Source organism: Vipera berus (genome assembly GCF_964194415.1).
Source record: "Vipera berus genome assembly, chromosome: 1".
NCBI classification, from domain to species: domain Eukaryota; kingdom Metazoa; phylum Chordata; class Lepidosauria; order Squamata; family Viperidae; genus Vipera; species Vipera berus.
Window position 1 is genome coordinate 361660932 of NC_138202.1, and position 71260 is coordinate 361732191.

General features: G+C 47.3%; 2 protein-coding genes across 6 annotated transcripts in view; both read left to right on the forward strand.

Annotated features, from left to right (window-relative positions):
* The first annotated feature begins 28135 nt into the window (after positions 1-28135).
* Positions 28136-50614, forward strand: LOC308674114 (dehydrogenase/reductase SDR family member 13-like). The gene is made up of 5 exons (XM_081338333.1): positions 28136-28315; positions 30868-30986; positions 37935-38058; positions 38868-39179; positions 50340-50614. Exons 1-5 carry the CDS (start codon positions 28180-28182, stop codon positions 50597-50599), a joined length of 951 nt encoding a protein of 316 aa, XP_081194459.1. The 5' UTR covers positions 28136-28179; the 3' UTR covers positions 50600-50614.
* A 7814-nt stretch (positions 50615-58428) lies between these two features.
* FLOT2 (flotillin 2) overlaps positions 58429-71260 on the forward strand; it is a 38750-nt gene continuing 25918 nt past the window's right edge. For 3 of the 5 annotated variants that reach the window (XM_081338069.1, XM_081338074.1, XM_081338068.1), the window contains exon 1: positions 58435-58550. In XM_081338069.1, coding sequence (XP_081194195.1) covers positions 58502-58550 — 49 coding nt within the window. In that variant the 5' untranslated portion in view covers positions 58435-58501. Of the gene's footprint in view, positions 58551-71260 lie in introns of all 5 variants that reach the window. The other 2 variants (XM_081338071.1, XM_081338073.1) reach the window with 2 other exon arrangements.

Genomic DNA, 71260 nt, shown 5'->3' on the forward strand with positions numbered 1-71260 from the left:
CACATCCAGGCAAGAATGTTCAGCTCACAGAAAATGAGATTCTGGGCATATGCCTGAAGTCACGAGAGATCTTCCTGAGCCAGCCCATTTTGTTGGAACTAGAAGCCCCACTCAAGATTTGTGGTAAACAGCGGTATAACATAAAATTATGGAAGACCTTCACTGATTGCTTCAACTGCCTACCTATCACTGCCGAGGGCAGAATCCTTTAATTCCAGGCTGTGTTATGGGTAATTTTGCAGCTGCTGGGTTTCTGCTGCACAGGGTAAAGCTGTAAAATGGAAACTGAAGTGGGATCCCCTGCTGCCGGTGTGGTTTTGAAAAGCTGGCATGGGTACAGAAGTGAGATTATGTGTTGAATTGCTGTTCAAGTGTGTGTACTTCAGGGGCACTCCTAGCCTGGGGAAAGTAACTCTCTGGTCCTTTTTTAGGAAGGTTTCCTGAATTTGAAGCCCTCTACCCCACCAAAAAGGACATAGAAATACAGGTAGTTCTCATTTACCGACCACAATTGGGACCAGCCACTTGGTTGTTAAGCAATGCAGTCACTCAGTGAAACTGCAACTGACTTAGGTTCTTACTTCAGCTGCCATTTGCCACACAAACCTGGAAAAGTTCTAAATGCAAGGATTGGCTGCAAAGTTACTTTGTCACCACTGTTGTAACTGTACTGTTGCTAAACGAGGGCTACCTATCTTACGGCTATGCAATGCTCATCGGGGTGCCTGCAAATGAGCCAATATCCGGCCCCACCCCACTAGGCTTTTTCGGGGGCCTCGAGGCCGAAGGGGGAAGTTGGCCCTCTGGGAACCAGGTTGAGTGGCACTCTGCCTGCTTCAAGTGCACCTACCTACAAGGGTAACCCTGGTGTGATTGCTTGATTTGCTGGTATAGTAGAGCTGAGCGCTAAAAACTGTTTTTGCCACCCTGCCTGCCCCTCGGGCACTGCTGCCAACTTTCTTTCATTTTGAGTAAGCTGCGCTGAGTGAGCAGCATTGAGCTGGCCACGCCCACCCGGCCACGCCCACCCGGCCACGCCCACCCGACCCCCCGAGGGCAACCATAATGCTGATGTGGCCCTCAATGAAATTGAGTTTGACACCCCTGTATTAGACCTCTCAGCGGCTTTCGATACCATCGACCATGGTATCCTGCTGCAGCGTCTCAGGGGATTGGGAGTGGGAGGCACGGTTTTTCAGTGGTTCTCCTCCTATCTCCTGGGACGCTCGCAGTCGGTGTTGGCAGGGGGGCAGAGGTCGACCCCGAGGTCTCTCGTTTGTGGAGTTCCTCAGGGGTCGGTCCTCTCGCCTCTCCTGTTCAACATCTATATGAAACCGCTGGGTGAGATCATTCGTGGTTTTGGAGTTGGGTATCATCAGTATGCTGATGATACCCAGCTTTTCATTTCAACCCCAAACCACCCCAGTGATGCCCTCGACATGATGTCCCGTTGCCTGGAGGCGGTTCGGGTCTGGATGGGGAGGAACAGACTTCAACTCAACCCCGACAAGACTGAGTGGCTGTGCATAGCGGCATACCGGGATATTCAGAATATTCCACCTCTTTCCATGGGGGGTGAGTTTTTACCCCCCATAGATAGGGCTCGCAACTTGGGAGTCCTCCTAGATTCGCGGCTTACTTTGGAAGATCATATAGTGGCTGTGACTAGGGGGGCTTTCGCCCAGGTTCGCCTGGTGCGCCAGTTGCGGCCCTATCTAGACCGGGATGCCCTGTGTACGTTCACTCATGCGCTCGTGACCTCTCGTCTGGACTACTGCAACGCTCTCTACATGGGGCTTCCCTTGAAGACCACTCGGAGGCTCCAGCTGGTACAGAATGCAGCCACGAGAGTTGTCTTGGGAGTCTCCCAGTACTCCCATGTTACACCTTTGCTCCGCGAGCTGCATTGGCTGCCAGTTGTCTTCCGGGTGAGGTTCAAGGTTTTGGTAATGGTTTTTAAGGCCCTACATGGCATGGGTCCGGAGTACCTCGGGGATCACCTGCTGCCGACATCAACTTCCCTCCGCCCTGTGCGTTCCCACAGAGAGGGCCTCCTCAGGGTGCCACCGGTCAGAGAATGTCGGCTGGTGGCCCCCAGGGGGAGGGCCTTCTCTGTGGGCGCCCCGGCTTTATGGAATCAGCTGCCAGTTGAGCTCCGGATGGCCCCCGACCTTCGCTCCTTCCGACGCGATTTGAAGACCCATCTATTTGAACAAGCCGGCCTGGCCTGATGGGGGATGTGCTGGGGTTTTTATTGGGGATTTTTTACATTTTTCTACTGTTTTTAGTTCGGGCTCGTATTTAATTCTCATTTTAATTTTTGTATTCTGTATTTTTATATGTGCCCTGTTCACCGCCCTGAGTCCTTCGGGAGAAGGGCGGTATACAAATATAATAAACTAAACTAAACTAAACATAAAAGTCCCTCTCGACGAAATGTCGAGCATCTGCACCATATTCCTTCTCACCTTCAAGAGCCGTCCTTCGCAGACCATATGTTGCAACAGTAGGTGAGGGACTGTTTCCAAAGATGTGTACTTTCATGCGGTATTCAATCACTTCATTGTTCATGTTGTTATCACGGTGCCACAGAAACCTTAAGAAGTTCCTATGGTCTTCTCTTACTTTAAAGCAACGAAACATTTGCTCAATGTCAGCGGTTATGGCAACGGGTTCCTTTCTGAACCTCATGAGAACACCTACAAGGTTGTTGGTTAAGTTTGGACCTGTGAGAAGAGCGTCTTTCAGGGACACGCCTTGATGCTTGGCACTAGAGTCAAACATTACCCTGATTTGCTTTGGTTTGCGTAGATGATACACACCAAAGAAAGGTAAATACCAGCACTTATCATGTTCTTGAAGAGGTGGAGCTGGCTCAGCATGGTCGTTGTCGAAGATCCTTTTCATAAAGGCAATGAAATGGTCCTTCATTTCTGACCTGTTTTTTAATGTTCGTTGTAGTGAGCTGAGCCTAGATAGAGCTTGATTGCAATTGTTTGGGAGTCTGGCTCTGGTAGTACGAAAAGGTAAAGGTGCAACCCAGCTGTTAGACATATCTTTGGAGAATGCAGTGTCCATCACGTTGATGAATTCTCTGTCTTCAACTGACATGGCTATTCTGTTGTCATCACGTGTAGTATGAAACACTGTGCTGCCAAAGTTGTCATCACAGGTGACAGAGGTAAAATCAGATACCTGGATGATGTCAAGAGGCTTCTCCTTCACTTCATAGTGGTGAGGACATTGTCTGAAGTGAGATGCACGCCCATTGTTTAAAATCTTAGTTTTAAAGGAGTTGATCTCAGACAGTGTGCACATCCTATTTAAGCATACATCTCCCACTATTACCCAGCCTAGGTCAAGTCTCTGTGCATATGGGGCATCGTCAGGTCCTTCGCACTGCTGGCGTATTCTATGAACCCTGAGAATGTCCCTCCCCAGCAAGACTAAGATGTCACCATTCATGTCCATTGGTGGAATCTCAGTAGCCAGGTGTCTTAAGTGGAGATGGTGATATGCAGCTTCTGGGGTGGGAATCTCTTCCCTGTTGTCTGGTATTTGGTCACACTCAACCAATGATGGCAATGGTATGCCCTTAGTCGCCTTGATATGAGAAATTATGAACCCATCAGCTCTTCTGCCAGAGGTCTCCACACGACCAGAACAGGTGTTGAGCGTATATGGTGTTTCATGTCCTTCTATGCCAAAGATATCAAAGAATTTGGGTTTGACCAGGGATCTGTTGCTCTGCTCATCTATTATGGCGTACATCCTGGCAGCTTTTTCGGGCTGACCCTCTGGATATATCTTGACTAGACATATCTTGGCACAGCATTTGTGAGTGAAATCTTTCCCACACGCTCTAAGCTCATGACATTTCCTGAGAGGGTGAGGTTTTTTGTGAATAGGACATTGACGATTAGGATATTCATCTCCACCAGCTGAACCACTCCGTTGAGTAGGGGATGGTACAGGAGGTGAGATGTCCGTGTTTTTTGTAAACACAGCTCCACGTAAGTTTCTGTGTTTAACTGTGGTGTTATCATAACTTGATGATGATGATGAAGCAGGCACACTGGATTGAGGGTGGTTGAAGCTGGGATCATGTCTTGTCCAGGTGTGTCTGCCGATGAACCTTGATGATGATGATGGAGCAGACAAACTGGATTCAGGGTAGTTGAAGCTGGGGTCATTTCTCGTCCAGGTGTGGTGGCTGATGAACCTGCAAAAATATGAGAATGGGGGAAAGGAAACATTATGGCGTAGTTTGTAATCTGAGCCATGCCGTATCCAGTCCACCTGCAGGCCGTATGGCAGTTTGGACACCACTGGATTGACACTGTAGGAGGAATCCAGGTAGGTCAGACCAGTTAGACGTGGGTCTGTTTTTGCCAATTCTATTTCCATGAGGAGATCACTTAGTCTTTGAAGCTTGTAATTGTCTTTGTTGCCTATCTTCAGAAAGTTTTGTAGTCTTTTGAATAAGGCATTCTCTAATGCTTCTGGGCTTCCGTAGGTTTGTTCAAGTCTTGCCCACGCAGCAGCGAGACCTGCGTCTGGGGAGTCAACATGTACTGTTCTCAGTCCTTTTTTTTTAATATATTTTTTATTTTATTGAAATCATCCACAACTACATCATAAAAATACATTGCAGTGCTTATTAAAATTCTTTTAAAAAAATACAAAACATAATAGTAAACATTCTAATGATTTAGACAAATTGCTGTTACATTGTATAATCAATCCTTCCCATAACCATCCCTTTTTGTCCGCCATTCATACCACGGTCTCCAAGATAAATAATAATCTGTATCCCCCTTATCTTTCAACAGCATGGTCAAACGGTCCGATTCCCCACAATCAATAAATTTCTTGATTAACAGATCTTTGGGAGGGCTAACAGAATTCTTCCAATATTGATCCCATAATATCCGTGCCGCCGTTAACAAATGTGACATCAAATACCATGCAGATCTATTCAGATTGTCTGGTTTTAAGCCTAACAAAAACATTTCAGGAGTCAATTTAACAGAATGTCCTAAAATCTCATTCAACCATATATGAAGCCGATGCCAATACTTCCTCGCTTCGCCGCAGGTCCACCACTGGTGGTAATAGGTGTCCTCTCTTTCTCCACACTTCCAACACTCTGGAGACACACCCAATGTTAGATGTTTTGTGCCAGCCATTGGCAGTTCCCCAAAAAGGTCATCAGATGGAAGCAAAGAGGCTTCTTTGCTTCCACTGATGAGTCAGGGGTCCCAGGCCCCTGCAGCCCCATTGGAGAGAGTGTTTTATGGTTAGGGAGGGGCTGAGACCCCCCATAAATACCTCTGCTCAGGGGCTGCTCTTTGTTCGTTCTTTCTTTCTCTCTTGCATGCATTCTCTCTCTATCATACAAGCATGGATGCCTCCATGCCATATAGCTCTTTCTATATAATCTATCGATGAATAAAGCTTCATAATGATTGCATCTCTGCATCCTGCCTCTTTTACTTGGAAGCACCTTAACGATCCATCGATCTCTCGTGAGAGCTGCTCACACCCAAAAACATTTTACCCAATCTAGCTGGAGGGAGATGCCAACGAAACATCATCTTATAAACATTCTCCTTATACGCAGTAGATTTCGTTAGCCTAACATTTTTCTCCCAAATGGACCGCCATTTATCACGATCAATTTGGTAACCCAGATTCCTTTCCCAGGCGACCCTAAAGCCCTCTGTAAGCTCATTTAACCCATCCATATCCAATAGTAAAGAATAACATTTTGCCAGCAACTTCTCACTTTTCCCGAAAAGAATCTTATCGAATCCTTGAGCTTCTCTAGTAATCTCTGGCACCACTCTCTCCTTCATAAACCGACTGTGAAGCTGCATATACGCCCACCAATCTACCTGGATACCCTGTTCCTGCAATTGCGATTTAGATTTTAATTCTCCATTTGAATGCAATAATTCTTTATAAATCACCTTTTTTTCTGGGTTAAACACATTAGGGTAGGTCAATGCTTCCATCGGCGACAGCCAATACGGTGTCCTCATATAAAACTTCTTCCTAACTAACGACCAAGCCCCTAATAGTATATTACGCAAATAATGCCTAATAAAATATTTCGGTGTGCTTCCTGACTCCCGCTACAAATGAGCATGCCACCCTTGGGATAGATCATGTCCCTCTAACACTAACAACCGCCTATTTTGGAGAGTCATCCACTCCCTTATCCAAACTAACAATGCCGCAACATAATAATATTTGCAATTAGGGAGCCCAAGTCCTCCCTCTGCCTTTGGTCCTTGCATTATCTTAGCTTTAACCCAAGGTTTTTTATTTGCCCAAACAAATTTAGAAACAAGTCTCTCCAAGTTCTTAAAAAATGAATTGTCTAACTTCACTGGAGCTGTTTGAAAAAGAAAGAGAAATCTCGACAAAACCTGCGTCTTTATTAATGCTATTCAACCAAATAGAGACAGGGACAATTTGTTCCACTTTTCCAAGTCCTTGGATATTTGTAGCAATAATTTTTGATAGTTATTTTCTTTAATTGAGGAGCACCATTCTGTGAGCCAGATTCCAAGATATTTTACCTTATGTTCCACCTGCAGCCCTAACTTGCCTTGCAACTCCAACCTTTTCACTATCGTCATATTCTTTACCATAACTTTCATTTTTTCTCTGTTGATCTGTAACCCTGCCACATCTCCATACTCCTCCAACTTCTCCAAGAGACGCTTACCCGAATTTATAGGTTCTTCAAGAATAAACACTAAATCGTCCGCGAATGCCTGGACTTTATATTCTTGTTCTTTTATCCTCAACCCTTTAACTTCTGGGTCTCCTCTCAAGGCTCTCAAAAATGCCTCCAAAGATAAAATAAATAACAAGGGAGACATAGGACAGCCTTGCCTCATTCCTCTCGCTATTTTCACCTCTTCCGATTCCTCTCCATTAATAAAAATTTTGGCAGTTTGCTCCTTATAAATCACCTGGAATGCATTCAAAAACCTTGGACCAAAACCCATGTACCTCAATAACCAATTTAGATACCTCCAATTCACCTTGTCAAATGCCTTTTGGGCATCAAAGAATACCAATGCTAACTGTTTATCGGGTTGGGCCTCATAATACTCCAGCACATCGATTATAATTCTCAAGTTATCCCTAATCTGCCTAGATGGTAAAAAGCCATTTTGGTCACTATGAATAAAGCTACTCAAAAATCTTTTAAGTCTCCCAGCCATGATAGAAGCAAATATCTTATAATCTGTATTTAAAAGGGAAATAGGTCTATAATTCTTGATTTATGAGTGATCAGTGCCTTCTTTAGGAATTAATGTGATATAGGCTTTGGACCAAGATTTGGGAACTACAGATTCCTCTAAAACTGCGTTAAATAGATCTTTCAAATATTTCACCAAAGTCTCTGAGAGCAATTTATAAATTTCGGCAGGCAAACCATCTTTCCCTGGAGTCTTACCCATCTTTTGACTCCTAATCACACTTTCTATCGCTCCCTCTGTTATCTCTTCATTTAAAAGCTCCCTCATGTGTTGTGGGACTACAGGGGGATCCATGTAAGTCAGATAGTTCAAGATCTTATTCTCTTGTACCTCTTCTCCAAAGTATAGGCGTGAAAAAAAATCTCTTCTTTCCATCCATATCTACTCTAATCTCTCCTGTCTCATCTTGTAGTTGATCAATAAACCTTTTCTCTTTCTCTTTCTTCAACTGGTAAGTCAACCAACGCCCTGCTTTGTTAGTGTGCTCAAAATGGTGCTGCCTGACACTTCGAAATTTCTGGGCCAAATCAACCTGTTCTAGTAGCGTAATCTGATGTCTGATTCTATCAACCTTCTCTCCCAAACTTCAAACTAATGGGTGTAGTTGTAAGTCCCCTTCTGCTTCTCTTAATTTCTCTACCCACTCCTCCCTTTCCCGTAATTTAACCTTTTTCTTCCTCGCGATAAATTTAATTGCCACCCCACGCATGTAAGCTTTTGCCGTATCCCAAAGGATTTGTAACGACGTCTCCCCATTATCGTTCTCCCTAAAAAAAAGCTCCATCTCTCTCTTAATTAACTGCTGGAATTCTATATCTCTTAATATTGTTACATCAAGAGTCCACCTTCTCCTTTTCCCAATCCTACCTTCACCCCATACCACCACTATGGGGTTGTGATCAGCCCATAACTTAGTCTGTATTTCCACAGTGGCTAGAGATCTTATCTCGGCCATCATCCACACCATGTCCAAGCACGACCAAGATCTATGTCTCGTAGAAAAGAAAGTAAATTTCTTCCCGTTTGGGTTCAACTCCCGCCAGGCATCTCGAAGGCCAAGCTCCTCCCTCATCTCGTCACATATTTTGGGAAGTATCCGCCTATCTGTCAGCCGCCTAACCCCTTGTTCCTGATCACAATTATAGTCCATCTCCTTATTTATAATCCCATTGAAATCACCTATTATGCAAATTTGATCATACTGCAAATCTACCAACCTATAATACAGCCTTTCATAAAATTGCTTTTGGGCTCCATTCAGGGCATATATCCCCACCAGCAGTGTCCTGTGACAACCAATCACGACTTCAATCATTAGGACTCTCCCATCTTCGCCTAAATTAATTTATCAATTAATTTAGCTTTCAGATACTGTTTAACATAAAAAACCACTCCCGTTTGCTTTTTATCTGCTAAGGCCACAAATAAATTACCTAATTTTGGACAATGCAAAACAGTTTCATGTTGTTTTTTAATGTGCACTTCCTGAAGACACACTATATCCACTCCCAACTTTAAAAATTTCGAAAAAAAAACATTTCCTTTTGACCGGCAAGTTCAAACCATTAATGTTAACTGAAAGTAGACATACATTGCCCATTTTCATTTCTCCGCCATTCTTGCCCTGGTGGTCTGTCTAGTCACTCTCTGATACTTCTCCTCTTCCTCGTTGTCTCCCTCACTCCCCACATCATCCACTCTTCCCCCTGTTGCACCACCTTCTGATTCCTTCACTCCCATTTCGTACCCAGACTCCATTCCCGAAGGTTTGATCTCATTAGCTAAAAAACCCTGTGCATCTTGGGGGGTGTCCAACCGAATTCTCTTGCCTTGCCATGTCAACGAGAGACCATCAGGAACTAGCCACTTATATCTTACGTCTAATCTTCTAAGTTCGGATGTCAGTGCCAAATATTTCTGCCTTCTCTCTCTGACCTTACGGGGTAATTGTCTTAACACAATGATTTGCTTCCCAGCATGAGAGAAGGTCTGGCTTCTAGACTTTTGGTACACTTCATCCCTAAGCGCCTTTTTACTAAATCTAACATATATTTCTTTTGGAAGTTTAAATTTCCTAGTATAGGAAGTGTACACCCGAAAGCATTCGTCAATATCTCTGCGTACCATTTCAACCTCTCTTTGTAACATCTCCGCCACAATTCCTGAGATTACTTCAAGCAAATTTTCACCAGATTCCTCACCAATATTCTGAAACCTCAAGAGAAATGCATATCTTTCCATATCCAATTTAATAATTTCGTCTTCCATCTCCCTATTAATTACTATTTGTTTAAGCTCAACCCTTTCCACTTTCCCTTCCACTTTTTGAATCTTGGTTGCTGATTCTTGAATTTTCTCCTCCAAAGTTGCCCGTATCTCCTTAAATTGAGTATTTAATTGCTGTATCTCACCTCTCATATCCCCCACTTCATTTTTTAAATCCGCTAAATCCTTTGCCATAGATTCCTGATTCCGTACCATCATTTCCTGCATAGAATATAATAAATTTTGAATCCCCTGGAAGGATGCAGCCTTCTCAGCCGCCATACTTTCAATCACTCTATGTGGTGTAGGAGGCGTTATAAAACCCTTTTTTGGTTTAACTGCTGCAGAGGAACTCGACATTTCCATAAGGCCTCCAAACCCTTTTTAAAAGTTATATACTACCCACACCCAATATGGTAATCCCCCCTTTTCCCCCTTTCCTTTCCTTTTCCTTCCCCCCCCCCCTTTTTGCTACCTTCCCCCTCCCCCTATGGGTTTAATTAACCAAATTAAGCTTCCACTCGGAAGCTTCAGCTGGTGCAGAGTGCAGCTGCACGAGTGCTTTTGGGGGTCTCCCGATACTCCCATATTACACCTCTGCTCCGTGAGCTGCACTGGCTTCCAGTTGCCTTCCAGGTGAAATTCAAGGTGCTAGTGATGACATACAAAGCCCTACATGGCATGGGTCCGGACTACCTACGGGAGCACCTACTGCCAGCGTCAACATCCCTCCGTCCTGTGCGCTCCCACAGAGAGGGCCTCCTCAGGGTGCCACCGGTCAGAGAATGTCGGCTGGTGACCCCCAGGGGGAGAGCATTCTCGGTGGGTGCGCCAATCCTTTGGAACCGCTTACCAGCTGAAATCCGGATGGCCCCCGACCTTCGCTCCTTCCGGCGTGATCTAAAAACTTATCTTTTCCAACAAGCCGGCCTGGCCTGATGGATTTGGGTTTTAAAATTTTCTCACTTTATTGCTTTATTGTATTCTTACTTTATTGCTCTGTACACCGCCCTGAGTCCTCCGGGAGAAGGGCGGTATATAAAACAAACAAACAAACAAACAAACAAACAAACAAATAAATAAATAAATAAATAAATAAATAATTATTTGAATTAGTTCATCTAACTGTAAAGCCAAAATACTTATAAACAATAAATTTATCCAGAGATACAAGCAAAAAAAAACCTTATGTCTAGAGTTATTAATATCACATCAATTAAGAAAAAAAACACAAAAAAAATCAGTGTAAATCAAGGAGCAGAGTCCAAAAAGTTCCAATAATCGAAAGCCTTCTTCAGAATGCCACTGTTCCAGTTCAAATAGTGAAAGGCATATTCCACACTCCAAATACGCACTGTGAATCAGCAAAAATATAAAGGAACTAATCAGCCAGCAAAATGTTAATTGTTAATTGTTCAGCAGATCCTTGCACAGCCAAACAGCCGCTGGATAAAGCAGTCAGGAGAAAAGCAAACTAAAAAAAAGGGAGAGGCCCCTCAAAACAGATCATAAAGTCCAGAATCCAACTTAGTTTTTAGATCCAAAAGAAAGTAAAACTAAAATTCGCCACCATCAATTGCTAGCTCAACTGCCGCTCCACTCCGAAGCTTCCACTCCTCCCCCGAGGAAAGCTGATCTCCAAGCCAGGTATAAACAAGAAAAATCTTTATCGGGGCTTGCAGACTATCCTTATCCGCCCGCACTGCACAGCTGGTAATGTCCAAGTTAGTGGCGTCATGGTTTTGGGGCCGCCATTATCTTTTTGCCCTGGGATCAGAGCCGCGCAACGATCGTTGGAGAGCTCGCACCACTCCCCGCATTCTAGCGCATCCGCTCTTCCTTGGGAAGCAGGAGGCGAGACGAGAGGTTCAAACAGGAACATTGCTTTATTGAAGTAACAGGAACAGAACTGAACCAGAGGCTTCTGCGCAGCTACTTATTCGGTTGGCCACTAGGCAGCAGCCAATGGGTTTAAAGGAACCTATTCCCACCCCAGAGCCAACCAATGATCGTCCTGGAGACTGCATGTCTGGGCAGTCAGCAACCATTACACAGACACCCTAATTAAGCAATCTCAAACAGCATTCAAAGATACGGGAAAACAGTTCAAGTAAAATGCCCAATACATTACAGGACTAGAAATCACATGCTCCTGGTGATTTGCCCAGTCACCCAGCCGGCTTTCATACCTAAGGTAGGACTCTCACAGAAGGAAAAAGGCAGGGAAAAAGAGAAACTCCCCCTTTACACACACAGCCACCAATCACAGCAACCACATATCCGGAAGGGGCTGTAGTGACTGCTAGGGCTTGGAAGGGGAGGCTGCGCTAATGGTCAGAGCAGTCTTTCTCCTCCTTGGATACGTTTAGACTCGTGGACTGCAACTCCCAGAATTCCTCAGCCGGCACGGCCGCCTGGGGAATCCTGGGAGTTGAAGTCCACCTGTCTTAAAGTGGCTCAGCTTGATAAACACGGGGCTAGGCTCACGTCGGGATGATTTGCTGAACGACTGTAGCAAAAGTGGCCGTCAAAGTGGGCACATTTAACCTGGCGCCTCGCTTAGCGACAGAAATTCTCCTCTCGGTTGTGCTCATAAGCCAAGGACTCCCTCTAAATTTGAGCAGTTGCCAAATGAACGATTGGAAGTCGAGGATTACCTGCAGAGGGGTTGGCTAATAGAGACCCTCCCACCCTCCCACCCGGTGTTCTCTGATTGGCTCTTGCCCAGTCTGGGGTTTTCCCCCGCCCCCCTGGAGCCCTCCAAAGCTGGGGAGCCCCCCACCGACCCCAGGCCCCCTCCAAAGGTCAAGCAAAGGGGTGCCAGCTCCAGCTCCCCAAAGCCAGCTGGGCACACAGCCCTTCTTCCCGCTGGGGGTGACTCACCCGGATCTCCACGCCGTAACCGGGATAGACCGAGATGGTGTAGGCGCACTCCAGCCAGCCGTTCTCGTAGGGGGTGTTGCTGGGCAGCGGAGATGCCAGGGCGCCCCGAGGTCCCTTGTGGGGGGGGGAGGACAAGAGGGTGGGAGGGAGGAAGAGGCCCTTAGAAGCTGCACAGAATAAGAGAGTTGGGAGCGACCTCAGGCGTCTTGTAAGGTAGAGGTCAAGAATATCGACCTTGCGGCCGAGGAAAACCAAGCTTTTCAATCACTCAGTCAGAACACAGCTGGAAGGGGCCATGGAGGTCTTCTAGTCCAGCCCCCTGCTCAAGCATGAGGCCCAGTACAATTTGAGACAAGCGACTGTCCATTCTCTTAAAAAAACTTTTGATAGGGCGTGCCATACCTTGTGCTCTAATCAAATGGGAGGGTAAGGAAGTAGGGGAACTAAGACACAAAACAGGTTATGTAGAAAGCGAACACAGGGTTGGTCAAAAAGGGCCCAAATGGCATGGGACCGGATTATTTACGGGAGTACCTTTTGCCGGCGTTAACTTCCATCCGCCCAATACGCTCCCACAGAGAGGGCCTCCTCAGGGTGCCACCGGTCAGGGAATGTCGACTGGCGGCCCCCAGGGGGAGATCCTTCTCTGTGGGCGCTCCGGCTTTATGGAATTTATTTTAATTTTTCTATATAATGTGTTGTATATAGTGTTTTAATTGCCCTGTACACCGCCCCGAGTCCTTCGGGAGAGGGGCGGTATATAAATCCAAATAATAAATAAATAAATAAATGACTACAAACAACACACAAAGTATGAGGAATAAACCAGGTGAACTAGAAATTTTTTTTTATCCCATTTATATCCCGCCCTTCTCCGAAGACTCAGGGCGGCTTACAATCTAAGGAGCACAAATCAATGTGCTTAGCAGTAGCCTTCATTCTATGTATATGCCTGCTTATTAGGGCTTTCGGGGGCCCCCAAGCGGGCTGATGTGGTTCTCATCTTCAAGAAAGGGGGAAAAACACACCCAGGAAACTACAGACCAACCAGTCTAAAATCAAAACCTGGGAAGATCCTGGAAAAGATGATCAAACAATAGATCTGCAAACAAAGTAGTAATAATAATAATAATAATAATAATAATAATAATAATAATAATAACAGAAGAAGAAGAAGAAGAAGAAGAAGAAGAAGAAGAAGAAGAAGAAGAAGAAGAAGAAGAAGAAGAAGAAGAAGAAGAAGAAGAAGAAGAAGAAGTTGGAAGGGACCTTGGAGGTCATCTAGTCCAACCCCCTGCTCAGGCAGGAAACCCTATACCATTTCAGACAAATGGCTGGCCAGTCTCTTCTTAAAAACTTCCAGTGTTGGAGCATTCACCACTTCTGGAGGCAGGTTGTTCCACTGGTTAATTGTTCTCACTGTCAGGAAGTTTCTCCTTAGTTCTAGGTTGCTTCTCTCCTTGACTAGTTTCCATCCGTTGCTTCTTGTCCTGCTTTCAGGTGCTTTGGAGAATAGCTTGACTCCCTCTTCTTTGTGGTAGCCCCTCAGATATTGGAACACTGCTATCATGTCACCCCTCACCCTTCTCTTCATTAAACTACACATACCCAATTCCAGCAACCGTTCCCTATATGTTTTAGCCTCCAGCCCCCTAATCATCTTTGTTGCTCTTCTCTGTACTCTTTCTAGAGTCTCGACATCTTTTTTTACATCGTGGTGAACAAAACTGGATGCAGTATTCCAGGTGTTGCCTTACCAAGGCATTGTAAAGTGGTATTATTACTTCACTTGATCTTGATTGTATCCCTCTGTTAATGCAGCCTAGCACTGTGTTGGCTTTTTTGGCAGCTGCAGCACACTGCTGGCTCATATTTAAGTGATTGTCCACTAGGACTCCGAGATCCCTCTCACAGTTACTACTATCGAGCAAGGTACCACCTATACTATAGCTGTGCATTTGATTTTTCCTGCCTAAATGTAGAACCTTACTTTTTCACCATTGAATTTCATTTTGTTAGATAGTGCCCAGTGTTCGAGTCTGTCCAGATCCTTCTGTATCTTAAGCCTATCTTCTGGAGTATTGGCTATTCCTGCCAGCTTGGTGTCGTCTGCAAATTTGATGAGTTCCCCATCTATCCCCTCATCCAAATCCTTAATGAAGATATTGAAGAGCACTGGGCCCAGAACAGAGCCCTGGGGCACCCCACTACACACTTCCTTCCATGTAGATGCGGTTCCATTGAGGAACACATGCTGAGTACGGCCTGTCAGCCAGCTACGAATCCATCTGGTGGTGATGCTCTCTAACCCACATTTTTCTATCTTATCAAGTAGTATAGTAGGTGCCCCTCTTTCCACTTCTTATACTTGTCCTTTTTATCTTTCAGTTTATCAGAGAGCTCTTTATGCAGCCATGCTGGTTTCTTTTGAAAGCTGTTATTTTTCTTCTTTGTTGGTCTTGTGCTAGACTGGGCCTTTATTACCTCACTTTTCAAAATTTCCCAAGCTTCTTGAGCTGTTTTCCCCTTTAGGATTCTCATCCATGGAATCCTTCCCAAGGTCTCTCTAAGTTTATTGAAATTAGTTCTTTTAAAGTCCAAGACTAGTTTGGCTGTATTCTATTGCTTGTGCTTCCATAATGTTGAATTCCAATATTGCATGATCACTTCCCCCCAAGGTTCCTGTGGCTTCGACACTTTCTATCATTTCATCTCTGTTAGTGAGAATTAAATCCAATATGGCTAATCCCCTAGTTCCCTTCTTTACTTTTTGGGAGAGAAAGTTGTCTGCTAGGTTTGTCAGGAATCTGTTTAATCTTCCACTTGGTGCAGAGTTTGTCTCCCAGTTGATATCAGGGTAATTAAAGTCCCCCATTACTATTTTGATGCACTTCCTACATACCTTAGTTAACTGACTAGCAAAAAGTTCATCTATTTCCTCTGTTTGGTTCAGAAGCCTATAGTACAGTGTTTTTCAACCGCTGTTCCGCGGCACACTAGTGTGCCGCGAGCTGTTGCCTGGTGTGCCGTGGGAAATTTTTTTTTTTTTACCTCCCTCCGGAGAAGATGGCCGTGGCCCGCGGCTGAGCTAGACGGGAGGGTGAGTTCTGGCTGGCTGAGCCCTGAGGAGGCTGTTGCCTGTTGCACGGCCTCGGCTGGGCACCGGGAGTTCCCGGTGCCGTAACAACTTGCAGAGGCCGCGGGAGATGTTGGTGTGCCGGTCCGGGTCCGCCGGGCCTGACCCGCGGCGGCGGCAACGTTTCTGAGGCCGCCGAAATGAGTCGGGCGGCGGGGAACCTGGACCTAAAGTGGCCGGGCCGTTCCGAGCGACGGGGCGCCTGGGGCCTGCGGCGGAATGCCTGGGAACGCCTTCTGAGCCCGTTCGGCATTTTTACTGGGCGCCGAGGCGCCGGGACCCATGGCAGCTGGAATGCTTCAATGTGAAAGAGAGAGAGAGAGGAGGGGAGGAAGGAAGGAAGGAAAAAAAGCAGGAAGAAAAATTAAAAAGAAATGCAAGTAGCTTCCAGTTTCCACAACAAGTAGAAAGCAAGAAATTGAGAGAGGGAGGGAAAGAAAGTGGGAGAGAGAAAGGAAGGAAGGAAGATAAAGAAAGAAAAGAGAGGGAAGGAAGGAAGGAAGAAAGAAAAGAAGAGAAAAAAGAAAATACAGAAAGATAAATTAAAAAGAAATGCAAGCTTTCCTTTTCCTTCACAGCAAAAACAAACAAACAAAAGCCCCAAAATAAAATAAAATAAAGAGGCTAATAATAATAATAATAATAATAATAATAATAATAATAATAATAATAATAATAATAATAATAATAATAATAATAATTTGGAAGGGACCTTGGAGGTCATCTAATCCAACCCCTTGAGAACACAGGCCATCCTCAACTTACGACCGTTCGTGTAGCGACCGTGGGGAGGCCCAACGGTGCGGAAAACGGTGGAGTGCCTCGTGATTTTTTTCATGAAACAAGTGTGCCTTTGCCCAAAAAAGGTTGAAAAACACTGCTATAGTATACACCTATGGCAATGTCATTTTTCCCCCTTTTATATTGACCCAAATGCATTCAAGTTTACAGTTTTCATCATTGTTGTGCTCTATTTCTGTAGAGATAAAGTTATTTCTTATATATAGAGCAACTCCACCTCCTCTTTTGTTTAGTCTGTTTCTTTTAATTAATTTCAGTCCCTCTAGCTGTGTGTTCCATTTGTGGGTTTCGTCCCACCATGTTTCCGTAATGGCAACAATATCATATCCGCCCTCATTTACCTGAATTTCTAGTTCACCCTGCTTACTGTTCATACTCTGCGCATTGGTGTATAGACATTTGAGTCCTTTATGACTGACCCTGTGTTTACTTGCTACATAACCTGTGTGGTGCCTGAGTTCCCCTATTTTCTTAGATTGCCGGGGACAGTGATGTTCTGTATCAATTAACTCAATGTCCCCGTTGTTTAGTTTAAATATTCCTCCAGAAAAACTGTGAATTTATTGCCAAGTAACTCAGTCCCTTTCTTGGATGGATGCAGACCATCTCTTTTGTACATTTTTTCATTGGACCAGCTACAGACATTGTGACTAATATAACCAAAGCCTTCTCCTTTACACCACTCCTTTAGCCACATATTAAATTCTGCTATACGCTGGCCTTTTCCATTTTGCTCCTTATACACTGGTAAGACCTCTGAAAAAGTGAGCCTACAGCCTATTCTGCTGAGTTCCTGCCCCAAGCTCTGGAAATCATTCTGCACAGAGAGTACATCGTTTTGGGACAGATTGTTAGTGCCAAGATGTACAATAGCATCCACATCACAGTCTTTGCTGGCATTGTTGACTATTTTGAAAATATGCTTCTTGTCCCTACTGGCAGTAGCACTTGGAAGACACCTGACCTCTTTTGAAACGTCTGGTGGCCAGCACGGGTTTGTTAAAAACAGATCGTGCCAAACCAATCTTATTTCATCCTTTGATAAAGCGAGCAAATTATTAGAGTAGCAAAATGCTGCGGACATAGTATACTTAGATTTCAGTAAGGCACTCAACAAAGTAGACCCACAATCTACTGCTTGTTAAGCTAGAAAAAGGAGGGATAGACAACATCACCACCAGATGGATCTGTAGCTGGCTGACAAACCGTACTCAACGAGTAGTCCTCAATGGCACTACATCCACATGGAGAGAAGTAAGCAGTGGGGTACTACAAGGTTCCATTTTAGGCCCAGTAAACTCTTCAATATCTTCATCAATGACTTAGATGAGGGAATTGAAGGGAAACTCGTCAAATTTGCAGATGACACCAAATTGGCAGGAGCATCCAACATCCCAAAAGACAAGCTCAGGATTCAAAAAGATCTTGACAAACTGGAACAATGGGCCATATCCAACAAAATGAGTTTTAATGTGGAGAAAAGCAAAGTTTTAAATTTAGGAAGGAAAAATCAAAGATATACAGTAAGTACAGATTAGGTGAGGCCTGGCTTAAAAACAGCAACTGTGAGAGGGACCTTGGGGTCCTAGTGGACAATCATTTAAATATGAGCCAGCCGTGTGCAGCAGCAGACAAAAAAGCTAGTACAATCCTGGGTTGCATAAACAGAGGCATAGAATCAAGATCACGCAAAGTATTAGTACTGCTTTATAAAACCCTAGTGAGGCCACACCTGGAATACTGCAGCCAATTTTGGTCACCATATCACAAAAAAGATGTTGAGAGTTTGAAAAAAGTTCAGAGAAGAGCAACTAAGATGATCCAAGGCCTGGAGACTCAAACATATGAAAAATGGCTGCAGGACTTGGGTTTGGTTGGTCTAAAGAAAAGAAGAAATAGGGGCAACAGGATAGCAGCGTTCCAGTATTTGAGGGGCTGCCGCAAAGAAGAGGGGGGCCACGTTATTCTCCAAAGCACCAGAGGGAAGGACTAGGAACAATGGCTGGAAACTGATTAAAAAGAGAAGCAACCTGGAATTAAAGAGAAAGTTCCTGAGAGTGAGGACAATTAACCAGTGGAACAGCTTTCCACCTGAAATCGGGGGTGCTCCATCAGTGGATGTTTTTAAACCGACCAGATGGTTCCGTCCCAGGCGCCTAATGGACCCAGAACGGTTCCAGATGGCGCTTGGGTCCTTACCTATCTCCCTCACTCACAGCCCAGTCGATGCCTTGGTTGATGCCTGGGAAAGGGCGGCTGCCGAGGCACTCGACCGTGTTGTACCCTTGCGACCCCAGACTCGGCACAGATCCCGTTGGGCTCCATGGTTTAGCGTCGGAGACGGGGTCTAGAGAGCGGTTGGAGGTCCACCCGGTCTGAATCTGACCGATTGCGACTAAGAGCCTTCACAAGGTCTTACCTCGCTGCGATGAGGACGGTGAAGTCTAATTACATCGCTGGCCTCATCGCGTCCGCAGATAATCACCCAGCCGCCCTGTTTAGGGTGACTCGCTCTCTCCTTAATCGGGAGGTGAGGGAGGAACACTTACAGGGTCGGGCTGAGGAGTTTAGTCATCATCTGGTGGACAAAATCGCTCAGATCCAGACCGGTTTGGACTCTGACTGGGCAGAGTCTGGCATGGAGGAATCAAGCGGACTTGAGCATGTTATCTGGACTGAGTTCGACCCTGTTTCTCCGGATGACGTGGACAGGATTATGAGGAGACTGAGCTCCACCACTTGTTTACTGGACCCGTGCCCCTCCTGGCTGGTTTATGTGGCTCGGGAGGAGACACGAGGCTGGTTCCAGGCAGTAATAACTGCTTCCTTGAAGGAGGGTATCTTCCCCGCTGCCTTGAAGGAGGCGGTGGTGAGGCCTCTCCTCAAGAAGCCTGCCCTGGACCCGGCTGTTTTAAATAACTATCGTCCGGTCTCCAACCTTCGCTTTTTGGCGAAGGTTGTTGAGAGTGTGGTGGCGCATCAGCTTCCTCTGTTCCTGGAGGAAACTGATTATCTGGACCCGTACCAATTGGGTTTCAGGCCCGGGTACAGCACGGAGACGGCATTGGTCGCACTGGTGAATGATCTCTGGCGGGCTCGGGACAGGGGATGTTCCTCTGTCCTAGTCCATTTAGATCTCTCAGCGGCTTTCGATACCATCGACCATGGTATCCTACTGCAGCGTCTCAGTGGGTTGGGAGTGGGAGGCACCGTTTTACGGTGGTTCTCCTCCTACCTCCTGGGCTGCTCGCAGTCGGTGTTGACGGGAGGGCAGAGTTCCGCCCCGAGGCCTCTCGTTTGTGGAGTCCCTCAGGGGTCGGTCCTCTCTCCCCTCCTGTTCAACATCTACATGAAACCGCTGGGCAAGCTCATTTGTGGTTTCGGGGTGGGGTATCATCAGTACGCTGATGATACCCAACTTTTTCTTTCCACCCCGAACCAACCCAGTGATGCACTCGACGTGATGTCCCGTTGCCTGGAAGCGGTCTGGGTTTGGATGGGGAGAAACAGGCTTCGACTCAATCCTGCCAAGACTGAGTGGCTATGCATATCGGCATCTCGGATAAACCAGGTTGTTCCACCACTAATGATGGGGGGTGAGGTGTTACCCCCCCGTCGATAGGGCTCGCAACTTGGGTGTCCTCTTGGATTCATGGCTCAATTTTGAAGATCATATAGGAGCCGTGACCAGGGGGGCTTTTCTCCAGCTTCGTCTGGTGCGCCAGTTGCGGCCCTATCTGGACCAAGATGCCCTACGCACAGTCACCCATGCGCTTGTGACCTCCCGGCTAGACTACTGCAATGCTCTCTACATGGGGCTGCCCTTGAGGACCACTCGGAGGCTTCAACTGGTGCAGAATGCAGCTGCGCGAGTTGTTATGGGAGTTTCCCGATACTCCCATGTAACACCTCTTCTCCATGAGCTGCATTGGTTTCCGGTTGCCCTCCGGGTGAGATTCAAGGTGCTGGTAATGACCTATAAAGCTCTCAATGGCTTGGGTCCAGATTATCTAAGGGAACACCTGCTGCCGGCATCAACTTCCCATCGTCCTGTGCGCTCCCACAGGGAGGGCCTTCTTAGGGTACCGCCGGTTAAGGAATGCCGGCGGGTTATCCCCAGGGGAAGGGCGTTCTCTGTGGGCGCGCCGGCCCTTTGGAACCAGCTTCCCACAGAGCTTAGGACCGCCCCCGACCTTCGCTCATTTCGTAGGGACTTGAAAACTTGGTTTTTTGAGTTGTCTGGCCCAGACTGAGGGGTTTTAATTTTTAATTAATGGGGTTTTAGTTAAGTTCAGGGATTAATTTAATCTTAGTTTTAATCGTTTTTAATTGTATATGATGTATTTTAACTTTTTATTTTCCCTGTAAACCGCCCTGAGTCCTACGGGAATAGGGCGGTATATAAATTTAAATATAAATAAATATAAATATATAAATAAATATGAAGAACAGACTGGACAGTCACATGTCTGAGGTGGTATAGGTTCTCCTGCTTGAGCAGGGGGCTGGACTAGAAGACCTCCAAGGTCCCTTCCAGCTTCTATTCTATTCTATTCTATTCTATTCTATTCTATTCTATTCTATTCTATATTTTTCTCTATTCTATTCTATTCTATTCTATTCTATTCTATTCTGTTCTGTTCTGTTCTGTTCTGTTCTATTCTATTCTATTCTATTCTATTCTATTCTATTCTATTCTATTCTATTCTATTGTGAGCACATTGGCCCACATTAAAAATGAAATTCTGTTGCCTGCTGTTAGAATATGTTGTTGAAAAAATGGTTTGTTTAACAGAGTATTATTAATACACAGTGGAAGTTGTACTGGGACTTTTAGGCAAACAGTAATGCACTAACACGAGTTTTATAACTTATTTTTACTCAGACAACAAAAAGAAACACAGTAAGAAATAGTCCAAGTATCAATCCAGTATCATGCACATAAAAGTCAGTCCATAAAAACATAGTATCAAAATACAAAAGCTGCTTACCAATATCAAAAACAATATACACTGTAGCAAGCAGTTGATTCTTGAGAGAATAAATATCAAGTTAGCAAACAAGAGAACAAGAGGTATCCAAACACTAACATCAAACACATATACAAGAGCAACTACGTGTAACATCTAACTCTCTTTTATGTGGAATAATTACAGCCACACCCTTAGGCCGTTTAACTCCTTAAAGGTGCTTTTACTCCATTATATAATATTGTCACCCAAATCAAGTTTAATCTCTAACAATCTCCCCTTTTGGGTGGCATATTATACATATATTTCTACAATCTCAAATTACACATATCACAAACAGATTTATGCTTTATAGCACCCTGAGCTTTAGTAAACTGGTCAGCAATATTATCTTCAGTTGCACAATATTCCAGTTTAATCAAATTATCTTTAACACATTGTCTAACATTTAGATACCGTAGATCCGTATGTTTTGATCTAGTTTTCACTGCAGCATTAGTTGCTAATTTTATAGCTGCTTGATTGTCTTCATACACTTTTATTGGTTCATTACAATTTAAACCCATATCAAACAATAATTGTTTCCATACCAATAGCTCAGTACATAATAAAGATAAACAAGAAAATTCGGATTCAGTTGTTGATAAGCTTATATGCTTCTGTCTGTTAGACCTCCATCCTACTAAAGCGTTTCCCAATAATACAACCAATCCTGAAGTGGATTTCCTGGTTACAGTATCAGATGCAAAACTAGCATCTGCAAATGCTTTTAGTTCCAATTCCTTTGTTGGCTCTAGATATAGAGAATAATGTATGGTGTGCTTCAAATATCTTAAAACTCTTTTCGCACCTTGCCAACATCTGGTTGTAGGATTCTCACAATATCTAGCTAAATGATTAACTGTAAATGCTATGTCAGGTCTTGACCAGTTACATAAATACATCAAGCTGCCTATTAATGATTGATATATCTTTTTATCAAAGACATTGCTGTTATCTGCTGAACTCTCAAAACCTTGAACCATAGGTGTTTTTACTGGTTTACAGTTTTCTATATTATAACGTTTCAGCAAACCATTAATTTTCTTAGCTTGAGACAGTTTAAATCCTTTACTAGTCCTGACAATATCCAGCCCTAGATAATGACTAATAGCTCCTAGATCTTTTACTCTAAATTTTCTTTTTAACCCTGAAATTATTCTTTCAGTTTCTGTTTCATCTTTTGCTATAATAGCAATATCATCAGTGAATAATAATAACAATGATAATTCACTATTTTGCTGTTTTATAAATAAACAAGGATCTGCAATACTAGCTTTAAATCCCAAACTATTTAACTCTTTTACTAAACATCTATTCCACTCATAACCTGACTGTTTTAAACCATACAAACTCTTATTCAGTTTCCAACAGTACCCTACCTTACTTTCTATTCCTGATGGAACTTTCATATATATATCATGGTTTAATGTTGCATGCAAATAAGCAGTTTCAATATCTACATGTTTTATACTATAATTCTTATTTGCTGCCCAAACTAAAGCAGCCCTAAGAGTGGAAGCTCTTAACGTTGGGGAAAATACTTCATCATAGTCACTATTATTCTGTGCAAATCCTTGAGCAACTAATCTTGCTTTATGTATTACCTCTCCTGTAACACTTTCTTTCAGTTTAAAAACCCATTTACATCCAATTAACTTTTCTGTTTTAGGTATTTTAACCTCTTGATAAACATTAAGATCTTGCAAAGACTTTATTTCTTTATCCATAGCTACTTTCCAATTCTTTCTTTCATTCTCAGGATACATTTTTATTTCTTCCACATTAGAAGGTTCAATGTCTATTTGACAAATTAAACCTGCCTCGAAACGATCAGGCTGTCGTCTTTCCCTGTTAGACCTTCTGAGAATTATTGGACTTATAGGTACATTTACATTATTATCTTCTTCCTCTCCTGTCTCCACTATCAGTGGTTCTTGTTTGATCTCTCTAGCAGGTTCCTCCTCTTCTTTATCACTTTCATTTGAGGAGTTAGTTAAATCTTGTTGAGGAATATATACAATATCTTCTACCCTTTCCCAGCCTGACTGTTCTTGAAAAACAGCACTAGAACTACAATAAATGTTTTTAGTACCTTTCTCCCAGAACCGATAAGACTTATGGTTTAACTCATAGCCAACAAAAAATAATTGTTTAGCTCTATGTTCTCCTTTATTTCTTATTGAACTTGGAATATGTACCCAAGCAGGTGTCCCAAATGTGTGAATATAACTAAGATTTGGTTTTCTCTTATACCATAAGGTATAAGGAATTTTACCTGTAGCTGAACTAACCACATTGTTTAAAATATGATTAGCACATTTTGCTGCTTCTCCCCATAAGCTATCAGGTAAACCAGAATCTTCAATCATAGATCTAATCATAGCTTGCAATGTTTGGCCCCTCCGTTCAACAAATGCATTATGCTGAGGTCTATAAGGAGCTGTACGTCTATGCTCTATTCCCTCTGAAACTAACAGCTCATTGAACTGTTTATTAACAAACTCAGTTCCATTGTCTGTTATTATGGTTTTTACATTTAACTGAGTTTTCCTTTGTACAAACTTGAGCCAATTAGATATTGTTTGTATAGTTTCAGTTTTTGACGTAAGGAGATAACAGAACCCATATCTGCTATAATGGTCTAGAATATTTAATATGTAGCAAGCACCCCCTAAACTGGGTTTCATAGGACCTATCAAATCCATAAATACCAGTTCTAATGGAGTTGTGGTTTTAAATCCATCTAACCTATTAGCTGGTGCTGCTCTGCTCTTTTCTCTACCACATACGTTACACTGCAGATATTTCTTACAAGCCTTTAACTTAAACCCATTAGACAAAGCTACAGTTCTTTTTAGTGTATTAAAATTCACATGACCCAATCTTCTATGTAATAAATGAATACATTCATCATGTGGTTTTTGATTTGTACAAGTAGTAGCCATTATAATAGGATCATTGCTAATTACAAACAAACCGTCTTTCATATTAGCTATTAAGTTCACTTCATTCTTTTGAATAAGACATTCCTCCCCTTGGAAAGTAACTTTAAAACCTGCTTCCAATAATGCCTTAACTGATAATAGATTATAATCACATCTGGGAACATATAGCATTTCCAAATTTTGTTTTAAAAATGAACAGTAAACCTTACCCTCTCCAGAGACCTTGACTCTCCAGCCATTAGCCATAGAAATATATTTTTTACTAGACCTTATATTCTCAAAATCCCTTTTTATTTTTGAAATACAGTGTGTAGCTCCACTATCTACCACCCACCAATTGTGGTTATTAGTAGTTCTATTAGCTACAGCTACATTAATCAGCTTTTTATTCTTTCTATGGCTTTCCTTTCTCTGACAATTACTATTCTGACAAAACTTAGCAATATGTCCCTTTAACCCACAATTAAAGCATTTCCTTAAAATATAAGCAGATTCAGTCTTCTTTATTTCTTGTTGCAATGGCTCTCTCAACTGTTTTCTCTCCATACGACATCTTGATTCTTCCAACAACCTTCCAGTTATTGAAGAAACAGTTAGGTCTTCTTTGGACAAAACCTCCAAGGACGATACAAAGGCATCGTAGCTCTCATCCAATGATGATAAAATGATGTAAACCTGGTGAAGCTCTGAGAAAATAAGTTCTTTTTCTTGCAGTTCCAACAAAGTTGCTTTTATAAAGTTAAGGTGAGCTAACATATCGCCATTCTTTTCCAGTCTAGCTCTAAATAGCTTTCTGGTAAGATTTATATGAGCACCAACACTGTCCCGAACAAAAATCTTTTTCAACTTAGCCCAACATTTAGCAGCAGATTCTTCTCCACGCACATGGACTAGCTGTTGGTCTCCTAATGTTAGCCCAATGATAGATAAAGCCTTATCATTGTCTTTATTGAAGTCTACAATCTTCTTGTTATCTTCTTCATTAGTTGGATCCCAGGCAGTTACATCAGGAGGATTATGGACTATTTTCCAAAGACCTTGATTTTGTAATAGAAAACTACATTGTGTAGACCAGGATACGTAGTTTGACCCATTAAGCCGGGTAATGCAGAATGGATTGAATAGTCCTTGTGCCATTGTCTGAATTCGAAAACTCAGTTAGGAAATATAAATACAATACTGTGCCTGTCCTCAGCACCACACTGGATCTGGGCCCATAACCATTGTTAGAATATGTTGTTGAAAAAATGGTTTGTTTAACAGAGTATTATTAATACACAGTGGAAGTTGTACTGGGACTTTTAGGCAAACAGTAATGCACTAACACGAGTTTTATAACTTATTTTTACTCAGACAACAAAAAGAAACACAGTAAGAAATAGTCCAAGTATCAATCCAGTATCATGCACATAAAAGTCAGTCCATAAAAACATAGTATCAAAATACAAAAGCTGCTTACCAATATCAAAAACAATATACACTGTAGCAAGCAGTTGATTCTTGAGAGAATAAATATCAAGTTAGCAAACAAGAGAACAAGAGGTATCCAAACACTAACATCAAACACATATACAAGAGCAGCTACGTGTAACATCTAACTCTCTTTTATGTGGAATAATTACAGCCACACCCTTAGGCCGTTTAACTCCTTAAAGGTGCTTTTACTCCATTATATAATATTGTCACCCAAATCAAGTTTAATCTCTAACACCTGCTCTAAAAAAAAAGTAAATATCTACCCATACAAATAATATGTATTTGTCACTTGTCTGAGTTGGTATAGGGTCTCCTGCCTGAATGTGGGGCTGGACTATAAGACCTCCAAGGTCCCTTCCAGCTCTATTTTATTCCATTCCATTCCATTCCATTCCATTCCATTCTATTCTATTCTTTTTCTCTATTCTATTCTATTCTATTTTCCCTATTCTATTCTATTCTATTCTATTCTATTCTAATTTCTATTCTATTTCTATTCTATTCTATTCCATTCTATTCTTTCTATTCTATTCTATTCTTTTTTCTATTCTATTCTATTCTATATATACATACACAGCCATATGTATACATACATATTTATATTAATCACTGTCCATTTTGGCGAGCCGTCCTCACCACTCTCTGCACCGCCTTCCTGTCCGAAGCAGGGATGCTTCCAAACCAGACTGTGATGCTGTATGACAGGAGGCTCTCGATTGTCCCTTTCTAGAAAGTGGTCAGGACAGGGGAAGGAAGATGAGCTTTTCTCATGCGACGCAGAAAATGCAGGCGCCGCTGTGCCCGCTTCACCAGTGTCTCACTGTTGAGCAACCAAGCACGGTTGCCATTACGGAAACTTGGTGGGATGAAGCCCACAAATGGAATATGCAGTTAGAGGAATTTTAATTATTTTTTAAAAATAGATCTAATAAAAGAGGAGATAAAGTTGCACTATAGGTAAAAAAATAACTATATCTCTACAGAAATAGAGAACAACAATGATGAAATCAAGAAGAGACTGGACTGCTATCTGTCAGAAATGGTGTAGGGACTCCTGCTTGGGCAGGGGGTTGGAATAGATGACCTACAGGGTCCCTTCCAACTCTGTTCTTCTATTCTATTCTATTACTGTCTTGAGTGCATCTGGGTCACCATAAAAGGGGGAACCCAAAGATGCTCTTTTACAAAGCAACTGGACTTCCTTGTTTTTCTTTGAAGATGTCTCACTTCTCATCCAAGAAGCTTCTTCAGCTCTGACTGGATGGTGGGGAATGGAAAAACTGAAGAGGCTTTGTGGGAAGTCAGCCCTCCCCCCACCCGAGAAAGAAATATTTTGGGAAATAGTTAAAAGGCAGAATAATTTAAAAGGATTTTAAAAGCAGAAACCAACCTGCCCCCCACCCCAAGTCTCTCTGACCCAAACAGAAACCAAGACTGCAGAATTTCAGTTGTGATAATCTTGTCAGTCTAGCACAATAAGAACCAAGAAGAAAAATAACAGCTCTGAAAAGAAACCAGCATGGTTGCATAAAGAAGTCTCTGATAATTAAGCAATGAATCTGCAAACACCTAGAGGCAAACAAAGTCATAATGAAAAGTCAATGTAGGTTTGTCGAAACCAGATCATGCCAGACAAAACGTGTTGCTAGAAGTCCTACAAGGTCGCTTCCAACTCTGTTATTCTGTTCTGTTCTGTTTTTCTAGTGCAACCCCCTGCTCAGAGAGGAGACCCTATACCCATTCTAGACAAATGGTGGTCCAGTCTCTTCTTAAAAGCCTCCAGTGATGGAGCACCCACAACTTCTGGAGAGAAGCCTTTCCACTGGTTAAGTGTTCTCCCTAGCAGGAAATTCCTCCTTAGATCTCCCTCTGAGGATCCTTTCCTCCCTCCCTCTCTCCCTTCCCTCCCTCTCCCTCCTTCCCTCCTCCCTCTCTCCTTCACATTCTCAGCTCCTCCCTCCCTCCCTTCTTCCTCCTTTCTCTCCCTCCCTCCCTCCTTCCTCACTTTCTCCTTCACATTCCCAGCTCTTCCCTCCCTCCCTTCCTTCTCCCTCTCTCTCCCTCCCTCCCTCCCTCTCTCCTTCACATTCTCAGCTCCTCCCTCCCTCCCTTCTTCCTCCTTTCTCTCCCTCCCTCCCTCCTTCCTCACTTTCTCCTTCACATTCCCAGCTCTTCCCTCCCTCCTTCCCCCCTCTCTCCCTCCCTCCCTCCCTCTCTCCTTCACATTTCCAGCTCCTCCCTCCCTCCCTCCCTTCTTCTCACGCAACTCTTATACACGCGGGGAGGAGCGGGAGGCGGACCAGGGCGGGGACCGTCCCGGTAAAGGCCAAGCGCTCCCGGGCTGCGGGGCAAGGGAGCGGGGCCGGGCGGGCGAGCGGGCCATGGAGGCGGCGGCGGGGCTGGCGGCGGGCGCGGCGGGGCTGCTGGGGCTCTGCGCGCTGCTCTACTACAACTTGGCTTTGGCCACCCGGTGCCGGAACGCGGTCAGCCTGCGGGGCAAGACGGTTCTCATCACAGGTAGCTCCGGGGGCTGCTGCGCTCCCATCCCAGGCGGGGGGGGGCGTCGCCTTTCTTTCTTATGAAATAACCCCCCCACCCCCCACCTCAGTGGCTCCAGGCAGGATCAGGATCCCGGAGCGAAAGCGCAGCTCGAAGGGCAAAGAGAAATGCGGCTCGCAGGTTGATCATAAACCAGGCTGTCCGCGGAGATTCTCCCCCATCCAGGTTGACCCAAAGGTGCTTTTGACCAAACCGGGAAAGTCCGCCCCAAAAGCGCCTTCGGAAGAAAGCCGGTGAGAAGCCGAAGGGCAGCGGCGGAAGCGGGGAGGGTCCGCAGAGACCAGCCTGGGACCCCTGCCCGGGAAGGGAGGGGGCGGTGCGGGAGAGCAGGGGAGAAAGTTCCCGCTGGGCTGCCGGAGAGCCCTGCCTGGCCCAGTCCGAAGGAGCGACAGAAGAAGCGAAAGGTCTTCGGAGAAAATCAAGAAAGTCCACGTGCCTCCTGGAAAAGCCCCTTTGCTACAACAGAATGACAGAGTGCTGGCAGAGGGCCCTCGGAGGTCTTCTAGTCCAACCCTCCTGCTCGAGTAGGAGATCCTAATCCATTCCAGAGAAGGGGCTGTCCAATCTCTTCTTAAAAACCACAATTTCTGGAAACAAGCCGTTCCACAGATGAATTCTTCTCATGGTCAGGAAACCTTTCTCTCCTCAGTTAGGATTCAGTTTCCAACGGTTGCTTCTTGTCCTGCCTTCAAATGCTATAGAATAGAAATAGACATAGAAATAGAAATAGAAATAGAAATAGAAATAGAAATAGAAATAGAAATAGAAATAGAAATAGAAATAGAAATAGAAATAAGGACCCAGATTGTTGGGGGCAATTAAGCTGACTTTGTAATAATGCCGCTTGGGGTGTGTGTGAAAGCCCTAATAAGCAGGCATATACATAGAATGAAGGCTGTTGCTAAGCTTGTAAGCCGCCCTGAGTCTTCGGAGAAGGGCGGGATATAAATGGAATTTTAAAAAATAGAAATAGAAATAATAGAAAATAGAATAGAATTAGAAGAGAGGAGAGGAGAGGAGAGGAGAGGAGAGGAGAGGAGAGGAGAGGAGAGGAGAGGAGAGGAGAGGAGAGGAGAGGAGAGGAGAGAAGAGAAGAGAAGAGAAGAGAAGAGAAGAGAAGAGAAGAGAAGAGAAGAGAAGAGAAGAGAAGTTGGAATAGAATAGAATGGACTAGAATAGAATAGAATAGAATAGAATAGAATAGAATAGAATAGAATAGAATAGAATAGAATAGAATAGAATAGAATAGAATAGAATAGAATAGAATAGAATAGAATAGAATATGACTCTGGCTTCCCCCATTGGCTTTGCTGGTCAGTAGGTTGCAAAAGTGGATCACGTGACCCCGGGACACTGCAACCGTCATAAATATGAGTCAGTTGCCAAGCATCTGAATTTTTATCATAGCCCATGGGGCTGCAATGTTCATAAGTGTGAAAAACAGTCATAACTCACTTTTTTCTGTGCGATTGTAACTTCGATCATTAAATGAATCATTATAAGTTGAAGACTATATGTAGTATTTCTAGAGTCCGCAGGAATAGGAATACCTTAAAACTGTTTTACAGTCTTCTCATTGGCTTTGTTTATTCCCTGCTAAGTAACTCTGTTTGTCCCCGGATCAGAGGGAGAAAACAGGATTAGTTACTTCCTCTCATCCATGCATTAATGCAGACATGTCAAACTCGCGACGTCATGTGACATCACACAACATATCGGGATGGTTTTGCCATTGTCGGCAAAGGGGTACGTGCAGCCTCCGCGTGACGCATCTGGCCCACGGGCCGGCAGTTTGACACCCCTGCATTAATGCATGACTGGCCTTCAAATTGTTTTGCAACTTGTGTTAGTAAAGTGACATCCTGCAGAGCCAGTGTTGGGAGACCTGCGCCATCTTCTGGTCTGACAGGAACATTGCATACCATTTTTTGAAATGCCTTTCTTTTTTATTACTAAATTTATTTCCCACCCATCTCACTACAAAGTGGTCCTTTCAGAGACCTAAAGGGACTCCAGGCATCTCAGTCAGGAATGCTGAACTGTATTTCAACCATCCCATGGATTGTTGGATGTTGGAATTGGGTAAAAACCACACAGCAGGAAAAAAAATCAGTGTTCGATTTTCATGTTTGAAATATTAGAACCCTGTGAAAAACGTTTCAGTGCTGCTGTACCTTCAAACGATGACTAAAATAATGGTTGTAAGTCGAGGACTATTTGTATTACCCCTGAATGAGTTTAAGCTATTCTTTTTTGTTGATGTAAGACTGCTCTTAAAGAGTTGTGAAAATCACGCCCTGAGCCAGGGTTTCTCAACTTTAAGATGCTTTTAATTCCGGGAGTTGAAGTCCACCTGTCTTAAAGTTGCCAAGGTTGACAAACGCTGCCACACAAATGCTTCCATGTGTGACACACCACAAAAACTGCAGGCACACAAATGCAGGCCTGCCTCCTGGGTCCCCATCAAAGGCTGGGCGATCTCTGTGAATCCTTTCTCTGCCCTTTCCTAGGTGGAAATTCAGGGATCGGGAAGGCCACAGCGGTGGATCTGGCCCGGAGAGGCGCCCGTGTCATTCTGGCCTGCCGCGACAAAGCAAGAGGAGAATCGGCTGTGTGCGACATCAGACGGGTAAGCGCCGGCCGTGCGGTTCTCTCCTTCCTTCCGTTCTTCAGCACTCAGGGCTTTTCCTGATGGTTTTTATTTACTTATTTAGCGCATGGCATCTACCGAGATCATGCAATTCCTTATATGCAATGCAGATAAAATGCAGCATACAGGCAGATGCAAATGTAAGTTTAAAGTAGGAACAAATATGTGTATATCAAGTAAGTGGTCAGTACAATAAATATAAAATATTAAGTTAGGGTAAAACCATAATAAAATTGCCATAATATGGCGCTGTAAAGTCACAGTGGGAGAGCTGTTCTACAGGTAGTGTAATGTTGTGGGTCCGACGCAAGGAAGAGACGCCAGCTGGAGTACGTGTTCAGCTCTTTATTGGGGGGGTAGTGTACTGCCAGAACAAGGGCTACCTGGCCTCCTTAAATACCCAGCCAGGTAGGCGACCAGCCAATGGGGTTGGCCCTAGGTTTCCCGCCAAAACTAGGTTTCCCGCCAAAACCGTCCAGGCCAACGCCCCCTGGTGGCTGTTGCTATGCAGATGACTTGGATACATAACACCCCTCCCCCCCTTAGAGAAGAACCACATTACCACTGTATGCATGCACAACTATATACAATGTGCCGATACCCATTCAACTACTGAAAGGTCACTTGCACACATAGTCCGCTAAATAGGCAGGTGTTCTGTGGGGCCTGGTGGACAGTCTGGGTGTGGCTTGGCCCTGGACTTGGACAGCCGGCTCATGAAGCCTCTGTGCTGGGTTGAGCAGAGCTGGTTGCAGGAGGCCCTCCTCCTCTGGTTCTGAGTTGTTTCCGGTTGGGCTGAGCTCCCCTGGGGTGTGGCTCTCCTGTTGAGCATGTGTGGTGCACTCAGGAACCCTTCCTCTGAGCTGGTCGATGTGTCGCCTTATGTGTCTGTCCCCCTCCACCCCCATGATGTAAGAGAGGGGTCCCGTTTTCTCAACCACTGTCCCCGGAATCCATGAATGCCCTGCCCCATAGTTCCTTGCCCAGACCAGGTCCCCCACGTTGAGAACCCTGTGTGTTGATGATGATGATGATGATGGTGGTGGCCTATCCGTCTTTGCTGCTACTCAGTCCGGGTGTAAACGGTCCAGCTTGGTGATGAGACGCCGTCCCCATCGAAGTTCTGCTGGGCTCTTTCCGGTAGCAACGCATGGTGTAGTGTGTTGGGCAAGTAGAAATTTCGCCAGTCTGTGATGCCAGTCCCCGCTGATGATGTGCCGGAGTGCGTCCTTGGTCGTCCTTACCATCCGTTCAGCTTGCCCGTTAGTCGATGGATGAAAGGGCGTGGAGGTGGCGTGCCTAATCCAATTCGCCTTCAAGAATGCCTGGAAATAGGTAGCGGTAAACTGAGGCCCGTTATCAGACACAATTACGTCGGGGAGACCGTGTGTGGCAAAGAGGGCTCTGAGCACCTGGATTGTCCTTGCTGAGGTCATGTTGGGGACAGGGACTACCTCCAACCACTTTGAGTGGCTGTCCACTACCACTAAGAACAGTTGGCCCTGGAACGGCCCCACATAGTCGATGTGAATGCGGGACCAGGGTGTGTGTGTGGCTTTCCACCTGTACACTGGGGCGTGAGGCATCTCTGGCCTGGATCTCTGGCATGTATAACAGGCCTTGACCCATTCCTCAATGTCCTTGTCCAGCCCTGGCCACCAGAGGTAGCTTCTGGCCAGTGCCTTCATCCTGACCACCCCCGGATGTCCCTCGTGTAAGGATTCCAATACCCTGCCCCTGACTGCGGTGGGAATGATGACCCTGCTTCCCCAAAGGAGACAACCCCGGTGTGTGGAGAGCTCGTGTCGCCTGGTGAAATAGGCCTGGAAATCAGGCCCCGGAGACTTGTCCTGCCACCCCGTGCAAACCCATGAGAGTACCCTGCTCATGATGTTGTCAGCAGCTGTGCTGGTTGCAATGTCCTTGACATGTACTGGGCATTCTGATAGTTCCTGCAGGGCTAGGATTTGTGTTGCTGGTGCTGGGTCTGGCTCAGTGGTGTCTATGGGTAGCCTACTTAGGCCCTCTGCGTGGCCCATCTCCTTCCCTGGCTTGTGCACCAGCTTGCAATTGTAAGATGCAAGGAAAATGGACCACCAGAGCATTCTGGGGGACAGTATTTGGGGGGTCTGCTTGTCCGTGGTGAATAGGCCTAGCAGGGGCTTGTGGTCTGTGTAGACAGTGAACTCCCTGCCGTACAGATAATCGTGGAACTTCTTGATTCCGGCCACGATTGCCAGGGCTTCCCTGTCAATTTGGGCGTAGTTCCTCTCTGCTCCAGACAGCGTCCTGGAATAGTAGGCTATGGGGATTTGAGCCCCATTAGGCTCAAGGTGACTGAGTACTGCGCCCACACCATAAGGGGATGAATCACATGCGACGCATATGGGCTTTGTCTCAATGAAGTGGGTTACTGTGGACTTATTCAACAGTAGTGCTTTTAAAGCCCTGAAGCTTTGGTCGTGGACGGAAGTCCAGACCCATGCTGCCTGCTTGTACAGTAACCTGTGAAGTGGCTCTGCAATGGCTGCCTTGTGTGGAAGGAATGCGTGATAGAAGTTAAGCAGGCCCAGGAATGCCTGTAGCTCTGCCTTGTTCTTGGGTGTGGGTGCCAGTTTGATTGCCCTCACCTTGGACTCTGTGGGGTGGATTCCCTTGGCATCTACCCTGAATCCCAGAAATTCTGTGGACTGGACCCCTATGCTGCACTTCTCCCTCTTCAATTTGAGCCCAGCAGTGCGCAGCCTGGTTAGTACCTTCCTCAGCCTACCTGCCAGTTCCTCCGTTGATGCTCCTGCGATCAGGACGTCATCAAAATAGTTGTCCCCAGGATGCCCCTGAGCGTTTTCTCCATGATCTCCTGGAAAGTGCCAGGAGCTACGCTGATCCCAAACTGCAGCCTATTCACCCTGAACGCTCCCCTGTGAGTCACTATCGTCTGGGCATCAGCCGTTGCCCGGGTAACCGTGAGTTGCTGGTACGCCTGCGCAAGATCGAGCCTTGCAAATATGGTGCCGCCTTGGAGGGAAACGAGAACGTGGCTGACCGTGGGGACCGGGTAAGCGTGCGGGTTTAGGGCGCGGTTCACCGAGCATTTGTAGTCAGTGCAGATCCTTACCTTCCCGTTGGGTTTGAGTGGGATGACTATCGGGGTCTCCCATTCCCCCCCATCTACGTGCTCTAAGATTCCCTAGGCCACCAGCTTATCCAGTTCACACTTGATCTTGTGCTTGAGTGCGAAGGGAACTCACCGCAGCCTGACCCTAACGGGGGGAACGTTCGGGTTTAGTTTGAATGAGATGGGGGGCCCTGTGTACCTGCCCAGCGTCCCATCGAAGACGTCTGCGAACTCTTTGCAGACGGCCTCGATGGATTCTCCCTGGATCCTGTGGATCTCGGAGACGGCGATTCCGAGGGCCTCAAACCAGTCTAGGCCAACTAGGCTGGCTTTCCGGCCCTCTACCACTACTACCTCCAGGTGCTCTTCGTGACTCTTAAACCCCGCGGAAATGGTGGCCTCCCCCTTTACCTTGACCGCTGAGTTCTGGAAGTCGATCAGGGCTAAATTTGAAGGCCATAATTTAATCTGCTGCTTGCTCCGGCCATTAATGTAGTTAAGGGTCTCATCCAAAATGATGGAGACCGTGGATCCGGAGTCAAGCTCCATGCTGCAAGGAACGCCTTGCAAGCGGATTGTTAATCTAATTTTGGGTTTGAGCAGCCAGCGGCTACCCGTGTGGTGGATGGCCAGCTGGCTCTCAACATAGCCAATTCGCGTTTTGGTCGGGGCCCCAGTACCTTCGAACGGCGATTCCTCTGGTTGCAGCTCGTGGATCTCCTCTCGGGGGCGGCGGCTACGACAGACCGCAGCTATGTGGCCTGTTTTCTTGCAGGCCCGACACGTGGCCGACCGGAACTTGCAGAGGCTGCGCACGTGGTTTCCACCACACCCTGCGCACTTCTGCGGGTTGGTAGCGTTGCTAGAGGGCCTGGGCTTGTCTGGGCATCCGCCTCGATGGTCGGGGGTCGACCTCTGCTGGAGGAGGTTGATGCTCTGTCCGCCCTCGTCTGAGGCGACCTGCTGGTGGACGCTGGCTGCCAGGCCGCTGGGGTTGGCTTCCTGGACGGCCTGGACGGCTCCGCAGGCTGCCTCGTGGGCCAGGATGGCGTCCTGGGCTTTCTGGAGCAAAACCTCCTCCCTCTTGAACAGGCGCTCCTGCAGCCTCGTGTCCCGTAGGCCACAAACCAGCCTGTCTCGTAGCCGCTCCTTCAAATTTGAGAACTTGCAGGCGACGGCGGCTTCTTGTAAGGCGGCGATGAAATCGGCCCCGGACTCGTCGGGCCGCTGGTTCCTCCTCTCGAACTGGGCTTGGACAGCCAGCTTGGATCTGCGGGGCCGGAAATTGGCATTCAACTTAGCTACGAGGTCCCGGTACGAGACAGTATCGATGGCCTCTGGAGCGAACAGGTTTGCGGCGACCTCGAGGAGTGCTGGTCCACCTAGGTAGAGCAGGGCTGCCACTTTCGAGCCGTCTTCCGAGATTTGGTTAAATCTCATGTACAGCTCGACGTGCGACAGGTACCAGGCCCATTTCTCTGGGTGGTGGGTGTCAAACTCGTGGGGTTGCCCAGCTCGTGCCATTGTCCCGTCGGTCGTTGCGGCGTGTGGGCGGCCGGTGGCGGTGGCTGGAGGTCGCGTTGGGAGGAAGGGAAGATTCCTCCTTCCTTCAGTGTGCGGTGCGCTCCCCAAGTGACTTCAGCTCCCTGTCGGCAGCAAATCCCATCTTCGTCGCCACTGTAATATTGTGGGTCCGACGCAAGGAAGAGACGCCAGCTGGAGTACATGTTCAGCTCTTTATTGGGGGGGGGGGGTAGCGTACTGCCAGAACAAGGGCTACCTGGCCTCCTTAAATACCCAGCCAGGTAGGCGACCAGCCAATGGGGTTGGCCAGAGGTTTCCCGCCGAAACTAGGTTTCCCGCCAAAACCGTCCAGGCCAACGCCCCCTGGTGGCTGTTGCTATGCAGATGACTTGGATACATAACAAGTAGTCCTTAATTTACAAGTTAATTTAGCGACTTTTCAAACTTTGAAGGCACATATGACCATTTTTCACACTTAACGACCGTTGCAGCATGGTCAACATGATCAAAATTCTGATGCTTGGCAACTGACTCACATTTATGACGGCTGCAGTGCCCCGGTGTCATGCAATCCCCTTTTGAGATGTTCTGACAAACAAAAACAATGGGGAAGCTATATTAGCAACCATGTTACCAATTTAACAACCACAGTCATTCATTTAACAACTGTGGCAAGAAAGGTCATAAAGTAGGGCAAAATTCACTTAACAACTGTGTCACTTAGCAACAGAAATGTTGGACTCAATTGTAGCTATAAGTCAAGAACTACCTGTATATTTAATAGGTGGACAATACAAAAAATGAGATAAAATATTAAAATAGGGTAAAACCATTTTAAAATCACCATAATATGTTGCCATAGAGTCGTAGTGGGATGTTATAATTCGTTATCTAAGGAAGCTAAAATCCCCCGACTGCTTCTGGTGTGAATTGAAATTTCTTAATGAGACTTTCTTGGGCTATATGTTTTATTGTTTGTTCCTGTTAAGGAATTGTGCAGCAGCTGTGTAGATGAAGTTTAATTTACCTCAGGATATTCCTCTGCTTCTGTAAATATATATATATTTACAGCAGTCTTTGTCATCATCCAGAGAGAAAGAACACAAGATAGTCAGGAATACAGAAATATCGCGGATATTCTGGATGATGACAAAGACTGCTGTAAGTGTGTGTGTGTGTGTGTGTGTGTGTGTGTGTGTGTGTGTTTATGTATATTTAGTCTTTGAAATCATCCAGAAAGAAAGAACACAAGATAGTCAGGAACACAGGAATATCCTGAGGTAAATTAAACTTCATCTGTAGAACTGCTGCACAATTCCTTGACAGGAACAAGCAATAACACATATAGCCCAAGAAAGTCTCCTTAAGAAATTCACACCAGAAGCAGTTAAAGGATTTTAGCTTCCTTCGATATAGAATTATAACACCCCACTGCAACTCTATGGCACCATATTATGGTGACTTTATCATGGTTTTACCCTAACTTAATATTTTATCTTATATACATAACTATAACTGTAACTGTAACTCTAACTATATAAATATAAATTATAACTATACATATAAATATAAGTACAAATATAAATAAACCTGTCAGAAACACAGGAACATCGTGAGGTAAGTCTTAACAGCACACAGAGGACACAGAAGAAAAAGGCGGGAAAGAAGGGAACCTCCCCTCTGCACCCATGGCAACCAATCAGAGCACAGATTACCTCATGCAGGAGCCAGCACTCTCCAACCAATCAACTACACTGAATTTGAGATCCCAAAACGTCCGATGCCGGTCGCCCTGCAGACCACCCGCCATTCCCCACTTCAAGAGCTTTGTCTTCAGTTCTGTCCTGTCCTGTCCAGGGGCTCCATATTTGGGGGGCAGCTGCATTCCTGGAAGTGCTTTTGTTGGATCTGCGTGATCCGTTTGGTTCTGGTTATTATAACTCATCCATTTTACCTGCCCTTCTTCATTCTAGACCGTAAGACTGTGGTATGTTATTATAGAATAACAGAGCTGGAAGGGACCTCAGAGGTCTTGTAGTCCAACCCCCTGGCTAAGCAGGAGACCCCTAACCATTTCAGACAAGTGGCTGTCCAGTCTCTTCTTAAAAACTTCCAATGTTGGAGCATTCACAACTTCTGGTGACCAGCTGTTCCACTGTTTTATTACACACCACTGATTGTCTGGAGGTGAGCAGACATACATAGAAGGCGAATAAACTGGGATCAGCCTTTGAAGCCACACCCGATCCCGATTCTTCTCAGGATTCCTTTTGCTTGTTTTCCAGGAAAGCGGGAACTTGGAGGTGATCCTGATGATCCTGGATCTGGCCAACCTCAACTCCGTGCAAGCTTTTGCACAGAACTTCTTAAAATCGGAGCCCCGTCTGGACATCCTCATCAACAATGCCGGTGGGTGCAGAGCAGACCCCCCCCCTCCGGGGTATCTGGGCAAGGAAGTGGGAATATTGTGGGGGTCTCCAGGATTTCTCTTCCTTCGGGGGTTTGGCCCTGACTTCAGAAGCAGCTCTTTCCTCTTTGTGGTTATTTGCTTTTGGTATACCGCCTTTATTATTATTTTTACAAGTAACTCAAGGCGGCAAACAGATCCAGCACACCTTCCTCCTCCTATTTTCCTCAAAACAACAACCCTGTGAGGTCGATTGGGCTGAGAGAGAATAACCCACTTTGCTTTCACGGCTAAGGTGGGACTAGAACCCTCAGACTCCTGGTGATTGGCCCAAAGTCTCCCCGCTGTCTTTCATGCCTAAGGCAGGATTTGAATTCATAACCTCCTGCGTTCTAGGTTTAACCACTAGGGCAAACAGGGTGCTTATGGCCATTATGGTTGTAAAGTGTGACAGTTATAAAGTGGGTCACCCCTGTCACTACTATGATTTCATGACCTTTGTTGAGCCAGTTGTGAAGCGAACCATTTGTTCACTATGGGGTGTTTTTGCTGAAAAGTGGGTGTAAACTCTGTTCTTCAACAAAAATGTTGTAAATCCTCCATCACATGATGGTGGGCCAGGTTGTAAAGTGAACACCAATTCCCAAGCGCCTATAATGTGATCATGTAACACTGGGGGGGGGAGGGAGACGTTGCAACTTTGGAACTGGGTTGTAAATACATTTTGGGCATCTGTTGTATCTTTGAATGATCACAAAGTAAAATGTTGTAAACTGAAGACTACCTCAAATTCGCTTACTGTTTTTGGCAGGGGTCTTTAAGGACGGTCAAACTGCTGATGGCTTTGACCTGGCTTTCCAGGTCAACCATCTGGCCCACTTCCTGCTGACCCACCTGCTCCTGGATCGGCTGAAGCGCTGCACCCCCAGCCGGGTTGTAATCGTGTCCTCGATTCTGCACTTCAGTGGGAAGATTGACTTTCGGACCATCCACAAACCAGTGGAGGGGATATGGCAGGCCCTACAATCGTACAGCAACAGCAAACTAGCCAACACTCTCCACGTGCGAGAATTGGCCAACCGGCTGGAAGGAACCAACGTCAGCTACTACGCGGTTCATCCAGGTAAGTGGAAGTCCGGCTCCAAGAAGCACAAGATGGAGCCCCCGCAGGTCCTGCTGGGGCTCTGCAGACATTTCTCTCCCACTGGGGGCTCCCTCAACCCCCCCCCCTGCAGAGCCACCCCAGGAGTTTCCTCCATTGGGTTCCGCTGGGGAGGGAGATGTCTCCCACCCTCCCAGGTCCCAGAGCTTGTTGTTGTTGTTGTTGTTAGCTGCGAAGTCGTGTCCGACCCATCGCGACCCTATGGACAACATTCCTCCAGGCCTTCCTGTCTTCTACCATCTTCTGGAGTCCATTTAAGCTCACACCTACTGCTTCAGTGACTCCATCCAGCCACCTCATTCTCTGTCGTCCCCTTCTTCTATTGCCCTCGATCTTTCCCAGCATTAGGCTCTTCTCCAGTGAGTCCTTCCTTCTCATTAGGTGGCCAAAGTATTTGAGTTTTAGCTTCAGGATCTGGCCTTCTAAAGAGCAGTCAGGGTTGATCTCCTCTAGGACTGACCGGTTTGATCTCCTTGCAGTCCAAGGGACTCGCAGGAGTCTTCTCCAGCACCATAGTTCAAAGGCCTCAATTCTTTGGCGCTCAGCCTTTCTTATGGTCCAACTTTCACTGCCATACATTGCAACTGGGAAGACCATAGCCTTGACTATACGCACTTTTGTTGACAGGGTGATGTCTCTGCTTTTTAGTGTGCTGTCTAGATTTGCCATGGCTTTCCTCCCCAGGAGCAAGCGTCTTTTAATTTCTTGGCTACAGTCCCCATCTGCAGTGATCTTGGAGCCCAGGAAAACAAAATCTGTCACTACCTCCATTTCTTCCCCATCTATTTGCCAAGAATTGAGAGGGCCAGATGCCATGATCTTGGTTTTCTTAATGTTAAGTTTCAACCCAAGTTTTGCACTCTCCTTCTTCACCCGCAACAAGAGGCTCTTTAGTTCTTCTTCACTTTCTGCCATTAGAGTGGTATCATCTGCGTATCTTAGGTTGTTGATATTTCTTCCGGCAATCTTAATTCCAACTTTTGATTCATCTAGCCCTGCCTTTCTCATGATGTGCTCTGCATATAAGTTAAATAGGCAGGGCGACAGTATACAGCCTTGCCGGACTCCTTTCCCAATTTTGAACCAATCAGTGGTTCCGTGTCCAGTTCTCACTGTTGCTTCTTGACCCGCATATAGGTTTCTCAAGAGACAAATAAGATGGTCTGGTACACCCATCTCTTTAAGAACTTGCCACAGTTTGTTATGATCCACACAATCAAAGGCTTTAGCATAGTCAATGAAGCAGAAGTAGATGTTTTTCTGGAACTCCCTAGCTTTCTCCATGATCCAGCGTATGTTGGCAATTTGATCTCTAGTTCCTCTGCCTCTTCGAAATCCTGCCTGTACTTCTGGTAGTTCTCGATCCACATACTGCTGAAGTCTAGCTTGTAGGATTTTAAGCATGACTTTACTAGCATGAGAAATGAGTGCAATGGTGCGATAGTTTGAACATTCTTTGGCACTGCCTTTCTTTGGAATTGGAATGTAAACTGATCTTTTCCAATCCTGTGGCCACTGTTGAGTTTTCCAAATTTGCTGGCAAATTGAGTGTAGCACTTTTACTGCACTGTCTTTTAAGATTTTGAATAGCTCAGCTGGAATACTGTCACCTCCACTAGCTTTGTTGTTGCTCAGCTTTTCTAAGGCCCACTTCACCTCACATTCTAGGATGTCTGGCTCGAGGTCAGTGACCACCTCATTGTGATTATCTGGGACGTTAAGCTCATTCTTGTATAGTTCTTCTGTGTAATTTTGCCACCTCTTCTTAATCTCTTCTGCCTCTGTTAGGTCCCTGCCATTTTGGTCCTTTATCATGCCCATTTTTGCATTAAACGATCCCTTCATCTCTCCAATTTTCTTGAAAAGATCTCTGGTCCTCCCTATTCTATTGTTTTCTTCTATTTCTTTGCACTGTTCATTTAAGAAGGCATTCTTATCTCTTCTAGCTATTCTCTGGAATTCTGCATTCAATTGGGCATATCTATGTTTTTCTCCCTTGCCTTTCGCTTCCCTCCTTTCCTCAGCTATTTGCAAGGCTTCCTCAGACAGCCATTTTGCTTTCTTGCATTTCTTTTTCTTTGGGATGGTTTTGGTTGCTACCTGTTGTACAATGTCGCGAACCTCTGTCCATAGTTCTTCAGGCACTCTGTCTATCAGATCTAATTCCTTAAATCTATTTGTCACCTCTACTGTATATTCAACAGGGATATGATTTAATTCATACCTGAGTGGCCTAGTGCTTTTCCCTACTTTCTTCAGTTTAAGCCTAAACTTTGCGAGGAGAAGCTCATGGTCTGAGCCACAGTCAGCTCCTGGTCTTGTTTTTACCGACTGTATAGAGCTTCTCCATCTTTGGCTGCAGAGCATATAGTCAATCTGATTTCTGTGTTGACCGTCTGGTGATGTCCATGTGTAGAGCCGTCTCTTGGGTTGTTGGAAAAGAGTGTTTGCTATGACCATTGTATTCTCTTGACAAAATTCTATCAGCCTGTGCCCTGCTTCATTTTGTACTCCAAGGCCAAACTTGCCTGTTATTCCAGTTATCTTTTGGCTTCCTACTTTAGCATTCCAATCCCCCATGATGATAAGGACATCATTTTTTGGTGTTACTTCTATAAGGTGCTGTAGGGCTTCATAGAACCGGTCAATTTCATCCTCTTCAGCACTGGTGGTTGGGGCATAGACTTGGACTACTGTGATATTGAATGGTTTGCCTTGGATTCGAACTGAGATCATTCTGTCATTTTGAGGATTGTATCCCAGTATTGATTTCCCTACTCTTTTATTGACTATGAAGGTTACTCCATTTCTTCTGAGGGATTCTTGCCCGCAGTAGTATACCTGATGGTCATCTGAATTAAATTCACCCATTCCTGTCCATTTTAGTTCGCTGATACCTAAGATGTCAATGTTCAGTCTTGTCATCTCTTGTTTGACCACGTCCAGCTTGCCTTGATTCATGGATCTTACATTCCAGGTTCCTATGGAGAAAAAATCTTTACAGCATCGGACTTTCCTTTCACCACCAGACATATCCACAGCTGAGCGTCCTTTCGGCTTTGGCCCAGTCGCTTCATTCTTTCTGGCGCTACTAGTACTAGCCCTCTGCTCTTCCCCAGTAGCATATTGGACGCCTTCCAACCTGAGGGGCTCATCTTCCAGCGTCATATCGTTTTGCCTTTTGGTACTGTCCATAGGGTTTTCATGGCAAAGATACTGGAGTGGGTTGCCATTTCCTTCTCCAGTGGATCACGTTTTGTCAGAACTCTCAGCTATGACCTGTCTGTCTTGGGTGGCCCTGCACGGCATAGCTCATAGCTTCATTGAATTACGCAAGCCCCTTCGCCACGACAAGGCAGTAATCCATGAAGGGGGTCCCAGAGCTAATAGAATCCTAAAATCTTAAGAGTGGGAAGGGCTCTTGGAGGTCTTCTAGACCAACCCACTGCCTAAAGCAAGGATGAGGTTTTCCCCCTCCATTTCTGCATCCTCGTCATGAAATGTCTGTGTTACAATTCTGATGTTGTTGTTGTTCTTAGTTGCGAAGTCGTGTCCGACCCATCACGACCCTATGGACAACGTTCCTCCAGGCTTTCCTGTCCTCTACCATCTTTTGGAGTCCATTTAAGCTCACGCCTCCTGCTTCAGTAACTCCATCCAGTCACCTCATTCTCTGTCATCCCCTTCTTCTGTTGCCCTCAATCTTTCCCAGCATTAGTCTCTTCTCCAGTGAGTCCTTCCTTCTCATGAGGTGGCCAAAGTATTTGAGTTTTAGCTTTAGGATCTGGCCTTCTAAAGAGCAGTCAGGGTTGATCTCCTCTAGGACTGACCGGTTTGATCGCCTTGCAGTCCAAGGGACTCGCAGGAGTCTTCTCCAGCACCAGAGTTCAAAGGCCTCAATTCTTTGGCGCTCAGCCTTTCTTATGGTCCAACTTTCACTGCCATACATTGCAACTGGGAAGACCATAGCCTTGACTATAGCACTTTTGTTGACAGGGTGATGTCTCTGCTTTTTAGTGTGCTGTCTAGATTTGCCATGGCTTTCCTCCCCAGGAGCAAGCGTCTTTTAATTTCTTGGCTACAGTCCCCATCTGCAGTGATCTTGGAGCCCAGGAAAATAAAATCTGTCACTACCTCCATTTCTTCCCCATGTATTTGCCAGGAATTGAGAGGGCCGGATGCCATGATCTTGGTTTTCTTAATGTTTAGTTTCAACCCAACTTTTGCACTCTCCTTCTTCACTCGCAACAAGAGACTCTTCAGTTCCTCTTCACTTTCTGCCATTAGAGTGGTATCATCTGCATATTTTAGGTTGTTTATATTTCTTCCGGCAATCTTAATTCCAACTTTTGATTCATCTAGCCCTGCCTTTCTCATGATGTGCTCTGCATATAAGTTAAATAGGCAGGGCGACAGTATACAGCCTTGCCGGACTCCTTTCCCAATTTTGAACCAATCAGTGGTTCCGTGTCCAGTTCTCACTGTTGCTTCTTGGCCCGCATATAGGTTTCTCAAGATACAAATAAGATGGTCTGGTACACCCATCTCTTTAAGGACTTGCCACAGTTAGTTATGATCCACACAATCAAAGGCTTTAGCATAGTCAATGAAGCAGAAGTAGATGTTTTTCTGGAACTCTCTAGCTTTCTCCATGATCCAGCGTATGTTGGCAATTTGATCTCTAGTTCCTCTGCCTCTTCGAAATCCTGCCTGTACTTCTGGTAGTTCTCGATCCACATACTGCTGAAGTCTAACTTGTAGGATTTTAAGCATAACTTTACTAGCATGAGAAATGAGTGCAATGGTGCGATAGTTTGAACATTCTTTGGCACTGCCTTTCTTTGGAATTGGAATCTAAACTGATCTTTTCCAATCCTGTGGCCACTGTTGAGTTTTCCAAATTTGCTGGCAAATTGAGTGTAGCACTTTTACTGCATCGTCTTTTAAGATTTTGAATAGCTCAGCTGGAATACTGTCTCCTCCACTAGCTTTGTTGTTGCTCAGCTTTTCTAAGGCCCACTTCACTTCACATTCTAGGATGTCTGGCTCGAGGTCAGTGACCACCTCATCATGGTTATCAGGGACGTTAAGCTCATTCTTGTATAGTTCTTCTGTGTAATTTTGCCATCTCTTCTTAATCTCTTCTGCCTCTGTTAGGTCCCTGCCATTTTGGTCCTTTATCATGCCCATTTTTGCATTGAACGTTCCCTTCATCTCTCCAATTTTCTTGAAAAGATCTCTGGTCCTCCCTATTCTATTGTTTTCTTCTATTTCTTTGCACTGTTCATTTAAGAAGGCATTCTTATGTCTTCTAGCTATTCTCTGGAATTCTGCATTCAATTGGGCGTATCTTTCTTTTTCTCCCTTGCCTTTCGCTTCCCTTCTTTCCTCAGCTATTTGCAAAACTTCCTCAGACAGCCATTTTGCTTTCTTGCATTTCTTTTTCTTTGGGATGGTTTTGGTTGCTACCTCTTGTACAATGTTGCGAACCTCTGTCCATAGTTCTTCAGGCACCCTGTCTATCAGATCTAATTCCTTAAATCTATTTGTCACCTCTATAGTATATTCAACAGGGATATGATTTAATTCATGCCTGACTGGCCTAGTGCTTTTCCCTACCTGTAACCAGAATCTCTCCTACCATTTTGTGACCATGCCGGCTTATTAATCCTGATGTATTTCATAGATTCTTTGCTCTAACTCCCTCCCCTTCTCCCCCCTCCCCTATAATAGAAGGCCCGGGTTGTAACCACTGTGGGAGAGTGGTTAGGTTTTTACATCTGCTGCCTCCCAGAGGTGAGAGCTCTGGGGGGTATTGCTCCCCCGGTTTGTATGTATCAGGTTGCCCCCCGGCTTTGACCGCCGTGAGAGGGCGGGATTCGATCTATCCCGGGATTTCCCAGCTCCAGTGGCAGTGGAGCTGGGCTGGCTCCCTGGACACTTGCCTTCGATTTATTTATTTTGAGATCCTCCCATGTTGAGTTTGATCTGGTCTGCCTTGCTGTTTTTTTTGTCGGACTTGTTAAGATCATGCGTCTGACTTATTCGAGCACGACTTTATTCGCTCTCAGGGGGGCCCCCCCATCCTGGGAGCGACCCGCCTTACTTGTTACACCTCCTCTTGATGAAGGGCCCGAGTGTTGGGACCCTGAGAGATGGCTGGGCATGGGTAGGGGCCTCCGATATAAGCCAAATAGGAGGCCCCTGGTTAGTTTTTTGGTTAAATTTTTTAGGAGGTTAGGGAGGGGGGTGGGAACTTCTTTTGGTTGTTCGGATATGGGGGGCAGTCCAGCAACCATTGTTCAGGTCAGGGCCGGGATTGATCGCGGAGGGGAGGAGCGGAGGTCGGTCGCCCCCGGGGCTCCAGGGCAAGTCGTGGGAATGCCTATTCCCACGACGTTAGGGAATGGCAGCAGGTGCAAGAACAGAGGGCCGTATCGACTCCAGGGAAGGCCTCTCCGCTACTTGCAAGCGGTGAGGCGTTCCGACCCTCTTGTTCTACCCCGAGGTCCCGGGAGTGAGGATGTGCAGCCTCCTGAGCTCCGGCTGGTGTACCTGAATGCCAGGTCTGTCGTTAATAAAGCTCCTCTCGTCCGTGACTTGGTCGAGGGTGAGCAGGCGGACCTGGCTTGCATCACGGAGACTTGGTTGGGCCCAGAGGGCGGTATTCCTCTGGCTGATCTCTGCCCACCAGGTTTCCGGGTGCTACACCGGCCTCGGGCTCAGGGTAGGGGTGGGGGAGTGGCTGTTGTTATGAGGGAGACCTTAGCTCCGCGGGAGGCCACCGTTCCGCAGATAGTCGGTTGTGAGTCTCTCTTCTTGAGGTGCGGCCCTGGTGCGCAGTTGGGCTTGCTGCTGGTGTACCTTTCACCTAGTCACGCAGCAGCAGCCCTGCCTGAGCTTCTCGATGTCCTCTCTGGGTTGGTGGTTGAGTTCCCGAAACTTATAGTTTTGGGGGACTTCAATCTACCATCTCTGGGAGGATCATCTGAGTTGGCTCGGGAGTTCATGGCTTCCATGACGGCCATGGACCTGACGCAAGTAATTTCAGGACCGACTCATGAGGGAGGCCACACCCTTGACCTAGTTTTCTTATCTGGGCGGTGGTTAGATGATCTTGGTGGGGGCTCCCCAATTATTATGCCCCTGTCATGGACCGATCATCATCTCCTGCGGCTGGTCTTCCGTTTTGCCACCCCCCGCCGTGGGTGTGTGGAACCAGTTAGATGGTACCGCCCCAGACGCTTAATGGACCCCGCGAGATTCCAGGCAGCGCTGGGGTCCCCACCTGCCTCCCCCACTCACAGCTCGGCAGATGCCTTAGTGGAAGCTTGGGAAAGGGCAGCCACTGAGGCTCTTGACCGAGTTGTACCCTTGCGGCCCCTGACCCGATGCAGATCCCGTCGAGCTCCATGGTTCTCCGCGGAGCTCCGGGAGATGAAGCGCCGGAGACGGGGCCTAGAGAGCGGTTGGAGGTCCAGCCGATCCGAATCCGACCGATTGCGACTAAGAACCCATATTAGGTCTTATCTCGCTGCGATAAGGGTGGCGAGGTCTAATCACTTCGCTACCCTTATCGCGTCCGCAGATAATCGCCCGGCCGCTCTGTTTAGGGTGACTCGCTCCCTCCTTAATCAGGAGGCGAGGGAGGAACCCTTGCAGGGTCGTGCCGAGGAGTTTAACAATTATCTGTCGGACAAAATCACTCGGATTCGGACCGGTCTGGACTCCGACTGGGCAGAGTCTGGCGATCAGGACGCGGGTGGTCTTGTCGATATCACTTGGGAGGAGTTTGATTCTGTGACTCCGGAGGAAGTGGACAGGATTATGGGGAGACTGAGCTCCACCACATGTTTATTGGACCCGTGCCCTTCCTGGCTGACTTATGCAGCCCGGGAGAGGACACGCAGCTGGTTCCAGGCAGTTATATCAGCTTCTTTGAGTGAGGGTAGCTTCCCTGCCGTCTTGAAAGAGGCGGTGGTGAGGCCCCTCCTCAAGAAGCCTGCCTTGGACCCAGCTGTATTGAACAACTTTCGTCCGGTCTCCAACCTTCGCTTTCTTGCGAAGGTTGTTGAGAGTGTGGTGGCGCACCAGCTCCCTTTGGTCCTGGATGAAGCGGATTATCTAGACCCGTACCAATCGGGTTTCAGGCCCGGGCACAGCACGGAGACGGCATTGGTCGCGCTGGTGAATGATCTCTGGAGGGCTCGGGACAGGGGTCATTCCTCTGTTCTAGTCCTATTGGACCTCTCAGCGGCTTTCGATACCATCGACCATGGTATCCTGCTGCGGCGTCTCAGGGGATTGGGAGTGGGAGGCACGGTTTTACAGTGGTTCTCCTCCTATCTCCAGGGACGCTCGCAGTCGGTGTTGACAGGAGGGCAGAGGTCGACCGCGAGGTCTCTCGTTTGTGGAGTTCCTCAGGGGTCGGTCCTCTCGCCTCTCCTGTTCAACATCTATATGAAACCGCTGGGTGAGATCATTCGTGGCTTTGGAGTTGGGTATCATCAGTACGCTGATGATACCCAGCTTTTTCTTTCTACCCCAAACCACCCCAGTGATGCCCTCAACGTGATGTCCCGTTGCCTGGAGGCGGTTCGGGTCTGGATGGGGAGGAACAGACTTCAACTCAACCCCGACAAGACCGAGTGGCTTTGCATACCTTCATCCCGGGTCTATTCGGATATTCCATCTCTTTCTATGGGGGGTGAATTATTACCCCCCGTAGATAGGGCTCGCAACTTGGGAGTCCTCCTAGATTCGCGGCTTACCTTGGAAGATCACATGGTGGCCGTGACTAGGGGGGCTTTCGCCCAGGTTCGCCTGGTGCGCCAGTTGCGGCCCTATCTAAGCCGGGATGATTTATGCACGGTCACTCACGCGCTCGTGACCTCTCGTCTAGACTACTGCAACGCCCTCTACATGGGGCTTCCCTTGAGGACCACCCGGAGGCTCCAACTGGTACAGAATGCAGCCGCGAGAGTTGTGTTGGGAGTTTCCCGATACTCCCACGTGACACCTCTGCTCCGTGAGCTGCATTGGTTGCCAGTTGTCTTCCGGGTGAGATTCAAGGTGCTAGTAATGGCGTTCAAAGCCCTCCATGGCATGGGGCCGGAGTACCTCAGGGAACATCTGCTGCCGGCATCAAGCTCCCTGCGCCCTGTGCGTTCCCACAGAGAGGGCCTCCTCAGGGTGCCACCGGTCAGAGAATGCCGTCTGGTGGCCCCCAGGGGGAGATCCTTCTCTGTGGGCGCCCCGGAGCTATGGAACCAGTTACCGGTTGAGCTCCGGACGGCGCCCGATCTGCGCTCCTTTCGCCGCGATCTGAAAACATACTTGTTCGAGCAAGCCGGCCTGGCCTGAGGGGGGATTGGTGGGGTTTTTATCATTTTTATTGGGGTTTTTATTATGTATCAATTGTATTTTAATCGGGCATGCATTTAATTATTTTTTAATTTTTGTAAATTTCTGTGTTTTATTCTTGCCCTGTACACCGCCCTGAGTCCTTCGGGAGAAGGGCGGTATAGAAATGATAATAAATTAAATTAAATTAAATTACTTTCTTCAGTTTAAGCCTAAACTTTGCAACGAGAAGCTCATGGTCTGAGCCACAGTCAGCTCCTGGTCTTGTTTTTACTGACTGTATAGAGCTTCTCCATCTTTGGCTGCAGAGCATATAGTCAATCTGATTTCTGTGTTGACCGTCTGGTGATGTCCATGTATAGAGCCGTATCTTGGGTTGTTGGAAAAGAGTGTTTGCTATGACCATCGTATTCTCTTGACAAAATTCTATCAGCCTGTGCCCTGCTTCATTTTGTACTCCAAGGCCAAACTTGCCTGTTATTCCGGTTATCTTTTAGCTTCCTACTTTAGCATTCCAATCCCCCATGATGATAAGGACATCATTTTTTGGTGTTAGTTCTATAAGGTGCTGTAGGGCTTCATAGAACCAGTCAATTTCATCCTCTTCAGCACCGGTGGTTGGGGCATAGACTTGGACTACTGTGATATTGAATGGTTTGCCTTGGATTCGAACTGAGATCATTCTGTCATTTTGAGGATTGTATCCCAGTATTGCTTTTCCTACTCTTTTATTGACTATGAAGGCTACTCCATTTCTTTTGAGGGATTCTTGCCCGCAGTAGTATACCTGATGGTCATCTGAATTAAATTCACCCATTCCTGTCCATTTTAGTTCGCTGATACCTAAGATGTCGATGTTCAGTCTTGTCATCTCTTGTTTTACCACGTCCAGCTTGTCTTGATTCATGGATCTTACATTCCAGGTTCCTATGGAGAAAAAATCTTTACAGCATCAGAATTTCGATAGGTGAAACCAATTAAAAGAACTTCAAGGCAAAGATTTCTTCCTTAAAGCACATTTTATTCAGGAAAAAAGTATTGGCACTTACATAGTTGAACCCAAGACTGAAGTTCCCTCCCCTTGATACAATGCAACAAGTTGCAATTCCCACCGCAGAAAGGATGACATTAATCACATTCACCAATTATTCTAAAATGCGGGCTCTCCTCCCAACTTCTCAACCCGCCAAACTTTATCTAACCTTCACCTTGTGTTCACACACAGCTGCAATTATTGTGGTAGCATTCCCCTCCTCCCCCCTTCTACATCTAAATATCTCATCAGCAGGAAAAACACAGTCAAAGCAAAAGGTAAAATGGTTGCAGTTTCTTAACTGTCACATTGTTGACATCCTGCAAGAAAACAGCCAAACTCAGAGTGGACCAAGGACCTCACACTTCAACTCTGAGCTACAAATATTCTATCAGAACATTGTTATTTAACATTATTTATTTGGATGTATTAGTTGCCCCACTGCAATGACTTCATGCCTGCAAAGCACGCATGATCACAAACACACACGCACACACACACACACACACACATACACACAGAAAGCCGCTGGCATCCTCACCCACTCAGCTTGAGCTCTTGGTCTTCTGAGACATTTCCTATGTTGCCCAAAGGGTGCCAAGCGGCCCATGGTTCCTGGTGGGAAACGGGTACTGTGCGAAGGGTTTATTCAGGATCTCCCTCCCTCTCCCCCCCTTTTGGGTAATCTTCCATCTGCAGCCTGTTCTCTCTTCCTTTGATTTCAGGACTTGTTAAAACCGAAATTTCTCGCTTCTGTCCCCGTTGGCTCTTTGGGTTGATTTGGTTCGTTCAGCTGTTCCTCCGAAATTGTGATTCTGGTGCCCAGACCACCATCTACTGCGCCACCGAGGAGGGCATTGAGCGGCTGAGCGGGCAGTATTTTGTGGACTGCCAGCCGAAGGTGCCCAGTCGACAGGCCCGCGATGACCAGCTGGCCAAGAAGCTCTGGGAATTCAGCGAGAGGCTGCTGGGACTGACCAGCTAAATTTGTCCACTTTAAATTTCTCCCCTTAATTTTTTCCTGAGGTGAAGGTAGGAAAACACACAGAAAAGCACGCACAAAATAACAGCAAAGCACCTGGGCAATTAGCACAGCCCCCCTCCTCCCCCGGGCTGTGTGCTTTCTCCATGGCACTTCTCTGTCTCCGTGGAAATGACTGCAACTCGAAGGATCCCTCTGTTAAAGAGCAGGTTGACCTCGACGTACGACCACGGTTGAGCCCAAAACCTCTGTTGTTAAGTGAGACATTTGTTAAGTGAGTCTTGTCCCATTTTACGAGCTTCCTTGCCTCAGTTGTTAAGTGAATTGCTGCGGTTGATAAGTTAGTAACAAGCTTGTTAAGCCTTGGCTTTGCTTGCTGGAAGGTGGTCAAAGGGATCGCATGACCTTGGGACACAGCAACGGTCATAAATGCAAGTCAGTTGCCAAGTGTCTGAATTTGGATCACGTGACCGTGGGGATGCTGCAACGGTCGTAAGTGTGAAAAAGGGTCACGAGTCACTTTTTTCTGGGCCGTCGTAACTCTGAATGGTCATTAAATGAAGTAAGTCGGGCACTGCCTGCACTGAAGTTTGCAGATGAGACAAGAGTCGGGGGTCTCATTCGAGACGGTGATGAGTCTGCATACAGACAGGAGGTTGAGGAACGGGGCCCGAGGTGCAGCCGGAACAATATGGACTAGAATCCGCTGAAAACCGAAGAGATGATGGTAGATTTTAGGCAGAGCCTTCCTGTTCCGCCACCTCCGGCAACGTTAGACAACGCGGGATCAACAGCCGAGACCTTCAGGCTTCGTCGTTCTAGGATCTCCCAGGACTTGAAATGGGCAGCTGACGTTAGGAGCCTCCATTAAAAATACTTTATAAGGCAGAGGAAATTCCAAAAGAAAAAATGCAGCAGTACTTAAAAAAAGAAAAGTTTCCAAAAATTCCAGAGAATATTCAAAACATATTAAATAGAAACATATCAATGATGGAGGCTATAAAAAAGCAAAGACAGGATAAGACTCGTGGCCCAGATGGATTACCTGCAGAGTTTTATAAATCATTGCAAGATGTATTAAGTCCGATTTTGAAAGAACTGTCTAACGAAATTCTCCTGGAGGCTAAAATACCAAATACATGGACTGAAGCCAATATTGCTTTTAATACCTAAAGAAGACTCTGACTTAAGGCAAATAAAAAATTATAGACCAATATCGCTATTAAATGTAGATTGCAAAATCTTTGCCTCAATAATGGCAGAAAGACTAAAGAATTTTTTTTTATCAAATTTATACATACGGATCAAAATGGTTTCCTGCCTAAAAGACAGATAAAAAATTATTTATTTATTTATTTTTTATTTTATTTTATTAGACTCAGGGCAGTTCACAAGGTTTAAGAATTGAAGAATGATTCTGGATGTGTTAGACTCGCAGTGGTGGCGAACCGTTTAGAGACCGAGTGCCCAAACTGCAACCCAAAACCCACTGATGTATCGCCAGGTGCCGGGTGGGCGTGGCCCGCTGGGTGGGCGTGGCCACGGTGGTCACGGCAGACTTGGTGGGCGTGGCCAGCTCGATGTTGCTCCTAGGGAGGGATGCCTGTGAGGGCCGGGCGGGGCTGGGGGAGATCCAGGGGGTCTCTGGTGGGTGGGACAGTGGGCAGGAGAGCGTCTTGCTCAGCTGATGGCTTGGGGGGGAGGGGGCAGCTCCACCCCCTCCCAAACGCTGCCGTCTCACGAAAGCAGGATGAAAACTCCAAAAAGCGACAAGGAAAAAAACTTAAAACAGAAGAGTGTCTCACGATTTTTTTCTTCCCTGGGGGGATCATAGGGGGAGGCTCCTGAGCCCCACAGCTCTTTCAAGAGGGGGGAGAAGGAGAGTGGGGAGGGTCTGTGCTGGGATCGGGGCTCCTCATGCCTTCCGCTGTCTTCCTACACTCTTCTGCTGCAGATGCCGCAGCTCCGCTTGCCTGGCGGGGTGAGAGGTGCGCTCGCGCTGGCGGACACACGTGGGGCTGCTGCCTCGCTTGCTGTGCCGGGGCTAGGCTGGACTGGGCCTCCTCGCCGCTTCTTTCCCCGCACCCGGCCCATCTACTACTCGTCCTGGGGCAGCCCTTTGGGCTCTCTCGGTCTCTGCCCCCCCCCACTTCCAGGCTGAAGCTGGTCACATTTCCTCCCCGCTTCGTGGGCAGCGCAGCGCCTGTCCCCAGCCAGCCCTCCTCCTCCATCCTTCTCCTCCTTCTGCAGGCAGACCGTGGCTTAGCGAGGCAGTGCCTCTCCCCGCATGCAGCCACCGCTCTCGCTCCCCTCTCCTCCTTTGTTCTTGGACCTTGACCATTCCTGAAGCATACAGGTAGTCCCGGACTGATGACCACAATTGATCCCAAAATTTCTGTTGCTAAGTGAGTCAGTGGCTAAGCACGTTACGACCTTTCAGGCCGCAGTTGTTAATTTAGGGACACGCTTGTGAAGTGAATCTGGCTTCCACCTTGGCTCGGAGGAAAAGAAGGTTGCAGTAGCATGAAGGGATAGCATCAAGACGGGGTGCTTACTGACTCCTCCTGTGCCCTTGCCCTGGAAGGCCCGTACTCCTCTCCTATGTCCTGCTTCTTAGGACGAGGCAAGCATCTTTATGCCATTATTTGTAGGATGTTATTTATTGATTTACAAGGGTTATAAAGCTCCCCATGTTACAACAGTGACTCTGGGGAACCTGTAAAGCAGGGGTCTCCAACACCCAGTCCGCAGCCCTCTACTGGTCCATGGCCTACTCCGAACCGGGCCGTGCGAGTGGCAGACCATTGCATTTGCACATACAGTTCAATTTGCCCAAGCAGCGGGCCGGCATGCGTGCACATGTGCTCACAGCACAACTTGTGCAAGTTCAGCTGTGTGTGCCTGCTCCTACGCTCATCACTCACGCAAGTCAAGTTGCGTGTGTGTGTGCGCCAGCCCACCACTTGCGTGGCCCAGTTCCCCTTTGCCCACCAGCCGGATCACCAAGCTGCCAAGGTTGGGCACTGCTGCTATAAAGCACCATTTCTCAACCTTGGCAATTTTAAGATGTGTGGACCAACCCTGTGCTGTGCTGGCTGGGGAATTCTGGGGGTTGGTCGAATAGAGTAGAGTAGAGTAGAGTAGAGTAGAGTAGAATAGAGCAGGGCTTTTCAACCGGTGGTACACGTACCAATGGTGGTTCATGAGCACGTGGCTGCTGGTACACATCGTTGCCTTCCTCCCCCCCCCCCCCCCGCCTCCCCCCACCTCCCCCCTGCTCCTTCCTAGCTTACTTGCTGCCGGAAAACATGCTGCTGCAGGAACCTACCAGGCCGCGCTTGAAAGGCCACACTTGGAATAAGGCATCCAGTTTTGGTCACCACGATGTAAAAAACATGTTCACACTCTGGTTGCAGGAATTGGGTATGTCTAATTTCATGGGAAAAAGGACTAGGGTGACACGATAGCAGTGTTCCAATATTTAAGGGGGTCCTACAAAGACGAGGGGGCAAACTATTTTCCAGAGCACCAAAGGCAAGATAAGAAACAATGGATGGAAACTAAGGAGAGAACCAACCTAGAACTTAGGAGAAATTTCCTGATGGCGAGAGCAATCAACCAGTGGATTGGCTTACCTTCAGAAGGGGTGGGTGCTCCATCACTGGAGGCTTTCAGAAAGACACTGGACAACCATTTCTCTGAAATGATACAGAATCTCCTGCTTGGACAGGGGGTTGGACTAGAAGACCTCCAAGATCCCTTCCAACTCTGTTATTGTGTTATAGACTCTTGGTGATTCTACGGGCCACGTCTCTCCATGTCCTCAAATCTTGCACTACTTCTTTGAGTTGTTCTCTGCTTGGGCCGGTGTCAGCTTTGATGGTGTCTAGTCACCGTGTTCTTTCACGGCCTAGTTTCCTTTTACCACTGACTCTCCAAGGCATAATTGTTTCTCCACTGAATTCCCCCGTGGGACACGGCCACAATCAGTGAGACACGGTTTGGGGGATTTTGCCTTCCAGTGACATGTCTGGTGTCATGTGCTCCAGCACTTGCTTGTTGGTCACCTTTGCTGTCCAAGGGATGCGCAGGAGCCTTATAAGACTGAGAATTTTAATTGTAATTTTATTTAATTGGGTTTTAATTGGAGTTTAATAGGGGTTTTATTTTATTCAAGGACTAAATTTAATTATTTTAATTGTTCTTAACTTTTGTAATGTGTATTGTTATTTTAAATTCCTTGTGAACCTCCCTGAGTCCTACGGAAGAAGGGCGGTATATAAGTCACATAAACATAAACATAAACATAATAATAAAGTTGGAAGGGACCTAGGAGGTCATCTAGTCCAACCCCCTGCTCAGGCAGGAAACCCTATACCATTTCAGACAGCACAGCTCAGACGAGTCGGTTTCCTACCTATCTTGCTTTCTTTAAGGTCCAACTTTCACAATCATAGGGAACTACGGTTTGTATTTGAAATAGCTCACCTGACCAACTACCTCCTTATACAACAAAGGTTTCGACAGACAAAAACATGGCTGCACTGTGGAAAACAGACACCAAAGCCCTAAGGCCTTTGCAGGAATTCCACCCACTCATTGAAATATGTGGATATGTGGATTATAGGCGAGTCACGATTACAACACAGGATATGAAGGTCTTTGCCAAACCCATCAACACAGATCCATTATGTTCCCTCAGGAGGATGAGAAGAAAAACCTAGCCTGACCTAAAGTGACAGTACACAACAAAGGTAGGTCATGCCAACCCAATCTTATTTCATTCTTTGATAAAGTGACTAAACTAGTAGACCAGGGAAACACAGTCAACATAGTATACTTATATTTCAGTAAGACATTTGACAAAATGGACCACAACCTACTCCTTGGTAAACTAGGAAAAGGTGGAATAGACAAAATCACCACCGGATGGATCTGTAGCTGGCTGACAAACCATACTCAACGAGTAGTCAAGGGCACTACATCCACATGGAGAGAAGTAAGCAGTGGGGTACCACAAGGTTCCGACTTAGGCCCAGGAGTCTTCAACATCTCCATCAATGGGCTCCCTCCCGCTCTGGGCTCCCCAGAAGAACCAGGTCTTCAGGGACATCCGAAAGAGTCAGGGGAGGTGGGGGGAGGTCTAATTTACGGAGGGATAATGTTCCAGAGAGAGGGAGCCACCACAGAGAAGGCCCTTCTGGGTTCTGCCAGATGGATCTCTTTAGGGGACGGGACCCCTCAACATTCTTTGCCTCCCCGCTCTAGTGTGTCGGGTGGATATGACCGGCAAGAGACGGTGCCTCAGATAATCCGGTCCAAGCCATGAAGAGCTTTAAAGAGGACAACCAGCAGCTTGAATTGCACCCAGAAGCAAATCGGCTACCAATGCAGCTCCCGCAGGACAGGTGGCCCACATGCACCCCGAGATCTGCACAAGATCATGCGGACCACTACATTTTGCACCAACTGATGCTTCCGGATGCTTTTCAATGGCAGCCCCATGTAGAGAACGTTGCAATAGTCAAGACGGGAGGCATGAGTGACCAAGAGGAAGGACTGTTGGTCCAGGAAAGAGCATAACTGGCGCAAAAGCCACAATTGCGCAAAGGCCCTCCTGGCCACAACTTTGGGAGTGGCAAGTCCAGGAGACCCCCAGATTACGCACTGGGTCTGTTTGGGGCAGTGCCCCCCATCCAAGGCCAAAGGTAGCAATTCTCCATGGACCACAGAACCCCAAACCCGGAGCCCCTCGGTCTTGCCGAGGTCCAGTTTATGACGGTTGCAATGCCCAGGGTCACGTGATCGCCTTTTGCAACTTTCCCAGATGGCTTCCCAAAAGCAGAGTCATTGGGTGAAGACTGCATGATTTGCTTAACAACGATCTTCCTTAGCAACCAAAATTGTGGTTGTAAGTCGAGGACCCCTCACCCCCCAGCTGTTCTGGGTCTCCGTGTGAAGCACACACCTGTTTAGAGCAGGGGTCCTCAAGACTTGTGGACTTCAACTCCCAGAATTCCTCAGCTAGCAAAGCTGGCTGAGGAATTCTGGGAGCTGAAATCCACAAGTCTTAAAAGTTGCCAAGGTTGCAGACCCCTGCCGGGCATCTGAGCACAATTCCAGGCGCCCTTTGCAGAATATTAACAGGCATCAATAAAGGAAAATACAGATAGACCTCTACTTACAACAGTTAGTGACCATTCAGTGTTACAATGGCAGTGAAAAAAGTGAGTTTTGAGCGTTCTTCACACTCACCGCCTTTGGTGCATCCCGCCCCTTCATAGTCACCTGATCTCAATTTGGAGAATTGGCAACGGGCTCCTATTTATGGCGGTCGCAGTGTCCTCTTTTGAGACCTTCCGCCACGCAAACTCAATGGGGGAAGCCAGATTCGCTTAACTTAACAACTGCAGGGATTCACTTAACAAGTGTGGAAAGAAAGATCGTAAAATGGGGCAAAATTCACTCAACACGTTTCTCACTTAGCAACATGAATTTTGGGCTCAATTGTGGCCTTTTTAAGTCGAGGATTGCTTAGCTTAGCATTGAAATGGGGGGGGGGGTTTCCTTGGTTTTTGTTTTCTTGCAATTCATTACCCAAATCTGAAGTGGGGAACTATGGCTTTTATGACTTGTGAACTTCAACTCCCAGAATTCCTTGCTGGCTCAGGAATTCTGGGGATTGAAGTCCACAAGTCATAAAAGGGCCATTGTTTCCCACCCATGACCCAAAAGACTTGATGATGTGCACAGAGGATGCTCTCCAGTTGGGCGACGAAACATCTGCGAGGGGGAGGAAAAATAAAACAAGTTCAAAAGCATCAAGGACCCAACTGTCCTCCTCCTCCTTGTCCAACCGATCATGCTCCTCAGTCAAGTTCGAAGAACACCAAGGACTCCACAGTCCTCTTCCTCCTCCTCCTCCCTGCAACTGTCCCCCCTCCCTTGTAGCACTGATGATGTTCCCTAGCTGGGTCATGAAACGTCTGCAGGAAAACCACCCAGCTCAGAGGGCACCAAGGACCCCACAGTCCTCCTCCTCCTCCTCCCACTCCCTTCTAGCACTGATGACACACATTCCTCCTCCTCCTCCTCATCTCCTCCTCCTCCTCCCATTCCCTTCTAGCCCTGATGATGTTCCCTAGTTGGGTCATGAAACGTCTGCAAGAAAACAGCCCAGCTTAGAGGGCATCCAGGACCCCACATTCCTCCTCCTCCTCCTCCCACTCCCTTCTAGCACTGATGACACACATTCCTCCTCCTCCTCCTCATCTCCTCCTCCTCCTCCTCTTCCTCCCATTCCCTTCTAGCCCTGATGATGTTCCCTAGTTGGGTCATGAAACGTCTGCAAGAAAAACCACCCAGCTCAGAGAGCAACCCAGGACCCCACAGTCCTCCTCCTCCTCTCTCTTCTTCCTTCCCCCCCCCCGCCCCTTCCTTCCTTCCTCCCTCCTCCTCCCTTCTTGCTCTGATGACCTTCCCCAGCTGGGTGGCAAGACCTCTGCCAGGAAGTAAAACCCCCACCCTCAAAGAAAGACTGGCCAGGCTCAGAGACCCCCCCCCTCCCCCGGGACGAGAGCGACGGGAACGTCATTTCATTTGGACTAATGGCGCACGCCGCCCCATCTTCCCGGGAACGGCCGACCCGGGTCTGGGCTCAGCCGGCCGTGTGAATTCGGCCCGGGGCAACGCCGCGAGAAGCCCCGCCCCCCTCCACGGAGACCCTGGAGACGGGCTGGCCGGCGGGAGAGGGAGCGCAGGGCCTCCGCCTCAGCCGCGCCCAAGATGGCGCGCCCGGAAGCGCCCGCCCCGCGCTTCCGGTGGGCCTGGCCGGGAGCCCCGCCCGCTCCCCGCTGGGCTGAGGCAGTGGCGGCGGCGGAGGAGCCGAGCCGAGCGCATCCCGCCATGGGGAACTGCCACACGGTGGGGCCCAACGAGGCGCTCGTCGTCTCAGGTAGGCCGCCCGCGGGCAGGGGGCGCGTGCGGAAGGGACGCGGCGTCGGGTGGGGGGGAGGGGGAGGAGGAGACGCGCGTCACGTCTGAATCCGGCGCAGCTGCCTTCGCGGGTTCTTCGGGACGCGCCTTGTCCCCGGCTGGGTTGGCACCCGCCGCTCCCCCCCCTCGGGATTTGCAAGCAGGAGACACCCCCCCTCACCCCCCAGGGCGATTTCGAGACGTCGGGGGTCCCAGCGGCCCTTTTGCTCCTCCCTGCCCCCCCACCAGCCCCCCCGGGTCCTTAGGGGAGGGGGATCCTATCCCTCTGCGGACGGGAGGGGGAACCTTGCGCCCCATTTTGGGGAGGGGAAGGGGTTCGTATCCCTCTTTGAGGAGGGGAGGGGGATCTTGTGCCCCATTTTGGGGAGGGGGAATCTTATCCCTCTGGGGAGGGGGACTTTCGCCCCATTTTGGGGAGGGGGAGGGAAGGGAGGGGGATCTTACCCCTCTGGGGAGGGTAGGGGGAACCTTGCGCCCCATTTGGGGGGTGAGGAGGGGGATCCTATCCCTCTTTGAGGAGGGGAGGGGGACCTTGCGCCCCATTTTGGGGGAGGAGAGAGGGAGGGGGACCTTCCACTTTTGGGGTGGGGGGGTCACCCGGAGCCTTTCAGGCTCCCCTTTTCTCCTCCGAAGTCTCCCCCCCCGCCACAGGGGGCCTCTGGGGGGGTCTCAGCTGGTCGTCTTGCAGAAGTGGGGGGCACTCCTTTGGGGGTGCATCCTTCCCGGGATGCCCTTGGGGAAGGGTCGGGCAGGCAGGGACCCCCGCAGCTCTGCAGATGCCCACCCGGCCGCTTCACACCTGCGGAATCGAAGAAAGACCCTCGACTGGGGGGGGTTCCCAAGGCGGAGGGGGCAGGAAGGCTCCGCATAGGGGGTGAATGCCCCCCCCAACCGTAGGCAACCTCGGACCCCATCAGAGCCATCCGGCCCGCTTGAGAGAGCGAGATGGGCGGGCTGCCAGTGCAATAACTCAAGAGGGCGAGGGTGCTCCTGACCGTGCGCAGAGGGCTCTCTCCTTGCCAGGTGGGGGTGTCTTTGCAGGGAGTAAGATGGGCAGCCCCACAAAACAGACCCCAGGGCCACATATACATATATTTGCCCTTTAATGCATGTTTTTTTCCCCTTTCCTTTTTAATGTTTGGGCTATCTTTGTTATGTTTTTGTAAATATATATATATATATATATACATTTATTTGGAGTTGTTATTTTTACCTTAATTCTCTTGAGTAAAACCAAAAATATCATTCGAAAAAGGGGGGGGGGAAGAAAACAGTCCCCCCCCCTCAGGGCGACCTACTATAGAGAAAGCACTTTCCCCTCTGAAAAGCAGATCATCTTTGTGTGTTTGTGTGCATGGAGTAAGATACGTGCGGCTGATAAGGAAGTGGGGATCCGCTGCTGGTGCCACACCCTGGGTTTCGTTTTTTGTTTTCCTGCCATAAGCAGAGCCGCTGGGCTTGGAAATAATGTGATTTATCTTAATGAATGCATTCATCAGAGTTGCGTTTGATTTCCCCCCCCCCCCTTTTTGCTGAGCAGGAGGCAGAGCGGTTGCTTCCGGTGAGGGCCCCGAATTCGTGGTTTTTTTTGTATCTTGGGAAGGGACCTGAGGCTTCATGACCCGTCCCCTTTCTGAAGCTGGTCTTGGGATGACAGACGGTCCTCGACTTACGACCGAGCCCAAAATTTCTGTCGCTAAGTAAAACGTTTTAATGTGGGTGAAAAGGGTCCTTCTCTGAGCTTGTGGGTATTCGCCACTACGGCGTATTTTAATGTGTATTAAAAATGGGGGGAAACCCACAAAGCTCCCCTCGGATGAGTTTTCCCAATACAGGAAGTCCTTGTCTTATAACCGCAAACGGGCCCCAAAATTTCTGTCGCTAAGTGAGACATTTGTTGTGTGAGTTTTGCCCCTATTTTTACGACCTAAGTTGTTAAGCGAATCAGTGCAGTTGTTAAAATTGGTGACACGGTCATTAAGTGAATCCAGCTCCCCCCCCCCCCCGTTAACTTTGCGTGTCAGAAGGTCACAAAAGGGGATCACGTCTCACACACACACACACACACACACACACACACACACCAGGACAGTGCAGCCGTCGTAAACTCAAGCCAGTTGCCAAACGTCTGGATTTTGATCATGTGACTACAGGGACACGGCAACAGTCGTAAGTGTGAAAATCGGCCGTAAGTCACTTTTCTCCGTGCCGTTGAATGAACTTTGAATGGCCGCTAAATGGACTATTGTAAGTCGGGGATTCCCTGTATAAGTGCCCGGCTTGATGCCTCTGGAGGGAAGGGAGGCTGCCACACTGGGCCCATCTCGGATAAACAACCTCCGAAGCGCTCTTTCCTGGGTGGTGGGTCTCTCTGCCTTGGCAGGGTTGGACAGATGACCTTTGAGGTCCCTTCCAGCTCTGCGAGTTAAGCTGCTGGTCCACTTAGCCCGAAGCCATGGCAACGAGGCGGTGGGTATTTCGCAGCTGTGCAAGAGGTGTTTTTTTTAACATTTTGAGGTGCCTGAGTCAAAAAAAATAACGGTAGTCCTTGACTTATGACAATTGCGACAGTAAGCAAGGCAGTTAAGTGAATTGTGCCTAATTTTATGACCATGGTTTTTAAGTGAATCACACCATCATTAAGTGAATCCAGCTCCCCCCCTCCTTGGCTTGACTTGGCTGAGAAGTCCAATTATCCTGGAGTGCCACAGCTGTTCCTGCACAAACCTATATGTTAATTATTGGCTACCGCAATTGAACAATTAAATGCAACCCAGTGGAGCATTTACACACAGTACAGCTGTTGAATTCAACTTCCAATGTGTCTGGTCTCACCTGCGGGCTGCTTGCATTGCAAATCTGGTTTTAATTCATTTAACACACCTGAGGACAGGTTAACGGTTAACCGTTAACCCATAACGAATGGAAATTCATCAAAGACAAATCCAATCTAGAATTAAGGAGGAATTTCCTGATAGGGAGAACAATTGACCCATGGAACAACCTGCCTCCAGAAGTTGTGAATGCTCCATCGCTGGAGATTTTAAAGAAGAGAGTGGACGTTTGTCCAGAATGTATAGAGTACTGTATTTTCCGGCGTATAAGACGACTGGGCGTATAAGATGACCCCCCAACTTTTGAGAAGATTTTCATGGGTTAAAAAGTCGTCTTATACGCCGGAAAATACGTTAAGAGTATCCAACCTTGGCAACTTTAAGACATGAGGAAATTAATTAATGATAATGATTAATAATAATAATAATAATAATAATAATAATAATAATAATAATAATAATAATAATAATATGCTGTGGGACTTTCAAATACAGACAGATCGCCATTTGGAACACAAAACGCCAGATATCTCAGTTGTAGATAACCGAAGCGTATAGCTGATTGATATCGCTGTACCAGGAGATGCCAGAGTCGAAGAAAAAGAACTGGAAAAAATTACGAAATACCGCGACCTGGCCATCGAAACTGCGCGATTAAGGATGAAATGCGTAACGGTGATACCCATTGTCATCGGGGCACTGGGAACTAGGTCCAAAAGCTTTGCAAAACACATCAAGAAACTGCAGCTTCCCGCAATAACTCCAGCAAAGCTACAAAAAACTGCGCTACTCGGAACATCTTACATTTTAAGGAGATGCCTGGTTGAGACCTAGGATGCTGGCAGCAACCCGTGTCAATCATTAGTGCCAGTCAATTTGAGTGTTCAGTTGACTTGAGGTTCATGTTTAATGAATAAAATTTTTATAACAAAGTTGGGACCGACCTTGGAGGTCATCCAGTCCAACCCACTGCTCGGGCAGGAAGCCCTATACCATTTCAGACAAATGGCTCTCCAGTCTCTTCTTAAAGACTTCCAGTGTTGGAGCATTCACTTTCCCAAGGGCAGTCCGTTTGGATTCGCTTAATGACTGAAATTCACTTAAGGACTGCAGTGATTCACTTAACAACTGTGCCAAAAACAGTTGTAAAATCAGGTGTGGCTCCCGGAGCAACTGCCTTGTTTAGCAACCACCTGCACATCTGTGATGCGCTGACCGGCGCTAGAATTGGAGACTGTTCTTGCGGTCATGCAAGGCTGCCCTTCCCGTGGCTACTGGTAGCCCTTGACTCACAAAAAGTTCATTTAGTGACTTATTGAATCTTACAGCGGCTCTGAAAAAAGTGACTTATGACCGTTTTTCACAAGACTATGGCAGCAGCCCTATGGCCAGGTGATTAAAATTCAGGTGCTTGGCCAGCGACTCGTCTTTATGACAGCTGCATTGTCCCGGGGTCACGTCATCCCCTTCTGACAAGGGGGGAGCCAGATTCACTTAACGACCGTGTTAACTAACTCCAGTGATCCACTTAACTTGCTGCGAGGAAGGTCGTAGAATGAGGCAAAGCTCACTTAGCAAATGTCTCACTTAGCAACATATATTTTTTTTGCTCCATCGTAAGTCGAGGACTACTTATACAAAGCTGCCCTTTTGAGGTTATTCTATGTCCAAAAACTTTCAGGGGGGGGGGTGGTGGTGAGGAGGAGGAGGAGGAAAAAGGTAGAAGAAAAGAGGATGAAGAAGAAAGAGAGAGAGAGAGAGAAAGAAAGAAAGAGAAAGAAAAAGAAAGAAAAAGAAAGAGTTGGACCTTGGAGGTCTTCTAGTCCAACCCCCTACTCAAGCTGGAGACCATTTCACACAAACGGTTGTCCAATCTCTTCTTAAAAACTTCCAACCGTGGAGCACCCACAACTTTCTGGAAGCAAGGAGTTCCACTGGCTAATAACTGTTCTAATTGTCAGGAACTTTCTCCTACTCATCGTTAAACTGGAATCATAGAGCGGCTTCTTCACGGTTTAAGTACTCTAAATATTCTTCAAGGAAGTTCACGCAGCCAAATTACCATTTGGAATTTCTCGGTGGGTGTGGTGACACCACGCGACGCCCTCCGGGGAACTGGTCTGCCCAAACCTCTTCCTGCTTTCACTTCTTGTTTTACTGTTCTCCTGGAAAGATTTGCGCAGAGGCGCAGCTTGTGGAGCACAGCCCTGGGAAGCCCCCACCACTCAGCCCCAAATACCTACTGCTAAGCGGGACGGTCGTTAAGCGGTTTTGCCCCATGTTACGACCTTTCTTGCCACCGTTGTCAAGTGGGTCGCACAGCCTTTGAACTCTGGTGCTGGAGAAGACTCCTGCGAGTCCCTTGGACTGCAAGGCGATCCAACCGGTCGGTCCTAGAGGAGATCCACCCTGACTGCTCTTTAGAAGGCCAGATCCTGAAGCTGAAACTCAAATCCTTTGGCCACCTAATGAGAAGGAAGGACTCCCTGGAGAAGAGCCTCATGCTGGGAAAGGTGGAGGGCAAGAGAAGAAGGGGACGACAGAGAAGGAGGTGGCTGGATGGAGTCCCTGAAGCAGGAGGCCTGAGCTTAAACGGACTCCAGAAGATGGTAGAGGACATGGAAGGAAGTGTGTAGTGGGGTGCCCCAGGGCTCTGTTCTGGGCCCAGTGCTCTTTAATATCTTCATTAACGACTTGGATGAGGGGATAGATGAACGAACTACCTCCGGAGCTGCGGACGTCCCCTGACCTTCGGTCCTTCCACTGTGACCTGAAGACCTGGTTGTTCCAACAAGCGGGCCTGGACTGATCATAGTTTTTAAATTTGGTTTTTTATTGGTTTAAATCGTTCTTATTTCTTATATTGTTTAATCCTCTTTTAATTTTTGTGTTTGTATCTTTTAACTTTTTTATGGTTGTGAGCCGCCCTGAGTCCTCAGGGAGAAGGGCGGCATATAGATTTAATAAAGCTAAACCTAAGACTCCCCTGAGCTAAGGGATGTTTTGTTTTTTTTAACTCTGCGCCTTGTTGCCAAAACACAGGTTGTGTAACCCTCCCTGTGTGGGGACCTCAACTTAGGCGGCTATCGTTTCTGGAATGTGTGGACCGCTTTGCCAAGGCTGAGCAAACGGGAGAGCGCTGCTGGGCGGCCTCCGAGCTGGCTGGCTCCGTTTCCTGTTGTTGTGTTTCCCAGCCTCATTCTTCGCAGACAGTGTAGTTACTGCAGCTTTTGAAAGTAAGCCTGCTTCCTTTAAGGACGGTCTGACGGCAGCCAGACCCGCGGCCGTTATAAAAAGACTGGGAAGAAAAGGGCCGGTTGCTTTGCCCTTGGGGGAGGCATGGACCGGCTGTTTCCCCCCCCCCAGATCTTTAGCTCCTGAAGCAGAGAGCTGGACAGGGGTTTCCAAATGTGGCCACTTTAAGGCTTGCGGACTTCAACTCCCAGAATCCCCCAGCCAGCATAGCAAAAGGGGGGGTGTCACATGACTCCGGGACACTGCAACCGTCATAAATGTGAGCCAGTTGCCAAGCGCCCGAATTTGGATCAGGCGACCAAGGGGATGCAGAATAACAGCTGAAAGGGACCTTAGAGGTCATCTAGTGCAACCTGTTGGCCGCGGTTTGGTCACGTCAGGCTGGTAGTGGATGGAAGCGGTTTTGCTGTAGTGGGGTACAGGATTGTGGCTGACTTTCAGCTCACAGACAGCTTTGTTGCACCGGGTGAATTAATCAGAATAAAGCTGGAAGGGACCTCAGAGGTCTTCCAGTCCAACCCAGGCCATTTCAGGCAAGTGGCTGTCCAATCTCTTCTCAAAAGCCTCCAGTGATGGAACACCCACAACGTCTGCTGGCCAGCTGTTCCACTGGTTAATTGTCCTCACTCTTAGGAAGTTTCTCTTTAATTCCAGGTTGCTTCTCTCCTTGGTTGGTTTCCATCCGCTGCTTCTTGCCCTGCCTTCGGGTGCTTTGGAAAATAAGTCGAGCCCCGTCTTCTTTTGTGGCAGCCCCCCAAATACTGGAAGGCTGCTATCATGTCCCCCCCCCCGCCCCTTAGTCCTTCTTGTCTCTAGACTGGCCGTTCCCAAATCCTGCAGCCGTTCTTCATTATATTTTAGTCTCCAGGCCTTTAATCATCTTAGTGAAAATTAGGACCTTTGCCAGAATGTGAGAAAGTGAGGAATAAAAAATAAATAAATCAGATTGATGCTAAACAAGCTTGCTTGCTCTTTTCTGCACTTTTTCCAAACTCTCAACATCTTTTTTGTGATACGGTGACCAAAATTGGCTGCAGTGTTCCGGGTGTGGCCTTACTAGGGTTTCACAAAGTGGTACTAATACTTTGCATGATCTCGATTCTACGCCTCTGCTTATACAACCCGGGATTGTATGGAAAGAGGCCGCTGGGCGACCTTGCAAGGTGGACCTGGGGTACAGTTTTCAACCGTGGGAGATCGAAGATGGCTACGCTGGCTGGGGAATGCTGGGAGTTGAAGTCTACCCGTTTGCCAGCTGCCAAGATTGAGAAACATTCCTTCCCCCCCAGGCTTGTCTGCAAAGCTACGAGACAGATCAGTAAGGCAGCCATTCCTGCTGCACGGGAAGTGCGGGGTCGGCTTCTACGGAAGCTGCAGCTGAAATTTGGGTGCAGTTGCAAAGTTGCATCCCAGTACGGTGGTGAAACTGGACTGCTGGACAGGCCGGATTGGAGAAAAAGGTCGGAAGCATTCTAAGTTGATTTGCTAGGTATTGCAAGTCTTGAGGAAAGTTAACAGCAGGGGTCTTCCAACTTGATAAGGGCTTTTCAACCTTTTCACCCATTGTACCACTTTTAGGATATGGCAAAATCCGAGTACCACCAGTCGCCTAGCAAGGTGTCAAAAATTTGATGACAAGAAAAAAGAAAAAAACTACAGGTAGTCCTCGACTTACAACAGTTCGCTTAGTGACTGTTCGAAGTTACAATGACACTGAAAAAAGTGTCCCCCAAGCCACAGCCGAGCAAGACACCTGCCTGCCCGCCCGGTGGCGCTCTTCCTCCTGTCCGAGGTTTTCATTGTTGTGAGCGTTTCTGTTGAGGATTGGCAGCGGGGGTGGGGTGGGGGGAGGTTGGATTTTATTCACACACACACACACACACGTCTGCTGGGTGGTTGCAGCAGGTTTTGGTCACTTCACATGACCCTGGGACACTGTGACCGTCATAAATATGAATCAGTTGCCAAGCATCTGAGTGTAGGTCACAAGACCCTGGAGATGCTGCAACATTCCAGCTGATCGGCGCTTCTTCTGGGCTCAGAAGCGCCAGGATCGGTGCTGAGCTCCAGCTGGATCCGGCGCTGATCCTGGCGCTTCCGCTGAGCCCCGACAGCCCTGCAGCTCCAGCCGTCTCTCGCTCAGGCTTGGGCGGTGCTGCCACCGGTTCAGCTCATTCCCCTCCCCGGGTACCACTTTTCTAGGATGGTCACGTACCACCTGCCAGGTGCCAACGTACCACAGGTGGTACCCGTACCACTGGTTGAAAAGCCCTGCCTTTGATGACTTGTGGACTTCAACTCCCAGAATTCCTCAGCCAGCATGCCATCAAAGGGCCAAGTGAGAAGACCCCTGGTGAACAGGTAGTTTTTGATTTATTGAGCCTGAACTTTCCATCGTTGGGTGAGACAGTTGTTAAATGAGTTGCTCTTCATTTACGACTTTTTTGTGGGCCACAGTTGTTAATTACTATAGTTGTTAAGTGAATCCTGTGGTGGTTAAGCAAATCCCGCTTCCCCCATTGACTTTGCTCATCAGACGGTTGCGAAAAGGGAGCAACAGATGGAAACTGATCAAGGAGAGAAGCAACCTAGAACGAAGGAGGAATTTCCTGACAGAACAATTAACCAGTGGAACAACTTGCGGATACTCCATCACTGGACAAGTCGCTTGTCTGAAAGGGTCTAGGGCAGGGGTCCCCAACCTTTTGGGCACCAGGGACTGGTTCCGTGTTTTTCTGTGGCCTGGAGGGCGCGTGGTTTTGTGTGCTGCCTGCATCTCATGGATGGGACGTTGTGCAGACCGGTTGCTGGCATGCTGCAGCCCGGTACCGGTCCATGGACCAGGGGTTGGGGACCCCTGGTCTAGGGTCTCCTGCTTGATCAGGGGGGTGGAATAGAAGACCTCCAAGGTCCCGTCCAGATCTATTCTGTTCTGTTCTATTTTGTTCTACTTTATTCTACATTCTATTTCCTATTCTATTCTACTCTGTTCTTCTATTTCCTGTTCTATTCCATCCCATAATTCTATTCTATTCCATCCCATAATTCTATTCCATCCCATAATTCTATTCCATCCCATAATTCTATTCTATTCCATCCCATAATTCTATTCCATCCCATAATTCTATTCTATATTCTATTCCATCCCATAATTTCTATATTCTATTTCATCCCATAATTCTAATCTATATTCTCTTCTATTCCATCCCATAATTCTATTCTATTCTATTCTATTCTATTCTATTCTATTCTATTCTATTCTATTCTATTCTATTCTATTCTATTCTATTCTATTTAATTTCTATTCCATTCTCAGACTAAAGCAGGGTTATCTGGTTAAAATGTCCAGAGGATGGCAATAATGGATTTGAAGTTTAACTTCTTTTTTGATGGAGGGTCTTTTGTTTTGTTTTTTTAAAGCAGGTGACTTTCTGGTGTGGAGATCGAGACCAAAAGATGTCCCAGGTCAGACCTGGGTGTTTTTACAGACCTCGGGCCACATCTGGCCCTTTGGCTCTTCCTATCCGGCCTGCACGGATCGCTTTTATCTTGAAAACAATTGGTGTTTTTTTTTCAATTTCTATACGTCCTCGACTAATGACAGTTCACTTAGTGACCGAAGTCCCAATAGAAAAAAGGGACTTGTGACCTTTTCTTCATCATTGCAGCATCCCCATGTGGTCACGTGATCAAAATTCAGACGCTGTGGCAACTGACTCATATTTACGACAGTCGCAGCATCAGAGAGCTGCATTGCAACACAAGGGACAGGAAGATGGCTGTGGAGCACCCTTTGCTTAGCCAAAGGCAGAATGAGCACCCTAAAGCTGGTGTGACATGGGGAATAATAATAATAATAATAATAATAATAATAATAATAATAATAATAATAATAATAATAATAATAATAATAATAATTAGTTGGAAGGGATCTTGGAGGTCATCTAGTCCAACCCCCTGCTCAGGCAGAAAACCCTATGCCATTACAGACAAATGGCTGTCCAGTGTCTTCTTAAAAACCTTCCAGTGTTGGAGCATTCACAGCTTCTGGAGGCAGGTTGTTCCACTGGTTAATTGTCCTCACTGTCAGGAAGTTTCTCCTTAATTCTAGGTTGCTTCTCTCCTTGATGAGTTTCCATCTGTTGCTTCTTGTCCTGCCTTCGGGTGCTTTGAAAAATAGCTTGACTCCCTCTTCTTTGGGGCAGCCCCTGAGATACTGGAACGCTGCTATCATGTCCCCCCTCGTCCTTCTGTTCGTTAAACTAGACCTACCCAAGGATGCTCTCGCCTCCGCCACAGGGGAGCTAAGAAGCCGAGCACTGGCACCGCCTGGCATGTCTGAGATTGTTGATGGAGCCCTTGGGGACCGCGTTTGTTTTGCACGAAGGCTGTGTGTTTGTGAGAAAGAGTGCTCCTCCTGTGGCATGTTGGGAATCCTCAAAGTCAGCTTCTGAAAGGGTGCAGTGTTCAGCACCCAGAATCCTCAGCCAGCATGCTTTAAGGGAGGTGGACTTCAATTCCACCTTGGGAAGAATTTGATCCTGTGACTATAGAAGAAGTGGACAGGATCATGGCGAGGCTGAGTTCCACCACCTGTTTATTGGACCCGTGCCCCTCCTGGCTGGTGTATGCAGCTCGGGAGGCCACACGAGGCTGGCTCCAGGTGGTAATAACTGCTTCTTTGAGGGAGGGTACCTTCCCTGCCACCTTGAAGGAGGCGGTGGTGAGGCCCCTCCTCAAGAAGCCTGCCCTGGACCCGGCCATTTTGAACAACTACCGTCCGGTCTCCAACCTTCACTTTCTTGCGAAGGTTGTTGAGAGTGTGGTGGCACATCAGCTCCCTCTGTTCCTGGAGGAAGCGGATTATGTAGACCCGTCCCAATCGGGTTTCAGGCCCGGGTACAGCACGGAGACGGCATTGGTCGCGCTGGTGAATGATCTCTGGTGGGCTCAGGACAGGGGTTGTTCCTCTGACCTAGTCCTATTAGATCTCTCAGCGGCTTTCGATACCATCGACCATGGTATCCTACTGTGGCGCCTCAGGGGGTTGGGAGTGGGGGGCACTGTTTTACGGTGGTTCTCCTATCTCCTGGGTCGTTCGCAGTCGGTGTTGGCAAGGGGGCAGAGGTCGGCCTCGAGGCCTCTCCTTTGTGGAGTCCCTCAGGGGTCGGTTCTCTCTCCCCTTCTGTTCAACATCTATATGAAGCCGCTGGGTGAGATCATTCGTGGTTTTGGGGTGGGGTATCATCAGTACGCTGATGATACCCAGCTTTTTATTTCCACCCCAGATCAACCCGGTGATGCCCTCGCCATGATGTCCGGTTGCCTGGACGCAGTGAGGGTCTGGATGGGGAGGAACAGGCTTCGTCTAAATCCCGACAAGACCGAGTGGCTGTGCATACCGGCATCTCGGGTTGTCCACTCTATTCCATCTTTATCTATAGGGGGTGAGGTGTTACCCCCCGTTGATAGGGCTCGCAACTTGGCTGTCCTCCTTGACTCACAGCTCAGTTTAGAAGATCATATAGGAGCTGTGACCAGAGGGGCTTTTGCCCAGGTTCGCCTGGTGCGCCAGTTGCGGCCCTATTTGGACCGAGATGCCCTACGCACAGTCACTCATGCGCTCGTGACCTCTCGGATAGACTTCTGCAATGCTCTCTACATGGGGCTGCCCTTGAATAACACTCAGAGGCTCCAGCTGGTGCAGAATGCGGCCGCGCGAGTTGTGATGGGGGTCTCCCGATACTCCCATGTAACACCTCTACTCCGTCGGTCAGGGAATGTCGACTGGCGGCCCCCAGGGGGAGAGCATTCTCTGTGGGCGCACCTGCCCTCTGGAATCAGCTCCCTGTGGAGCTCCGGATGGCTCCCAACCTTCGCTCTTTTCACCGCGACCTGAAGACTTGGCTATTTGAACTTGCCTGGACTGAGGGATTGGGGTTTTAGATTTTAAATTCCAAATTTTAAATTTTAGAACGTGTTTTATTGCTTGGGCTATTTGGTTTAATTTATTTTAATTTTTGTATATTATGTGCTGTATATTGTGTTTTAATTGCCCTGTACACCGCCGCCCCGAGTCCTTCGGGAGAGGGGCGGTCTATAAATCCAATAAAATAAATAAATAAATTCCCAGAATCCCCCATCTGGCATGGCTTAAGATGGGTGGACTTCAACTCCCAGAATCCTCAACCAGCATGCTTTAAGGGAAGGTGGGCTTTCAACTACCAGAATTCCCCAGTCAGCATGCTTGAAGAGGAGTGGACTTCAATTCCCAGGATTCCCATTCGGCATGAGTGGCTGGGGAATTTTGGGAGTTGAAGTTCACCCATCTAATTGGCCATGGTTGAGAAGTACGGCTCTTGGGCCTGGCTGGCCTTCTGAGAAGGACTCTGCCTTGGTCCAGCTTCTTTGCAACCGTTCTTGGTCCACTTTCTGCACCCATCCAAATTGAAAAGGTTGCCCCCAACTCAGAATAATTCCAGCAGCTGCCTTGAACATGGGGGAGAAAGGGGGCAAGTCTGTTGGGGGGCAATTACTGTTGTTTGGTCTAGTGAGTTCTAGTCCTGCCTTAGACACGAAA

Coding starts and splice junctions, on each gene's coding strand:
- LOC308674114 (XM_081338333.1), top strand. CDS start 28,180: ATGGAGGCGGCGGCGGGGCTGGCGGCGGGCGCGGCGGGGCTGCTGGGG. Junction 28,316..30,867: donor CAAGACGGTTCTCATCACAG/GTAGCTCCGGGG, acceptor GCCCTTTCCTAG/GTGGAAATTCAGGGATCGGG. Junction 38,059..38,867: donor CATCCTCATCAACAATGCCG/GTGGGTGCAGAG, acceptor TGTTTTTGGCAG/GGGTCTTTAAGGACGGTCAA.